We start from the raw sequence: 72,089 nt of genomic DNA, 5'->3' as shown, positions 1-72,089 counted from the left end.
TCTTTTCATTATTTGTGTGCCAGTTTGAGATACTGGTTTTTGTCTCTTGAAATGTTACAGATCCTCAAAATACAAGTCATCTGAGGCCAGAAATGAGGCACCATTAATATGCATGACATTTCATGACTCACAGAGAAATAGATTTAATAGGATCCGGTGCCTTATTTTTACACAATTATCATTTGGGCCATGTAGCTGCAACCGACTTGTTTTTGCTTTAGTTGTTATGCCTTGTGCAATGTTCTCTGTTAATAGTAATAGAAAATTCTGTGTTAATAACGATGTCTGTTATTTACTGAATATTTGCTATTTTTCAGTGAGTGGCCAAGTACTTATATGAATTAGTTTATTTATCCCTCAAAATCACCCAATGAGGGAGTACTATTATTTTTCTAGTTTGCACATTAGCAGACTGAGACTCAGAGTGGTTAAATGAATTGCCTAAAAGCTCACATTTACTGTATGGTCTGGGAGTGGGGTGGTGAGACAAATTCAGCCAGACCCCAGGGTTGGTGTTTTTAATGTCTCTACCTACTGAATTCTTTGACTATGTAGAATGGCCTGATATCCTTTATTTGGGGAGGGAAAAAAATGTTAGTAACAAGTGAGATTTCCGTTGGAAGTGACTGGTCCAAACAGTCCAATAAGAAAGCTTTATATTTAATACTGAGAAATAATCTAGTGAAATTTTTTAGAGAAAGTATAAATACAAAGTTTACTACAGAGAGAAAGAATGTGCAAGTAAGTTACTATTCCAAGTGATTTTCAACCACCTTCCAGTAAGGCCGTGTAGCTAATGGTTAAGGGTATGCATTATTTGGACAAAAGAACGCTGTTTTTGAATATTGGAATGGCAATTCATTAGCTGTAGGATTTGGGGAAAGTTACTCTGGCTACAGTCCAGTGTCCTCATTTATTAAGCAGAGATAATTGAATACCTTACTTAAAAAGATAATGGTAAAGATGAAAGAACAATACAAATAAAATACTTGGCACAGTGCTTGGCACATAGTAATAAGTGTCAATACTTCACAATGTTGATTATTGAGATGACTAGGATCAAGGTGACTGTGCTGCTGATAGGATATTTCCTCTTTTTATTCAGTATTTACATATGCCCTTATCTCCTTCTAATAAATAATCTAAGTACCTCCAGCCCATGTCCCTGACAAACCCAATCAAGAAAACATGGTCCAACAAGCCGTAACTCCATGTGAATCTTACAGACAAAAGCTCTGTGATTCAGAAACCATGAACCCCGTTTTACCCACGACTCTAAGGCTCAGAGAGGTTAAGGGACTTTTCAAAGGTTGCACAGCAGGAAAGAATGAAGAGGAAGATATGATCAGACTGTGCCGACTTTTTACAGTCTTGACATCTTGCTAAGAGAAACCTGGGAGACTGGGATGTCTGGCCATGGAGTGTGTGTCCCAAGGCAGGGGCAGGCGAGGAAATGAGTGTGAGGAGGACAGGGGCATGCTTTACCTCCTGCCCACTGACGTTCAGAGATGCCATCCTCAAGGAGACGGTTATTGGCACTTGGGGCTGTCAGAAAAATCGTGAAAGACTTCGGAATGGGCAAAACAAATTATTGAGGATTCTGTCTAGCCCACCCTTCTGCGGTATGATCTGCCTCTCATTGTCTTTGAACTATTTTCAGTTCGGTTCAGTTCAGTCGCTCAGTCGTGTCCGACTCTTTGCGACCCCATGAATCGCAGCACGCCAGGCCTCCCTGTCCATCATCAACTCCCGGAGTTCACCCAGACTCACGTCCATCAAGTCAGTGATGCTATCCAGCCATCTCATCCTGTCGTCCCCTTCTCCTCCTGCCCCGAATCCCTCCCAGCATCAGAGTCTTTTCCAATGAGTCAACTATTTTACTACTTAGTAAAAAGAAAACTGGTACTGATGCAAATGCTTAGTATCCATAGCAATGCGGATTGTGTTCAGTGGAGAGGAGTTGGCAATTGCCGTGTGGATACTGACCAGCTTTGCCTCTATGTGTCATCTCTGTCAGCATTCCTGGTTCCCTAAGTGTGCTCTTCAGACTCTCCTTTGAATGGGTTGTAGCATCTTACTGGTTCTCTCATTAATTTGTGAGTTAAATAAAATATTTGGCATGTGTCTGTTTCATATTTGTATGAGAATCATGATTTTATCTTTGGCAAAATTGTTCATAAATAGGAGAGAACTGCCTACTGCCTCATACAGTAGACTTCATCAGGCACAAGCAAGTGTTCCAGGGTAAAGTAAAAAAACATCCTTTGTTTATTTAGCGTGTATGGTTGAACCAGAAACACCCCATTCGTTAGATGGAAGGGAATGGCAGAGGAGGGCTGGGAAGGACAGGAGAAGAGGCTTCACTCTCTGCCTCCCGAGGGGATGGACACTGTGCTGCTTTGGTGGCAGGGGAGCAGCCTGAGCAGAAGCAGGGGTGTGGACGGACAGTGGGACCAGGAGTCCGGTACACTGGGCTCTAGCTCCAGCTGTGCTGTCAACCAGCTGTGTGACCTTGGCCAAGGCACTTAACCCTCTGTCTCTCCATCTGCAAACTGAGAGGCCAGAACAAAATTATCACCAAGGTCCCTCCCAGTGCTAACTGGCTATGGTCCTGTGAGTCTGAAGAAGCTAGCTGGCCACGGCTCACTGCCTCCTGAGCGATTCTTAGTTCCCAAACTAGCAGGCTTGTGGCAGAAGCCAAGGGCTTGATGGTCTGTGGGATCTGGAATGAACTTCTCCCTTTAAGCTTTCCTTCCAGACGCCAAGAATAGTGGCCTTTGACTAGGGAAAGCGCATTAGTTGGGAGATACTGAACCATCTATGTATAAGCACATGAACTTTAAAACTAGGCTTCTTACCAGAAACTAAAGCTTTTTACACCTCAGACTAATGTTGTAAGGTGTGTATTTTAATTGATTCTAAAAGTGGAATAGAAAGCCATAGTTAAAAGAAAAAAATAATGCTTTTCTGAGGTATTGCTACTCACCGTTTACCTTCACCTGAAATTACCTGGAATCCCCCATTCATAGTGTTTGCTTGAGTTTGGGTAGCTTTAGCTGAAATTATGACAAAGGATTAAGTACCCATTGGAGAGCTGGATTAGGTGACCTCTTATTCTCCCTATACCACACCCAGAGCCAAGGATTGTGATTGGAAATAATTACTGTTTCCTCTTTTATTTCATCTTCAGTTCAATTGGTTGTATATTATATGCAGTGTGAACAGGGCTTAGAATTAGGAGAATTTTATTTGGAAAGTCAGGTCATCTTTCTAAGCCTCATTTTTATATCTATAGATTGAGGGTATTGGCTTAGATATTATTACAGTCCTTTGATTTCTGAATTAAATCAAATTAATTCTAGTAAGCCCCTACAGTGTGCCTGTAGTCTGATAGGAGGGCAGAAAACAGACATTAAAAATAAGACTCTTGACCTCAAAGAGTTGACACTTTAATTTTCCAGGAACACTTCTGCCTATTGATTTCTGCCTGTGGATTGAAAAGGCATTCAGGGTTTTATTTCATTTAAGAATCTACTTCCAGATTTCTGGATTGCCTGAAATTCTCCTGCCCTATCTCAGGCAGTTATTTTTGAGGTATGCAATTGATACATCTCTCCAAATGTTTCCTCCACATGACATTTCCTTCTTCAAGGTTTTGAACTGCATTCTCTTCCTTTCTGGGAAGTTCACTGGGGTGAAACCTCAGACTTCCTAGGGTACCAGCAGTGATGGAAGAATTTATAAAGTAACAAATCTCTGTTTCCTCTCAATCAGAAGCAATAGCATGATTTCAGTGACAGCCATGACCTTGTCATCCAGAGTCCATGGTGGTTAAACCCAGGAGGCTTGGAGTCAGCCAGAACCAGATCACAATCACCACTCCTCCCTTTTCTAGCTCTGGGACCTTGGCACATTTCTTAATCCCTCTGAGCTTCAGTTTTCTCGTCCTAGAATTTTCTGTGAATTAAATGAGGGGAGAAGGCGGGAGGGGGAGAAGAGGAAGAAGAGGAGGAGGAGGAGGTGGAGGGAGAGGAATCAGCTTCAAGGTCTTTCGAGGTCTCTGCTTGGAACTGGCAATGCAACTCCCTCAACATTCTATTGGCGAGTCCAGTCACAAGGAGAGCCGAGATTCAGGGAGTGGGTGAACAGACTCTTTCTATTGATGGGTTAGGCTACAGAGTCACATGGCAGAGGGCTTGGATATGGGGAGAAGCAAAATATTGCAGCCTTTTTTGTTTTCTTGAATCTATCAACTATAAGGCCCTATAAAGAAAATAAGAGTTCACCCCAAACTAAGAGTCACGTCAAAGCCTGTGCTTTTAACCATTCTGCTGTGTAGATTTAACCCATTTGCAGTTAGTACTTGAATTCCTGGCAAGTGTCTTTCCTTCTGGAAAGGCTTGATCTCAGTCTTTTGCTTAAATCATAGCACAGAGAGGGTTAACTGTCAGCTCCAGCTATTCCAGTATAAGCCACCTGCTTGCACTGAGAGATTATCTTCTATGTCTTTATTTCTCCAGAGTAAGAAAAAAACAGAAACAAAACAATAGACCAGAATCCCTGTTTTCCGGTGGAGCTCTGTGTGGGAGGATGTCTGATACATTAAACCAGGGTGCAGGCGTCCGTGTGGGAAGAGGAGGCGCGCATGTCCTTTCGTTCGTCTCTGGATTGAGAAACCAATCATCAGTCTTAAACGTCACCCGCTGAACTGGCCTGCCTTGAACTAGAGTGTTTATGGGAAACACAAGAAACTGTTGCTGGAAAACGACCTCATTTTTACCCTTCTGTGGAACCAGGCCATTAGGAAGTGCCAGATGCCTATGCCATAGGAAGCTAGGTTTCAGCACCTCCGTCTGCAAGCGTTCTTCTCAAGGCAATTTCACTTTCATTATGTCATTTAAACCTCACAAACACTCTGAGATACACAGAGTTAGAGATGAAGATTCTCGCATGACAGCTGAGGAAACTGAGGCACGGGCAACTGAAAGGGTACAGTTCACCTGGGACCCTTAAAGATGATCTGAACCAAGGAAGCTTGTGATCTTACACCATAATTGGTGGTTTTCCTTTCTGCCCCACATCCCCTAATAGATGAGTGACCCATTCTCACTTGTTCTTGTATGGAGGCAGCCTGGTAAATAACAGGCTGAAGTGCCAGCATAAAAAAAGGTTTTGAACAGTGGTTGCAAAATAGCAATCTATGAGTTACATCTTCCCTGAAGATATTGTATTTGTGCCATATAATGTTTTAAAATATTTTAAAATTAGGAGGCTCCCTACAGAAACCTGTGTTTTCTTATAAGATCTATAAACCCTGGGCTCACAGTCCCGTGCGCATGGTAACTGTGTCAGATGCCAAAGAGGCAGCCCCTGGGATGGCCACCCGTTACCAGTGCTCTGCAGCCTCCCCCTGGCCAGGTGTACCCGCAAGGTGCCCGTCTGCCTCCCACAGACTTTTACCTTTACAGCCTCTTGTACAAGTGACTGGAAAAGCACAGTCACATCCTGAGTTTTCACTGTGTCTTCATGAGAATATACTACCTCATTCTGTAGTTGTGAATCTTTCATTGTAATATGAAGCTGTCAGGGAAATACACTCATCTGTGAATAATAGGTTATGTGTTGTTGTTTTTTTTTTCATTTTGATCCTAACTGAGGTATCAAGGAGGGCTACCTCTAGAAGTTAACCCTTGAATTGGGTCTTGAGAAGTAGGTAAGAGTTAGGTGGGTCGAGGAAAAAAGGTAAAGAAATTCCAGGTAGACAGTCTGTACTAAACAGTGCTTACAAGGCTGTCATATAAGAGGAAATTCAAACCAGCTACTTTTGCAGGGGGAAAAGAGGAGCAAGAATTAAGGCCTCTGACGTAAGTGGTGTCTGCGTCCTAGAGGCTCTGTATGCCATGCGAGAGAGAGTGTCAAGTATTTTATGGACAGTGAGGAAATGGCTAAGTGTATTAAGCAGCAAACAATTTCACCACAGGCTGATTGGTAATATGTACATTTTAACTAGATTATCTGGCAGCCATATAAAGGATGGATTTAATGGCAGGCAAACTTTGAAGCAGGGAAACCATATTAGAAGCTACTTCGAGATTCCAAGTAAGAAGTCATGGGGGATTCATTTGAGAAATCCTGTAGGATGTAAGACCAGGAAATCGAGAGATATGTTATTTTGACATTTATTGAGCACTAATAGTGTGCAGAATGCGATGGGAGAAATTAGCTATCTAGTCCAACTTTCTTTGTAATGTTTCCATCTGCTTTACTGCCTCACCAGTAAACGATCCTCCAGTCTCTGATTGGTCACTACCAAATGATTCAATTCCCACTTTAATTATTAGAAACCACTTCCTTCTATTGTTTCCTTAGATTGAGTCCAAATTGTCCCCCTCCTACAGCTTCTGGTTCTGTCCTCTGGAGCTGCAGCGACAAAGCGTAATCCCTATTCTGCATGACAGCATTTCAGGTATGTGATGACAGGAATCGTGTTTCTCAAAAATCTACTTTTCAGCTAAAAAAAAATATCCCTCAGTTCTCTGCAAGAGTCGGCATTCTCCACCTGGCTCCAGCGCGTAGCATGTTCAAATCCTACCCACGGTTAAAGGTCCAGCTTCAGTGCCACAACCACGCCTCAGGCTGTGTATCTGTGGACAGACTCCAATTCCAGTGGATTTCTTAAAACGTAACACTCAGAATTTCAGTCTTCAGAGCAAGCTAACCGACACGGATTTGAGCAAGTTTCCTTCTCTTCGTCTTTCGCATTTAGGGATGCAGTGACATTCCGGATGCACTTCCCTATGGGAAAAGGTCAGAAGGACAGGATTGGAAAGCAGGAACACTCCAAGTCTTGTCCTGAGACCAGGACCAACCTAATCTGAGAACTTATAAAATGCAGGCTCTCAGGCCCTGGTGGCTCAGATGGTAAAGAATCGCCCGCAGTGCAGGAGACCTGGCTTTGGTCCCTGGGTCGGAAAGATCCCCTGGAGGAGGGCGTGCCAACCCACTCCAGTATTCTTGCCAGAGAATCCCCATGGACAGAGGCGCCCTGCGAGCTACAGTCCGTGAGGTCGCAAAGAGTCAGACATGACCAAGCGACTAAGCTCCCCTAGCACACCTTGATCTGACTGAGAATCTTCAGAGCGTGGGCCCGGAATCAGTATTCGCAAGTTTTCAAAGTGACACATGCTAAATTTTGAGATGCACTTTTGTAGAGGGTCTTTGACTATGCATCTAAGGAGCTTTAAAAGAAAACCCAGGCACTTACCTTGAAACCAGATTCTTCTCCCGCTCTCACACGGGGGCTTACGCAGCCTTTCTGAAGACCATGAACTGTGTCAGCATAACTGCTTGTCTTTAAATGCTTGGGAGGGAACCTCAACTAGGCTAATTAAATTTTACAATCCAGTGGTTGTAGGTGAAGATTTAGGGGGAATAAGAGAGACAGAGAGAGAGAGAGGAAGGGAGGAAAAGAAGAAAGGAGGGAGGTAGAGAAATAGAGAGAGGAAAGGAAAACAAAACAGTGTGCCTTTGGTCAATCTGTTAGAAAGAGGACCGAGCCGCTGACCTTTTCATTCTGCCTGTGCTGTGTGCGCAGCAGCTCCGTAACCTTTTCCAGCTGGAATAGAAAGTTCAATTAAGTTTGTTGGCTCAGAAATCTGCCCGTGTCCCGGAGAGCAGATTAGGCACTTAGGGGCTGCAATTACCCATCTGCTGCTTCTGCAGAACTGAAAAGAATGCACACGTGCCGTACCTATCTCTGGGCATATGCAGAGGCGGGTACGTGTGTGTCTGTGCATGTGCGCTGGCAGGGGCGGTAGGCAGGCAACGGCTGCAGCTGAGAAATTCAGTTGTTTCCAAATGCAGGCTCTTTATGCATTGCTGGTGATGATTTTAAGCTAAACGAGAGCCTGCATGTTGGAGCCTGCTCAGTTCCTGGCCACCGCATTCATCTTTTTTTCATACCTGGGTCTTCAGACCAGCGAGCATCTTGGTCCCCTCCCAGGTTTTAGGGCAGAGCGTGGATTTGTTCATGGGTGGGGTGTTTAAGAAAGCTGCTTTCACTATTCAGGTGACTAAACCTTAAGTCTGTCTTGCTTGGGGAAGCAGAATATGTAGTGTTTAGGCTGTAAAGCACCATAGTATTAAAAAATAGCAATAAAGTGCACAATTCTTAAAAAAAAAAGTACCAACTGTGGAGATCATGTCTGAATCTCAACACAGGGATTACAGACTGAATGAACTTGAACCTGCCTCTGATCCTCAGTTTTCTCATCTGTAAAATGGGGATTCCAGTATTAAGCTTATAAAGTGATTATAGAAATTCAGCAAGGCAGCACATTTAATTATCGGGGACACAGTTAATATTTAATAAAAAGTAGCAATGGCAACCCACTCCAGCACTCTTGCCTGGAAAATCCCATGGATGGAGGAGCCTGGTAGGCTGCAGTCCATGGAGTCATGAAGAGTCCGACACGACTGAGAGACTTCACTTTCACTTTTCACTTTCATGCATTGGAGAAGGAAATGGCAACCCACTCCAGTGTTCTTGCCTGGAGAATCCCAGGGACGGGGGAGCCTGGTGGGCTGCCGTCTATGGGGTCGCACAGAGTTGGACACGACTGACGTGACTTAGCAAATGTTATAAATACATGAGTTTCCTGGAGGCCCAGGTTTGATCCCTGGGTTGAGAAGATCCCCTGGAGAAGGAAATGGCAACCCACTCCAGTGTTCTTGCCTGGAGAATCCCAGGGACGGGGGAGCCTGGTGGGCTGCCGTCTATGGGGTCGCACAGAGTTGGACACGACTGAAGCAACTTAGCAGCAGCAGCAGCAGCTGAGTTTTGATAATGTTGAGAATCAGTCTGATGTTTGACTGTGGTTTTAGTGCCTGGGTCTTTAAATTTCCCGTCTGACATCTATGTCCCACATCTGGAAACTCCATCTCCCTGTGTCTTGATAACATCCCTAGAGTCTCATTCATTCTAGAACTGCATCTTGTATGGTTCTTTTGTCAGAATCTAGAATCTTCTCTGAATCTCACATCTACTCTAGCATATTCTAAAGGTTAGTCTTTGAGGAACAGGGACGTGAACTTCTACAAAAGGAAATTTGATCAAATTCGTACCTCCTACTCCCATCTCCGCTCCCCCTTCTCTCACCAGCATATGGTTTTACATAATATTGAAGTAAAATCCAGACCCCTCCCAGAGGCCTGTAACACTCGGTGGGACCTGGCTCTGGCTCATAATCCTCAGATGTAACGGCCTCTGTTTTAGGCCCTTGAACATACCCAGACCCTCCTTCGTCAGGACCTTTGCAAGGCCATTTTATCTGCCTGATGCACTCTTTCCCTGGGTTTTTCCATCATTGGCTCTTCTTCACTGTTCAGTGCCTCCTCCCTGAAAGACCTTCCTGGACTGCCCTTTCTGAGTTCATCCACACAGTCGCCCCCACCATCCAGTCACTCCCTTTCCAGCCCCAAGCTTTATTTTCTTGCAGTTTACTTGTTATTTATTGTTCTTCAGTCCCTAAGATGTGTCTGACTGTGACCCCATAGACTGCAGCACATCAGTCTCCTCTGCCCTCCACTATCTCCCAGAGTTTGCTCAAACTTATGTCCTTTGAGCTGATGATGCATTCCAAACATCTCATCCTCTGTTGCCTTCTTATGCTCCCGCCTTCAATCTTTCCCACCACCAGGGTCTTTTCTAATGAGTTGGCTATTCCCATCAGGTGGCCAAAGTATTGGAGCTTCAGCTTCATCATCAGTCCTTCCAATGAATATTCAGGGTTGATTTCCTTTAGGATTGGCTGGTTTGATTTCCTTGCTGTCCAAGGGACTTTCAAGAGTCTTCTCCAGCACCACAATTCAAAAGCATCAATTCTTCAGCACTCAGCCTTCGTTATGATCCAACTCTCACATCCATACATGACTGCTGGAAAGCCATAGCTTTGACTATATGGACCATTGTCAGCAAAGTCATGTCTCTGTTTTTGAATACACTATGTAGATTTGTCATTTACTTGTTATATATTTACTATTTATCTTCTTGCTGCTAGACTGTAGAGTTTCGGGATTTGACTGTTGTGTTCAATACTCTGTCTCCAATACTAGAATAGTTGCTGATGTCTAAAAGGTGATCAATTAAAATTTGTTGAATTAAGTTGATGGGTCCAAGTCTGGGGCCTAAAGCCCTTTTTTGATGACATTTGCTTGGGTCTTAGACTGTTCTTTGCTTCTGAATCCCCTGTTGCTTGACTCTAAAACTCACTGATCAAGGCCTATCAATACTTCTTACTCAACCTCCCCAATCCCAACACCCTCACTAGTTTATTTCCAGTTATTTGTCATCGGTGTTTCTAGATGCCATGTTTTCTGTTTTAGCTTTAATTTTCCTTCTCTTCCATATAGGTATCTGGAGGTCAAGCAGAAGACCAAGTACAATTGGCATGTCTGGAACAACATTCTTCGTGATGTCTAAACTTCTTAAGGAGCTGGGGTTTCCTTCTTGTCTACTCCTGCAACCTCGCCTGGTACATTGCTGCCTGAGATACTGGATATATAAATGGCCAATGACCAGACCATACAGGACAATAGAACTCTGTGAGGCCAAACCACCTCTGCAACAGTTGGCCCCAAATAGTCAGAACTTGGTCGATTTTCTTAATTTTTGCCCCTGCTTCCAAGTTGAGACCAACTAGAGAAAACCACGTAGGACCCCTAAATCAGTCACACAGGATGCCCGTCTCTGGCTTCCAAGCGAAGTCTCTATTAAGAACACATCTCGAGGCTTCTCTTTTATCTGCTATAAGCTTCCCCCCTCCTCTTGTCCTCCTTTGAGTCTCATCAAACAAAAGTGATGTTGACTGATTCCCATATGGTATCAAGTTCTGAGTAAACAGTCTCTGTTTCTTCTTATTGGGTTGTCTCCATTTGTTCCCACATGCAGATTCTGATTATCTGTTGCTTCAGAGACAATCATTCCAAAACTTAATGCCTTAAAATGTGCTCTTTATTTTGCTTCATAATTTTTGAGTTAATAATTTAGGCAGGCTTCAGCTGGATAGTTTGTCTCTGGTTCACATGGCCTCAGCTGGGGCAGCTGGGTCTGAAGGATTCACTTCCAAGGATGGTTTTTTTCCTTAGTCATGGGTGGGGGCACATCTCACTCTTCACTGTGCTTTGGTTTGGCTTCTGCTCCACTTCATGATGTCTTACCCTGCAGGGCCCCAACATGTGTTGTTCTCAGGACAAGCACACCTCTTACATTGAAACGGGCTTACAAGAGGCAAGAACCCTAAGTTACACCCTAAAAGACCCACTGTCAAAGCAACCACGTTTATTTGGTCAAATCAGATTGGAGGGGATAAGGGTCATCATATCATAGAATGCTGCATGGCAACATCATATTCTCTAAAAGCATATAGGTGGGAGGTAATGTCTTGGTCAGCTTCGAAAATAAAGTTCATGCCTCACGTTCATTTCTGTGCTCCAGTCATGCTGACCTTATTTTGCAGTCATAGAAACATTATGTTTCTTCTGTGCCCAAGTTTCAGGATTTTTACAAACACTGTTACCTCTGCCTGGAATGCCTTCCATCTGGACCCTTGTCCAGTTAAATTTGACTTCCACTGCAAATTTTAGTTTCAGTATTATTTCTACACGTGTGCTCTGGAAAACATTTATTTATACCGTCTTAAAATCCACACATAGACACTAAGTCAGAGCTCCTTCATGACATTTGTCAAAATTTGCAATTATTAACATATGATTGTACTATTCTTGAATTCATCTCCATTCTGTCCCCGTTCCTCCTGCCATGGGTGTGAGCTGGGGACACAGGGTCAGGGTTGTTGGCCACTATTTACCTCCTGTGCCAAATACGGTTCCTGAGACGTGGCAGGTACTTGAGATATTTTTGTTAAATAAGTCAATACATTTATTTAAACTTTCCCACCCTAGCATATACCTGTAACAAGAGCCTAACATTTGAACTTGCTCTTCCCTGGTGGCTCAGATGGTAAAGCATCTGTCTACAATGTGAGAGACCTGGGTTCGATCCCTGGGTTGGGAAGATTCCCTGGAGAAGGAAATGTCAACCCACTCCAGTACTCTTGCCTTGAGAATCCCATGGACGGAGGAGCTTGGTGCAGGCTACTATCCATGGGGTCGCAAACAGTTGGGCACGACTGAGCGACTTCACTTTCTTTCTTTCTTTCTTTCTTAGGCTCCTGAACCCACTGAAGAAATCAATTCATGTGGAACGTATACTTGCTAAGTGATGTTAAGATGCAAAGGTTTCTCTTATCAGTTGTGGTTACTTCCATTTACCCCCTAGCGGCTATGGCAGCGCCCGCTGCAGGCCTCGGTTGAGCGTGATTCGGTGAAATCGCCTTGACTTTGGCTTCGGGAAAACTTGAGTTTGATCTTTTACCCTTGCTAGACTCATAGTGTGAATTTAGGTTGATTTATTTAGCATTTCTGACTGTCCTAACTTCGCCATCTGTTAAGTAGGGATAATAATATATGCTTTTCAGGGGGTCCTGGTTCCATCTCTGGTCAAAGAACTCTAAGAGTTCGCATACTGCAACTGAAGATTCCACAAACAGCAGCCGAAAGATCCTGTGTGCTGCAAGTAAGACACGGCACAGCCAAATCAATAAACATTAAAAAAAAAAAATATATATATATGCCTATGGAATATTTTTAAAGTGTATATTACTAAAGTTTATATTAGTAATCACACACACACACACACAAAATGGTCTTAACCCAATAATCACCCCAACAGTTCAAATAATTGGAAATAGAAACCAGCATAACACCTGATTCTTCCTCCTTGATAAGGTTTATTGCCTCTGGATGATGTAATTTTTGCTTAATTCTCATATCCTAGCTTAATTCTGATTTAAATATGTTTTTTTAGGGTAACTAGAAAATAATTCAGTTAGACTTTTTTGAAAATTCAAACTGACATCTGTTAAAATCAGCATAATCAATTTATTAATTCTTTAAGAACAAAAGTAGGAAATGTGTCCTCTATGGCTATTTGAGTTAACATGTTTATTAACTTGGTTTTTGATCATTGACTGAAAACAACAAAATGTTTTTAAAGATTGAAGGGCATTCCTTTATTTGAGATGAATTTGTTTCAGAAACCAAGCTATTTATGCCAGGGTAATTCTTATAAAAAAATCTAAATTCGATTTAAGGTTATGGGATTTACATACATGCCGGGAAATATACTCATATGTTCTCTGAGCATGTCCCTATTTTAAAGATGAAGAAGCTGAGGGTTAGAGAGAAAAACGCTGCTCAGCCAGTCAGGAGTGCAGCAGGAATTTGGATCCAGTTTTGTGTTAGCATTATTAGCAGGTGCTGTTTCTACTCTGAATCCTTTCACAGCCGTTCCAGCCATGGAGAGCTGGACAAAGCAGCAGAGAGCTATCACAGCAGGGAAATTAATTTCCAGTTGCCTTAGTCATTGCTGTCAGACTCCAGAGCCCCGACAGGGGTTAGCGGCCTGTTCGCTTCCTCCTCTGAGAGGAACCACGAGTCACGCTTGTGCGTGACCAGGGTGGCACCCCTTGAGCCTCTGCCAGTCCCCCCACCAGACAGGACGTGTCTGGGAAGAAGAATCTGCAGCCTGCTGCTCCACCATTCAGGTCCCCATCTGTGTCAACTGAGTAATTTATGGATGCACTTTCTCCTGCTCTGCAGAGGAGATGCACAGGACCTTTGGTAGTAATTCAATCTCTTTCAAGGGAACACATTTGGGGAAATTATTGTTAATGCATCTGAGTAGGAGGTGCTCAACCCCAACAAATATTTCATGCAATTATAGCAAAGATGAGACCGTGACAACCAGTGACCATCAATCACTCCCGAGATCAATAATAACCATGGAGCATGCAATCAGACCTAATCAACACCCAGTGATTAAGGAACAGGGCCTCTCTTCTTTGCTCTCGGGGTCATAGTCCCTTGAGAGAATTGGCACAGAGTCCTCCGACAACACACGTTACAGAAGCAAACATCCAAACAGTTGCTTTAAAATCTAGCAGATCTGGGGCAGCGTCCACCAACACTTGCTTCTCAGTCTTGGACCAGACTGTGTGATGATAATAACATTCACTGAGTATTTGGGGGGGGGACGTCAAAGAGCAGGCTCAGCAGTTCATCCGTATTGTCTTATTTATTCTTATAACGTATCTGTGAATTGTGCACCACCGTACCCACTCTAAGGTGAGGAGATGGAGACCCAGAGGGATGGGAAGCTCAGAGCCACATGGACAGCAAGTGACGGAGCTGTGACGCAGATCCAGTCCTGTAGACTTCGGTAATTTTCAAATTGGCCTCACATTAAAATCACTTGGGGAGCTTTTTAAACTAACCAATGCCTGGACCCCACCCACCCCATAACACCTGAATCATAATCTTTGAACCTGAGGACTAGGCATGTAATATTTTAAGCAAACATTTCCATAAGTTATAGCAGACATAGAGAAAAGGGAGCAAATGGAGTGTAGCAAAGTGTATTTTCACTAAGTAAACATACCGTGTGTGCAGAGCAGACCCAGTCTCCTCCACACCCACCCGCCTCCCACCAGGAGCCCCCTTGCATCCTTTCCCAGTTGCTACTGGCTCTGCCCAAGGACAGCCATCCTGACTTAACGCAGCAGACACCCCTTTCCCTATTTCTGAACTTTATATAAATGGAGACACTGTGGACACACTTCTGTGTCTGCCTTCCCATCGCGTTTGTGAGATTCACAGGTGTTGAGGGTGGGAGGGTTTGTCCATTCTTGTCCTTTTCTGTTGTGTGAACACAGTGCATTTAGTCAGTCTGCTGTGGATGGGTATGTTTCCCATTCTTGGCTACTTCAAATTCTGTTGCTACAAGAATGTTAATTCTTATGCACATCTTTAGGTTAGCAAAAGTGCATGCCTTTCTGTTGAGTATCTCCCTAGAAGTGGAACCTCTGGGTCGTGGGGTGTGCATATATTTACTCGAGGAGATCCAGGCATTTTTTGCAAGTTCCCGGTTGATTCTGATGCAGTGAGGGCTGAGAAGCCACACACAACCCTATACCATTTCCCTTATTTAGAATTTAATTGGTGTTGCTTTTTGAAACAACATAGTAAGGTGGTAATAAAGTTCTCGATAGACTACTTTACCATCTTTCTAAATACAAGCCCTCTTCCTCCCTCCAGCCCTCCATGCCATTCCCCCGACCCAAGGCCTTCTAAGCCTCAAAGGCTGACTATTCCTGGAAGAAGAAAGAGCTTGAATGCTTGTGCCTCTCCTTCTGGAAAACAGGAAGATTTTTGTTAGGATGGAGAAGAGAGTAACAGGATAGTTTTTGGCACTAAATCTCTTAGTTACTGAAGACCCATGAAGGAAACTAATGATGTTAAGAGAAATAATAAACACACAGAAAGCACAGTACAGACACCGGCACTCCAGAACCGGTCCTGTTGTTATGATTATGATCATTGCCATTAGCAGCAGCAGCAACGGCAAAGAAGTAGAAAATATGCCAGGGCTGTGGGGTCTTCATGAAACATATCTGCTCAGTCATTTAAGATCTGTTAATACTCACAATGTGTACTGTGGGCCAGACTCTGAATATGGCACAGTGAACCCAGGGAGGAACAAGCCATGCTATCTTGAAGACACTCAATGGCGTCTCTGATCTTGTCCTATCTACGTGTGTTCATCGCGGCTAATGGGGCGCTCTTAAAGAGGAAGATGTCTCTGAAGAAGCCCGTTCCCACTGCTCCAGGAACAGAGGAAAGCAGATAGATACCTGCTGAGGATGGGCCAAGAGCTTAGTTTCATACCTGGAGGAATCTGTACACAGAGACTTCCTTCTCAGAAACAGTGTGCTTTAGTCAGAGGTTTTAGTCTCAAATAGGAGAGAATAACTCAGTTTGGCTCAAGAGGAACAGGGTAGGAGATGTTTGGTTGAAAGGTTTCACATGCTCAGGAGCTTAGGAAAAACTGAACCTCTGGACTTCAGGCAGGGGGATGTGGGTGGCTCCAAGATGGATGGGATTATTTGTTTTGGTCTCTTTGATCTATTTGCTTTTAGCTCTGTCTGTCTGCTTGGGCCTTTTTCTGTCTTTCTTGCTGAGTCTTTTCTTTCTCTTCATTTCACAAGTCTTCTTCACTCCTCTGCTTACTCCTTCCAAACTCCGCTGCTTACTTGCTTTCTGTCCCCTAGAACTTCAGCTTGCACAGGTCTCTGGCTTGCCATGAACCTTAAATCCGTCTCAATCCAGCCTCAGGGTCTGTGCTTCTGTGACCCCTGTTCTGTTTGGAGTTTTATTTTGCATCTCTTCATTCAAGTTCCTAAGATGGTCTTACTGGCTCACTTCATCTTTCCGTGCTAGCCACTTGCTCGCAGGGTGATTATCAGTGTATGGAAAAATATCCTCTTAGTTAGGGCCTGACTCTGACACAGCTCCCAGCTGTGACTGGGAGAAGACAGCTACCCGATCTGATGTTCCATCCATTCAGCTACAGGATGGGCAATTCCCTTAAGAGAATGCATTGAGTGCAACAGACAGTGAAAGACGGTAAGAAACCTCTTCAAAACTAGAGTTCTAACGTCTGAAATTTGCTTGGTGGGTGACCAGAGGCTCCTGGGGTCCAGAAATATTGTCTTAGTCTTCTTTGAAGACTGGTTCATAAGGCTCAATCATATGTTTGGAATGAGTTAATTCACTTCTCTGTACCCTAACTCTATAATAAATGTTTTTCTTTATGCCCAAGACTTGGGGTTTTGTTCCTTCATTTACTTATCCATTCGACAGATATTTACAGAGCATCTGCTTTGTGCCGGACACTGCTTCCTACCCTTGAGACTTAACGATGAATAAAATAGGCAGGACCCCTCTTTTCGTGAGATGAACTCTGAGAACCGCTGGCTGAATTTGGCGTGATGGAGACTGTTGCTGAGCTTGGGATGAAGACACCGCCTTGCAGAAGCGCTCATGAGCTCCTCAGCCCCGGGTCTGTGTGGCTGGTTGTCGTCTTGCCTGCGCTGGGATGAGGCAGTGCATCGGCACTTTCTGCCTCTCATCTGTCAGACTGACACAGCGGTCTGCATTTGGGGATTCTCTGCACACTGACCCACCCACCATGCCTGAATTTTCACCCTTGGATACTTAGCTGGAACCAGTTCTGCATTTGAAAGTTGAGAGTCCTAAGTATGTATTGGAAGGAAGACGAGCTGGGGGTGAGGGGGCCAGGTGAGCCGGGGTGAGGTAGTGAGCCCCTGATTCAGTGACGTGAGCCACCGGGAGCCCTGAAAGCTGTCCTGCAGGTGTTTGCTTCGGCTACTTTGTCCTTCGCCAGTCTCTCAGTCAACAGAGCAGAGAGTCGTGGAGGTAAAAATAAAGGGGACGGACTGTATTCAGGAGGCTAAGTGGGATTTGAGTTATTACTAGAGATTACGAAAAATTTTTGCTGAATTTTAAGGATCTACAAAACCTCCAGGAAAGGAAATAGGGATGGTGTCATCAGAGGATTTATTCACTGAAGTGAAGGAGCAGCAATTCAAGAAAGCCCGTCTTTCTTGACTGGAAAATTAGAAAGACCTGTCATAATTCTGTGTCTCAATTTCCCCACCTGGATACAAGGACTGCCCCAACACGTGATGTTTGGTCATAGGCTTCTCTCAAAGAGGCGCAGGGAGCTCCTGCCTCAGCAAATACCCTTTCGCTCCCAGAGAGAGCAGCTGTGCAGGTGAATGGAACAGGCCTGGGAAGGAGGTGAAGGCGGTCTCTTTCCCCTCTGCAACACTGAAGCCTTTGCATCTCTCCTTCGGCACTTTGAAATAAGATCATCCATGTAACGGGCTGGCACTGAAAGTGCCAACCAGAGGTGCTTACCACTCTTGGCACCGTCTGTCTTACACTCTGGGTCTCAGTGTACACAGTTCACAGGCTGGCAGTGCCCCGAAGGGAGGTGCTTCTCATTCACCTTTTACTCTGGTGTCTGGTGCAGCATCTGTCACGTGCTCGCTACACAGATTAATGCTGAATTTAAGTTTAGACTCAGTGAATCTCTCTGTGCCTTTACAGTTTTTTGAACCACTCCAAAAAGCCCACTACCCTTAATTCATTTCTGACTTCCCAAGGAATGCCAAAGCATTATGGACATTCACTCATCCACCCATTCTATACATTCATCTGATGGATATGTATGAGTTGGTCACACCAGACATCGTACCAGGTGAAATAAGACAGAAGTCCTGTCCTCTCACAGTTTATGGTTTAATGTCATAGTTCCCCCCGCCCCCCTGCACCACACACACACATTTACTGGTGGAACTTTGAAAAAATATAACTCCCAGGACCACACTTCTGTCCTGTTGATGAACACGTATTTGGAGCAAGGTCTGAGGATTGCCATTTTAATAACTCCTGTGGTCAAGGGACTCCTGATTCTGTGGATAGAATACAGAGAGTTTTATCAGAAGGCCTGGCATGTATATTAATCCTGATTCTACAACTTCGTTTGGAACTTTGGAAACATGTCTTAGGCTATCTAACATTCACCTTTTCCACCTGCAAAGGGGAAACAAGTGTTTCTCCTTTTCACCTCTAAGGGCTGATGGGAAGAAAACACGAGACGATCAGTAGCAATGTTGTCTGGGTTGTTTTGCATTTCTGTACACAAACCACAAATTATTGTTAATAGTCGTTAGTCTGTGTGGAGACTTGTATGTAGCTGGTTCTTACTAATTTATAAATGCATTATTGGGGCACTGACCATGTACTAGGAAAGAGCTTTTATCTTCCTTGGACTCTTAATAGGGGTTCACTAAATTGGCTGTAAAATTAGTGACTTATGACATTTTAATATACTGCCTTTCTAAGTATGTTGCATTTAGCATCTTGAAGAAAATCATAAAACAATATAATTGATAATAATAATTGTGGTCGTTTTATTGAAATCTTATAATGTAGCAAGTGCTATGCTCACCACTTCACTAGAGCTCAGAGGACTTTTGGAAGTATCTCTTAGAGACCATAAATCAACGTATACTTCATCATCTTTTTAACCTTAATAGTGTTTTAAAAAGGCAGCGTAACTGGGCACAGGACACATTTAATAGAAATATAAAAATCATAATTCTTACTCTTTTACAGAAGATTCGTAGCACACAATGCTGCTTGAAGCCCAGACTTAAGCTCAAGCCTCCCACTTCACAGATTACGAGTCTGATGCTCAGAGAGGTTATATGGCTTACATCGGATCATTTGGGTCTGTCTGAGTACTCTGGCTCTTTCACAGAATTGCTTCTTCAATTTAGCAGTCATCAGATCCTCCGGTTCAGTCAATTAACCAGCTGCCTTGGCCTTCAACTCCGCTACCTCCACAGGCTGAGCAAAACCTCTTCCTTCATAGCCATGATCTGCCGTGGTCTCTGGCCCTTGCTGTCTCTGAAGACTCCGTCAAGCCTTGTATCTTTTACATGTTCCCTCCCCTGCTCCCGCGAACATCACAGACAGAAATGTTCCATCAGGCATCCACTCCTGGCGTTTCCTCTCATGATCTCCTCTCCATCTCATTAGCCACTTGGTACCCATTGTCTGGAAGACAGGCTTCTGGCACAGCGATCTGAGCAGTCAGTTTAATCGGAAGGTTAGAAAAGTTCTGGTGTCTGGGCCATCATTTGAGAACAAGCTGAGCAAGGGTCCATTTTAAAGCATATTCCTTGCTCCAAAGTCTTGCATATTTTCCACAAATATTTTTTCCATATTCCCAGACTCTAGAAATTCCAAATTGTTTTCACACCACTGGTTTTTTTATTCGTTCAAATCTCTGCCCAGATACCACCTCCACAGAGAGGTCTTCATGTCTGTCCTGTCTAACATGGCCCTCCACTGCTTTCTGCCTCTTTGTAATCTGACGGTAGATTGATTCTTGGCCTCAAATCACACAGTACAGACATTGCAACAGACACCCTGGGAAGTGGCCCCAAGATCCCACTTCACACCCTTCGTGTAATTTCCTCCTGTTAAGTGTGGACAGGACCTGTGACATGTTTCTAACCAGTAGAATATGGGGGCCAGGTGACGGGATGTGAGTGTAGTGTGAAGGTGACGATGTGGTCATATGGACTCCAGCTAGTCAGCGGACTTGTCCTCTCTCCATTGCTGGCAGGAAGAAGCAAGCCGCTGTGAAGAAGGAGCCGCTGTGACTCACGTTGGAGGAGTCCGTTTGGCAGTAGACTGTGGACAGCAAGTAGGAGCTGGAGTTCTTGGACCTGGAGCCATAAGAAAGGGATCTGGCCAACGGCCTAAGGGCGCTTGGAAGTCAATCTGTTTGCCAGTTAAGCCTCCAGATGAGAACTGAGCCTTGGCCGGCACCTTAATTACACCCTTGCAGAGAACACAGATAAGCCTTGCCCAGGCGCTTGAACCATAGAAACTATGAGATAATAAGCATGTTTTTGTCTAACCTGTGGTTTGTGGCAATTTGTCACAAAGCATAGCAAACCAATCTGGCATATTTTCCCACTCCTTTTGCCGCGGGTTTAAACAGCTGTGGTATGTGCCTTGGCCCATGGACTACGGCAGATGTATCAGTGCACTGGTTCTGTGGGTGCACATCAGGACATCTCCCGCGTTTCTACTTTTCTGTTGAATTTTTGTCTTAATCAGCAGAAGCATATTCCTAGGTGAGCCCATGGGTTCCAGAAAGAGATTGAGGGCCCTGGGGAGTAGATGGCCTGGATTGGCGCCTCCCCAGTTGGTCTGCTGATGTGTAAGGAACACACTTATTACCGTCGTCAGCCACTGAGCCTGGGTCAGAATGATTCAGTGGGTAACTGGGTCTTACGTTCTGATTCTTAGTTTGGTGAATTTTCAGTAAAAATCAACCCAAACTTAATACTAATGTTTATATCAGCATAATACTTCAGTTCTGGGGTTTTAATCTGAGTTTATAGATAGACATCATCTATAAAAGGAGTTCTTTAAAACACTTGAAATTATACACTAAAGTTTATGTTTTGGGCATTTTGTGGGAGAGACAGTCTGTAATGGCCTCTCATGGTTTCAACGAGATCTGTAACACCTCATCTGTTTAAGAATCACTGATACCAGTATAAATCACTTTGTGTGTGTGTGTGTGTGTGTGTGTGTGTGTGTGTGTAAAGTTGCTTGGTTGTGTCTGACTCTTTGTGACCCCATGGACTATAGCCTTCCAGGCTCCTCTGTCCATGGGATTCTCCAGGCAAGAAAACTGGAGTGGGTTGTCATTTCCTTCTCCAGGGGATCTTCCCTACCTAGGGATTGAACCTGAGTCTCTTATGTCTCCTGTATTGGCAGGAGGGTTTTTTACCACTGTGCCACCTGGGAAGCCCCCTAAGTCACTTTCTTCCTTGTTAAATCCAGGGTATAGTATTGTTCACTTAAGAAATAAAATTCCCAGCATGAATTAGTTTCTCTTAATTATTTGTCTTAAAATTTTAGTGGATTGGTTTATGGTGGCATTCAGATAAGTCACCATTTCTTTATACCTGCGCATTTTTTTTATCAGTTAAAAAATGTCAGTATTTCCCAAAAGAGAGTGATTCTAATAAAGATGTTTTTTTAAATCCTGACATCAAGTCATATTAAGAATGCTAATTCCCTAATGTTATTTCAGTTTTATGTCTCTAAAAGTTATTACTTTCATCTATGCTAGTGTGACATATTGATGGGAAGCCTGGTGTTTTCATTTGCCGGGAAGAAAATACCAGGGGACCCAAGAGAGCATAGGGCTCAAATCCCTGCTTGCATTTCCTGACTGCATGCTGGTTGCTCAGTTGTGTCTGACTCTTCGCGGGTCCCATGGACTGTAGCCTGCCAGGTTCCTCTGTTGTTGCAATTCTCCAGGCAAGAATACTGGAGTGGGTAGCCATTTCCTCCTCCAGGGAGTCTTCCTGACCCAGGGATCGAACCCAGGTCTCCTGCATTGCAGGCAGATTCCTTTCCCATCTGAGTCCCAGGGAAACCTTGCAAAAGTCACTCCATCTCTGCACCACGGTTTCTTAGTTTCTAGGTTGGGACAAGCATATCTAAATTCACAGGGTTGCCATGAGAATTAAATGAAATAATATGTGAAGACATGCTTGGCACATTGCAAATTCTCAATAAATTCTGAAAATTCAAATATATTACACTTCCTGTAGTTTCTGCTCAACTTGGAACTCTTCAAAGTGGGAAAAGCTACTTGTTTGTCTCAAAGTGATCATCAGGGAAATAGAAATGGGTTGTTTGTTGTTGTTCAGTTGTGCTCCTCCCTTTGGGAGATGGGGGCTATGTGAATATCAGTCTTATTATATTACCCATCCGGCACTGTGACTTTGGAGTGTAATCAGCTACTGTGGTAAAGGCATTGAAGAAAGAAGGATCCAAGATGGTTTAGCAATGTTAATCGCAGTTAGCATTTTTCTTGTTTTGTTAAGGACATAGAGTTATGAGGCATTTTGAGAATTTCCAAAGATTAAAGGGACTTAAAGATAATAAGTATACTTTCTCCATTCTCATGGCCACCACCCTAGTCTCAGCTATCAACCCATCTCTTCAACTACTCTACATAAAATAAATATACAACACAGATCTATTGTACAGCACAGGGAAATATAGCCATTATTCTGTAATAACTTTGAATGAAGTATACTCTATAAAACTATCGAATCATTATGCTGCACACCTGTAACTAATATAATATTGTAAATCAAATATACATTAATAAAAAGCAAAAAGATTATTCCAGCAGCTCCTAACTGGTCTGCCTGCCTCTAGTCCTGTTCCCTTTAGTTAATTCTGTACACTGAAATCAGAATGATCGTTCTAAATTACACATCAGATTATGTTCTCATTACAGTCCTTTGGTGGCCCTTCAGTGATTTTAGGATAAGGCCAGACTTTGTAATGTGTCCAGATGTTTCTGGGCTGGCCCTTGCCTCCTCAGTCACCATCCTGCACCCCATTCTCTCTGCCTGCCAGAGTAAGTTTTATTTCATTGTTTCAGCTAGTCACAGTCCTACCCAGTGTTCTTGGTCAAGGGAGTTTATTTCATTGCATGCCTCTATCCCACACCTGGCTCGGAAAACAGCTGAAATTGGCACAGACTATCGGCATATCACCACTTTAATTGAGGTGAACATGCGAACATGGCTTTGGTCCACGAGCCAGAGGAGCTTCTGCTCCTTCATCCTGTGAGATTATAGACTCACGTGCTCTCCTCCCCGGTAAAGCAAACAACTGCATGCCTTCAGCAACAGAGTTGTCCCACTGAAAATTAGGGCATGAAGGAGGAGCAAGGCAGAAAACCTTTGGTATACTAAAAGTTTTCTTGGATTGGACACAAGATGCACAAGTCATAAAAGAAAATTAATCATAAGATGGATTTTATGGAACTGTTGCTCTTCAAAAAAAGCCTTAAAAAAGAAAGGGTGAACCACAGGCAAAGACAATATTTACAAAGATATAACTGATAAAAGACTTGCATCTAGAGGTTATAAAGAACTCTCAAAATGGACTAATAAGAATATAAACAAATTAAAATGGGGAAAAATTGAATAGACTCTTCACCAAAGAAATATAGTAACAAAAAAAAAAAAAACAAATGGAAATTAAACTCAACATTGTGAGTTACTAAAGAAATCCAAACTAGTGAGTTACTAAAGAAGTCCAAACTAGCCCTTTCATGGTGGTTCAGTGGCAAAGAATCTGCCTGCTAGTGAAGGAGACACGAGTTCTGTCCCTGGTCCAGGAGGATCCCACGTTCCATGGAGAAAAGAAGCCCGTGCGCTGCAACCATTGAGCCTATGCTCCAGAGCCTGGGAACCGCAACTGCTGTGCCCTCGGGCCGCGGCTACTGAAGCCTGGCGTCCTGGGACCCCTGCTACAAGAGAAGCCACCACCACGGAAAGCCCGTGCACCTCAGCTGCAGAGCAGCCCCCACTTGCTGCGTCTAGAGAGAAGCTCGAATAGCAGCAAAGACCCAGCACAGCCAATAAATAAATAAATTAAAAAAAAAGCAGGCACTTGTTTATATATACATCCGCATATACTTATATATATGAAATCTAAACTAAAATCACAATGAGGTATCACTGTTGAGCTATTAAAATGGGGAGAAGATGGGGAAACGGATACGCTTACATTGTTTATGGGGATGTATAATGGCACTGACATTCTGGAAACCATTTTGGCAGTTTCTTAAAGTTAAAAGATGCAATTATTCGTTTGCTCGGGCTGCCATAGCAGAAGAGCACAGACTGAGTGAGTCACACTGCAGAGATGTATTCCCTCACGGTTCCGGAGGTGGCAAGTCCAGGATAAGGTGTCAGTGGGTTTGGGTTCTCTTGAGCCCGCTCTCCTGGGCTTGCAGATGGCTGCGCTCTTGCTGTGTCCTCACATGAACTTTCCTCCATGTACACACATTCCTGACAGCTCTGTGTATCCACATTTCCCTTTCTTATAAGGACATAGAGATTATATTAGCACGCACCCTAACTGTCTTTTTACCTTTAAAGGACATATTCCAAATACAGTTGCATTGTGAAGCACTGGGGGTTAGGACTTCACCATATGAATTTTGGGGAGACACAGTAAAGCCCATGACACCATACAACTCTCACCATCCATCCCACCATAGAACTGATTCCCACTTCTATGTATTTATCCAAGAGAAATGAAAACATATGTCTACACAAAGACACGTATGGGAATGATTACAGCAAGTTTATTCATAGTCACCCCAAACTGGAAAGAACCCAGTGTCCATCAACTGCTGAATGATAAACAAAGTGTGATACATCCACACGATAGACTGTTCCTCTGTGATAAAAGAGCAAACTGCTATTATAAGCAACAATGAATGACTCTCAAATGCTTTATGCTACGGGGAGGAAGTCAGACACAGTGAGCCACATGCCCCATGTCTCCGTTTATGTGACATTTTGGAAAAGGCAGCACTGTGGCAACGGGAGTCACATCAGCGCTTTCCTGGCACTGGGGCTTGGGGGAGGGAATGGGGTACAGAGGGTCATGAGGGGACGTCGGAGGGTAAAGGAAACGTCTGCCTTGATGGCAGAGGTGTTTACAGGGTTGATTCAGTGTTTGTCAAAACTCATCAAACCATGCACCTAAATAAGGTGACTTTTATTGAATGTAAATTTAATTTAAGTAATATTTAGAAAGAAAAAGAGAGAAACTGATAAGACCCAAAAGGCTTTGTTGTTGTTCAGTCGCTAAGTCTTGTCTAACTCTTTCCAACTCCCATGGACTGCAGTATGCCAGGCTTCCCTGTCCTTCACTTTCTCCCAGAGTTTGCTCAGACTCATATCCATTGAGTCCTCCATGATGCCATCTAAAGAGGCTTATGAGTCCAAAATTTCCCAAGAAATTATCGATACAGATTCAACGTGGACCCAACATTTTGTCTGAGACATAATGTTTATTGAGATGTTAAGGAGAAAAATAATTACTCCTCCCCCAGTATAAACAAAATAAACTCATAGCCACTCTCTGAGAAGGGATGACGATATGAGAGTCCACCTATGAAACCACTGTCCACCTGTATCTCCATCTGGCACAGCTGTGTGGTCACTTTGCAGGGAGGAGGGCATGTTGACCTGAGAACTTCTGTGACCCTGAATTTCACTCTTGGGAGAGTCACACACACTCCACTGCTAAGATGTCTCATTTCTCCAAAGGAGTCATTGGATATCTTGGGGTTCACTTTCCCCACTCTTAGGATGTATATATGTCTTGGGTTTTTCAGAAACAGATCCAGTGTTTGTTGAAAAAGAAATAATGACAGTCAGCATTGTTTGGATACTTACCATGTGCTGCCCGCTCTGCTGACAACTTGCATGTGTGATGAGCGCTCATTTCATTTTCTCAACCCGTTTCATAGGTCAAATATCTGACCCTTACAGATAGGCTGGCGAAGCAGACACGCTGTAGATACCACTCATGCCCTGCCCATTTTCCCATCGCCCTGACTTCTTCAGTGCTCCTGGCCTGACTCCAACTGCCTGCAATCTTTCTCTGTTGAAACCTTCTTTTCCCACATATGCAGGAGAATGTAAATGACCCTACTGTATGATACTAAGCAGGAGTCAATATATAAATATCATAGCTCTTTTGCCTCTTGGGTGGGATAACTCGAGTCTGCTCGAAACCAGCTTCCTGCATTTCCACGGGGAGTTTACTCCTCTGGTACTCACACCGTATTTGGTGGCCTTCCTTCCCCATCTCACTGCCCACTCTGCCCGTGTTTACTTCCCCACAGAAAGTAAACCACCTGCACTCCAGTCCTCACCTCTTGTGCTGCATCTGGAGTAGCTCGAACTAAGAGCTGTAATGGTACCTTGGAGAGTTACTGCTGCCGCAAGCACGAGAACTGGTTCTCAAAGGAGGCTCAGGGATCACCTGTAGAGTTAAAATATTTTTTTTTTAAAGCAGAAAGAATGTCCTAGAAGGTCGGAAGGAGGAGACTCCATGGAGAATTGTCATGCTGAGGAACGGCCTTCTGGAAATGCTAAGGACTGAGTTCAGCATTTAATTGTGAGTGAGCATTCAGGTGTCTCCTTAGTTTGCATGGTACAAACGTGTGAACAGTTGTTGTAGTTGAGGGGAGAACACAGCAGTGATGCTGGCCAGAGAGAACTTGCATAAGATACAAGCTCGAGCCCAAGGTGGGTGATACTGAATCCACCTGGATGCTTTGTTTCCTTCCATAATGATGTTACTGTTTGGTCACTTAAGTCATGTCCGAGTCTTTGAGACCCCATGGACTATAGCCTGCACCAGGCTCCTCTCTCCACGGGATTCTCCAGGCAAGAATACTGGAGTGGGTTGCCATTTCCTTCTCCAGGGGATCTTCCCAACCCAGGGATTGAAACCATGTCTCCTGAAATGGCAAGCACAGTCTTTACCGCTGAACTACCAGGGTAGCCCTCCTTCCATAATTGTTGTTATTCAATCTCCAAGTCATGTCCAGCTCTTCTCAATCCCATGGACTACCTCACACCAGACTTCTCTGTCCCTCACCATCTAGCAGAGTTTGCTCAAGTTCATGTGCATTGAATCAGTGATGCCATTATCCTCTTCTTCTTCTGCCTTCAATCTTTACCATCATCAGGATCTTTTCCAATGAGTCAGCTGTTCACATTAGGTGGCCCAAGTATTGGAGCGTCAGCTTCAGCATCAGTCCTGGATACAAAGAGTATCCAGGGTTGATTTCCTTTAAGATTGACTGGCTTGCTCTCCTTGCTTTCCAAGGGACTCTCAAGAGTCTTCTCCAACACCATAATTTGAAAGCATCAATTCTTCAGCATTCTGCCTTCTTTATGGTCCAGCTCTCATGTCTATACATGACCACTGGAAAAACCATAGCCTTGACTATACGAAACTTTGTCATCAAAGTGATGTCTTTGCTTTTTTACACACTGTCTAGGTTTTTCATAACTTTCCTGCCAAGAAGCAATCATCTAATTTCATGGCTTCAGTCACCATCCGTAGTGATTTTAGAGCCCAAGAAAAGGAAATCTGTCACTGCCTCCACTTTTTCCTCTTCTATTTGTCATGAAGTGAAGGTACCAGATGCCATGATCTTAGGGTTTTTTTTTGTTTTTTTTTGGTATTGAGTTTTAAGCCGGCTTTTTCACTCTCCTCCTTCACCACCATCAAGAGGCTCTTTAGTTCCTCTTCGCTTTTCTGCCATTAGAGTGGCATCATTCACGTATCTGAGGTTGTTTATGTTTCTCCCAACAGTCTTGATTCCAGCTTGTAACTCATCCAGCCCAGCATTTCACATGATGTGCTCTGTTTACAAGTTAAATAAATATGGTGACAATAAACAGCCTTGTACTCCTTTCTCAGTTTTGAACCAGTCATTTGTTCCATATGAGGTTCTTACTGTTGCTTCTTGACCCGCATACAAGTTTCTCAGGAGACAGGTAAGATGGTCTGGTATTTCCATTTTTTAAAGGGTTTTCCACAGTTTGTTATGATCCACACAGTCAAAGGCTTTAGTGTAGTCAATTAAATAGAGGTAGATGTTTTTCTGGAATCCCCTTACTTTCTCTATGATCCAGCGAATGATGACAATTTGATCTCTGGTTCCCCTGCCTTTTCTAAACCCAGCTTGAACACCTGGAAGTTCTCGGTTCATGTAATGCTAAAACCTAGCTTGGAGGATTTTGAGCATAACCTTACTAGCATGGGAGATGAGTACAGTTGTTCTGTGGTTTGAACATTCTTTAGTACTGCCCCTCTTGGGAATTGGAATGAGAATTGACCTTTTCCAGTCCTGTGGCCACTGCTGACTTTTCCAGATTTGTTGGCATATTGAGTGCAGCACTTTCACAGCATCATCTTTTAGGATTTTAAACAGCTCTGCTGGAATCCCATCACCTCCACTAGCTTTACTGGCAGCAGGGCTTCCAAAAGCCCACTTGACTTCACGCTCCAGAACGTCTGGTTCTGAGTGAGAGACCACATCGTCATGGTTATCTGGGTCATTACAATCTTTTCTGTGTAGTTCTCTGTATTCTTTCCATCTCTTCTCAATCTCTTCTGCTTCTATTAGGTTTTTGTCATTTCTCTCCTTTATTGTGCCCATCTTTGGATGAGATGTTCTTTTGATATTTCCAGTTTTCTTGAAGACATCTTTAGTCTTACCCTTTCTGTTGTTTTCCTCTGTATCTTTGCACTGTTCGTTGAAGAAGGCCTTCTTATCTCTCCTTGCTATTCTCTGGAACTCTGCATTTAGTTGGGTATACCTTTCCCTTTTTCCCTTGCTTTTGGCTTCTCTTTTTCCTCAGCTATTTGTAAAGCCATCTCAGACAACTACTTTGCCTTCTTGCATTTCTATTTTTGGGGGGGATGCTTTTTTCTTTGCCTCCTATGCAGTATTACAGACTTCTGTCCATAGTTCTTCAGGCACTGTGTTTACTAGATCTAATCTCTTGAATTTATTCATCATCTCCACCGTATATTCACAGGAGATTTAAGTTGTATCTGACTGGCCTAGTGGTTTTCCTGCTTTCTTTAATTTTACTAAGAGGAGCTGATGATCTGAGTCACAGTCAGCTCCAGGCCTTGCTTTTGCTTCCATAATACCACCTCTCTAAAAGCCAGTGCTCCTCCTGAAGTGGAAAGAAAGCAAATGAATCGTGTGGCCAGCTCATGTGATGACATCTGAGAGATGGTTCCAGATTCCTGAATGTCTGTGGGCTCCAGGCCCCCAAGCCAGGGCTGGATAAGCATTGGTTCTGGGAAAGGTAGTTGCCCAGACTCTAGGAACAACTTCATCCTGACTCCAAGGAGACAAGCTGGCTTGCTGACACCTCAAATACACCTTTGTGACATCCTTCATGTGTGGGCAGTCATATCTACATCATGGTTCTGTCATGAGTAGTAAATGACACAGTGTCTGTAGAGCAAAATCTCGTCACAGTGCCTGGCACACAATGACGAATGGGGCCCCAATGAGCAAAAGTACTTAGTGCAGGAAAGTGACAGAAGAGTGCAGAAAAGAGACCATCTTGCTCTCAGTAGTGGTGTATGTAGAGTATCAAGCCCGATGCTCTCGTCAGTTTAATCAACTGACTAAATCTCAGTCTGAAATCATAGGAAGAGATGTCAGTCTTGAAGAGAAATGGAGCACAGCTTTCTCTGAGTGGTCTCCCCCTACCCAAGGCATAACTCTGGAATTGAGTGGGATTTCACCCTGAATCTAAGGAGCTTATATTTCAGGGTAAGGCCTAGAATTCCATACTCACACCTTGGCTTAGTTTTGTTAAGTAGGGCTCCCTCTCCAACTGAACATGCTTCAGTCCCCACCACTGGCTAGGGGCAAGGGTCCTTGATGGGAACATTGACTCACAGCTGGAGTCCAGGTGAAGCTCAAGAGTTAATCCAAGCACAAATTTCTTCCTAGGCTCACTGTGCATTCTTTCAGATCTTCTCTTCTTCCATCTCTCTTTTCTCTCCTCCCTGCCTCCCTCCCATAACAGAGATGCAGATTGTTCAAACGTAGAAGCATCAAGTTTTACCACCTGCTTTCTGGAAGAAAGGAAGGAATTTGCTCAGTGGCTGAGTTGAGCTAGAAATTAGGTTTCCCATCTTCCAGTTTAAAGCTTTTTCTCATACTGTACCCTTGCTTTCTTCCTTCATCCTTCCTTCCCTCTCTTCCTCCCTTCATCCCTCCTTCCCTCTCTTCCTCTTCCTAGAAATAAAGGAGCTCATCTTTTCTCTAAAAGGAAGTCACTTGATGAAAGTGGCCAACAAGGGGTAAAGAATGTCTGACTTTTTTTTTCTTGTTCTGCGTCCAGTTCTGGAATTCAATTGTTTTCACTGGCCTTTTGTATGTTAGTTTATTAAAAAATCAATAGTTTAATATAGAAAAGAAGTCCACTGGCTATCTGTTTAGAGCTGTATTATCTTCATTGCAGGGCTCTGGTGCTGCCTGCCTGCCAGGAATCACTAACTCAAATTGTTTTGTACAATACCAGCCCAGCTCTCTGGAGCTGGCCCACTGGATGCAGAATGATACTTGTAGTAACATCATTAACAGAACTCAGACCTGTCTAGGGCGGCACACGTCTCAGAGATATTTATGTATGATGACAATGGTATACATTGCTGATGTTGTCCAGTCGCTAAGTCATGTCCAAGTCTTTGTGGCCCCCACTCTGAGTCCACAGGGTTGCAAAGAGTCGGACATGACTTAGTGACCGAACAACAATGGACTGTATCATGCCAGACTTCTCTGTCCTCTATTGTCTCCTGGTATTCACTCAGATTCATGTCAACTGAGTTGGTGATGCTATCTAATCACCTCATCCTCTGCTGCCCGCTTCTGCTTTTGCCTTCCATCTTTCCTAGCATCAGGATCTTTTCCAGTGAGTTGGCTCATCACATCAGGTGGCCAAAGTATTGGAGTTTCAGCAACAGTTCTTCCAAAGAATGTTCAGGGTTTATTTCTTGTAGGATTGACTGGTTGGATCTCCTTGTAGTCCAAGGAACACTCAAGAGTCTTCTCCAACACCACAGTTCAAAAGCATTAGTTCTTCGGTGCTCAGCTTTCTTTATAGTCCAACTCTCACAGCCATACATGACTACTGGAAAAACCATAGATTTGACTATATGAACCTTTGTTGGCAAAGGGATGTCTTTGCTTTTTAATATGCTGTCTGGGTTTGTCATAGCTTTCTTTCCAAGGAGCAAGCGTCTTTTAATTTCAAGGCTGCAGTCACCATTCACACTGATTTTGGATTGACAACATAAATATTTAACTAAACTGATTCAAATTGATAGTTGCAATATTCAAATAGGTAGGTTAGCCAGCATTATTTTTACAATGGTAAGGGAAGCAGCTGTGCATTAACTCATATCTCCTCTTTAGCATATTCACATGAGGAAACAATTATCCCCATTGTATAGATGAAGAATCTAAAGGCTAGGAGCTTACATGACTTGCCAAGGGTGCTGAGGCAAAGCACAACTGGTTAATAGCATCTTCTTCATCTTGATAAGGGCTTCCTTAGTGGCTCAGATGGTAAAAAATCTGCCTGCAATATGGGAGACCTGGGTTCAATCCCTGGGTCAGGAAGATCCCCTGGAGAAGGAAATGGCAACCCACTCCAGTATTCTTGCCTGGAGAATCCCATGGATAGAGGAGCCTGGTGGGCTACAGTTCATGGGGTCACAAAGAGTCAGACACAACTGAGCAACTAACGCTTTCATCTTGACAGAGCCCATATTTTCTGTACTTGACCTCAGGGCCTCTTGGAATGTGGGAAAATACAATCCAGACAGACTATGTGCTGATCTCCTAAACATCCCCATCTTGGCCTTAACCTTCTTCCTTGTTTTTTCACCAACGCTAGACAACAGAAGATCGGGTTAAGCCCGGTGGATCCCTGAATGAAAAGCAACACATTCTTAGCTCCATAGTGACCCATGAGTCATGCTCTGGCCCAAGACGAGGTGGGCCAACTGTACCCTTTCCTCAGGACTTAAAACTTGAGAAACTCAGAGGGAAAACCAGTTGGTAGTGACTTCTGGTGTTGGAGCGTCTTGCAGATACTGTGGTGGGTGGAGCGCATATGGGTTATGCTCAAGATGAAACAGCAGATAGTTCACAGGAAATTCTCACATAGTGCAGGCTGTGGAAAATACTCAAGAAAGGACAAATATAGTCATTGTGTTGATTTCCTAGGGGTGCCGTAACAAATTATCCCAAACCGGCTGGCTTAAAACAACGGAAGTGGATTATGTAGCAGTTCTGGAGGCCAGAAGTCTAACATCAAGGCATCGGTGTGGCCATGTCCCCATCCAGGCTCTGGGGGAGAATCCCTCCTTGTTTTCTTCCTCGCTCCCAGCGGTCACCAGCAGTCTTTGGTGCTCTTTGGCTTGTCGATCCATCGCTTCAGTGTCTGACTATCTTCACAGGGTGTTCTCCTTTTGTGTTTCTAACTTCATGCAGTATTCTTTTCTCTGTGTAGGTGTCCAGATTTCTGTCTTCTTATAAGGGCACCAGGAATGTTTTGTCTCACCGTAGTTATGTATGGCCTCCTCTTCACCTCATTACTTCTGGAAGATCCATTTTTAAATGAGATCTGAGATAAGACTCTGAGATTCTAGGGGAGCATGAACCATGGGGAGGAGCAGCGTTCAACCTTATGCACTTATTGTCACCATCTCCGTCGTCACTGTGTAAGAAGTGCCAAGTACCCAGTACAAGATTCTGCTACAGAGAAAGTGCTCAGTGAATGGCAGCCTTAAATGATAATGCCAGCTGCACCAGCAATAACAATGATACTAATAAATAAGATGTGCTGTTCTGTGCTTAGCTGCTCAGTAGTGTCTGACTCTTTGCAACCCCATCAACTGTAGCCTGCCAGGCTTCTCTGTCCATGGGGATTCTCCAGGCAAGAATACTGGAGTGGCTTGCCATGCCCTCCTCCAGGGGATCTTCCCAACCCAGGGATCGAACCGGGGTCTTCTGCATTGCAGGCAGATTCGTTACCAGCTGAGCCACAAGAGAAGCCCAAGAATACTGGAGTGGGTAGCCTGTCCCTTCACCAGGGGATCATCCTGATCCAGGAATTGAACCGGGGTCTTCTGCATTGCAGGCAGATTCTTTACCAGCTGAGCTACCAGGGAAGGCCTGTAAATAAATAAGATGATATGTCTAAAATATCTAGTATCATACTTAGCATATAATAGGACTGTTTATTCTCTCCCCACAGCAGCAGCACACAGAGGTGCACACAGCAGGGTGCTCAATAAATATTGGTTGAAAAAACAGCACATTTCAGTTTCTTAGAAAAAACCCCACCATTCATCTCCAAGAAATTGACATCAGATGCAGGACGGAGCAGCCAGCGGGGCTGTCACCTGAGAGCGGGAGGTGTGAGTGGATGATGGGCCAGCGCTCGGCTGCAGGCGCCGATGGCCGCTCCTAACGAGACAGAGTGAGAAATGAGCTCAGTCTGTGGAGCTGTAGTTTAATCTTTCCCGAGCCCGTGGGGCCCAGCACAGAGACACCTGCTGACTTCAGATTCGTTTCTGGAAAAGGCACAAGCTGGTTTTGGTTTAATGGTGCAAGGGTGATCTTCAGGACCCCTCCAACTCTCAGCACAGTTTCCAGCTCCACCTGGCAGAGAGAGCGATTGAAGGACTCGGAGTCCAAGCCTGACTCTGCCCTGGGGATCCAAGTGGTTATGGGCTGGTTGTTTTCTTTCCACAATTCCCAGTCTCCTCACCTGAAAAGTGGACATGATATTCTTACCACTGGGCTCTCTTGAGGATTAATGAGATGGTGGGTCTAAAAAGAACTTAATAACCTGAAAAGAAATGCAAGCATGTTACCTGTCTAGCAGTCCCACTCTACCAGATCGAAACTTCTCCTCCCACCAAGCACCTTTGATATGGATTGCTTGTTTTCTATTCATCAAGCCACATGCTTAGGAAAACATTTGAGACTGACTTTAATTCTGATACTCATGAGTAATGACAGCTTCAAGTGTTACTTCCCTAGGAATTTCTTCCCAATAGGGAGCAATACTTTAAGCTAGATGAATTTATTTATTAATTCATTCATCCATTTATTCATTCCCCTATGCATTTATTCATTTGTTCTTAGATCCATCATCCATTTGACTGTGATTTATCGAGCATTTGCTCCATGCCCGTTTTTTCTGAGGTATGAGGATGAATCCAGCAAGAACTCTAGTTTCATGGCACTTGTAGACTCAGGAGGGAAGTATTAATATATGAACGCAAATAACCGAGGCAAGGTCATGATTTATGGTTAGGGCTTTCCTTCTCTTGGGACCTCAGTTTCCTAGCTATAAAATTGGACAACTGGACCAATTGTTCTTAATTCACCCCCCCTAACAATCCAAGAAACGACTGTATTATTGGAAAGAACACTGAACTGGGGCTCAGGACATTCCAGGACTTGGGTCCTAACTCAAATCAGAAGGATATGAAACTCTTTTCACTCTGTGCAGCTCAGCCTCGAAGTGTATGTATGTGTGTGTGTGTACATGATGGGCAAGGGTGAAGTAATCCCTAAGAGCCTTTCAGTGTAGAGCCTTTTACTTTATAAAATCAGTCCACTCCTTGTCCAGGGTGGTTTGGGCAGGATCGGGGATGGGGTGGACAGTGAGTGACACATCAGTAGCAGCTGAGCAAAGATTCAGAGGAAGACAGCAGAAAGAAGGCTAAGAATGGTGTTCCTAGCAGCTTCTGTTGACCGTCAGCAGATGTTTTCCTGGGATGCCTGGCATCCTGCCATGACTGGTAATCTCTGTCTTCTACTTTATTGGCTGAGCATGGAAATGTCAGGTGCAGAAAACAGACACCCCCTTTTCCTCACTGAGGCCATCCTGCCATAACATGTCTATATCCTAGCCAAGGTAGGATGATCACATGGGGACAATGCTGGGACCTCAGCATGGACAGGGCAAGGGCTGGCTGAAGCAGCTTTTCAGAAGAGCGTTTGTGGTCATCAGCCTGCCATTGATTTGTTTTGTTCTGGCAACTCTTGGTAGCCCTGGGAGCCCAGTCTCAGAGGTGGGGCAGGAAGCTCTGCCGTGGTGGGGGATGCGAGAGCATCAGCAGACACACAGCTGCCAGAAAGTCGGGCTAGAACGGAAGCTCTTCAGCCAGTGGCTGAGAATTTCTGGAATACAGTTTTAAAGAACTTAAGAGATTCTGTGTGTTCTCCCTGGAGTACTAATCCTCTGAGATATTCAGCACATTTGAATCAGCCTTTCCCACTTCCCCACTGTGTGCGTCGGGCAGATTTCTTTACCTCTCCATGCCTAAGTATCCTCATCTGCAAAATTACAGGAAGTGATTGAAGTTGTGAAGGTCATTCAGTGAGTTGATACTTAGAAAGCACTTAGAATGGTGAATGGTGTCTGGTGCACAGTGAACAATAAGAAAGTGTCAATTCTGTATAAAGTGGAGAGAGAAAATACTAATACTAACAACATCACCAACAACAATAACACTAACTTGCTCTTGGAGCGCCTCAGAGCATAGCAGCATGGCCAGGGTTTTGGGAAGTGGTCTCACAACACATAAACTTGATTCACTTTCTTTAAATGAGAGATGCTAATAGCCCCTACCTCAGAGGGATTTGTGGGAGTTGAACGGGATTACAGATGGGTGCACCCTGCATAGATTCCGACACACAGTGAGTGATCAGCGAAACAGCACACGTTGTTGTTGAATTCCTGTCCAAGTGAGGGTTAAACGGCAGTTGCCTGTGACTTTGGAAGGTGATTTGTGGAAGCCAGTGGTTCTTTTCAGCAGGCAAGGGAAGGATATCAATCGGTGAAAGTAAGCCGTAAGTGAAAATTGAAACTGTCAGATGGCATGGACTTCCTGCTTAGTCTTTGGCAGTTTTTTCTTTCTTCTTTTAATTAGAAGTTTTTGTCTTCTGATGTGGAGGTGAAATAACTCACTCCTGACCTCAGCATGCTCAGGGCCCACCCGGAACGGAAGCCTGCCCCATAGGCACGGCTGTCTTCCTTCTGGGAGATCCAGTGCTGGGGCCAGCTCCTGAAACTCACTTAGTTAGCAGCTCATCCAGCCCGATGCTCATACTGGCTTTGGATCCTGACCCGCGTTTAAAATCCAACCCTGTGACTTCCTGGATGTCGGATTTTGGTGAGTTAGTCTAAAACACATTTCTATCTTTCATTTAGTGAAATGGTGTTAATAATAATACCTGCTTTAAAAGATGTTTTTTTCAAGAATTAAATCAAAAAAAGTATTTCTAGCACAGTGACTATACACAGAATCTCCTTGATAAATATGAGTCTTTTTCCCCTTTTCCTTTGTCTTTCAGGGCTTTGATGCTTTGTTCTCCAGAAACATGTGACTTTCCCAACTCAGTTAACCAACATTCTCCATTTAAGGGAACAGTATGGACTCCATACATTGATGCTTTTGAACTGTGGTGTTGGAGAAGACTCTTGAGAGTCCCTTGGACTGCAAGGAGATCCAACCAGTCCATTCTGAAGGAGATCAGCCCTGGGATTTCTTTGGAAGGACTGATGCTAAAGCTGAAACTCCAGTACTTTGGCCACCTCATGCGAAGAGTTGACTCATTGGAAAAGACTCTGATGCTGGGAGGGATTGGGGGCAGGAGGAGAAGGGGATGACAGAGGATGAGATGGCTGGATGGCATGACTGACTTGATGGACGTGAGTCTGAGTGAACTCTGGGAGTTGGTGATGGACAGGGAGGCCTGGTGTGCTGCGATTCATGGGGTTGCGAAGAGTCGGACACGACTGAGTGACTGAACTGAACTGAATGGACTCCATGGTTAAGAGAGCAGACTCTGGGATCATACGACCTGGAATTGAGACTTGGTTCTAGTGTCTACTGTGTGACCTTGGTCAAAAGTTAACCTTTCCATTCAGGTTATCTGTTACGTTTTTCTAAAAAAAAAAAAAAAAAAAAAAAAATCTCTAAACTTAGTGGTTTGTGATAACCATTATATTTTGATAACAATTTAGTGGATTAAGACTTTGGGGCTCAGCTGGGCAGTTCATCTTGGGTCCACGTGGCATTATCTGCAGGATACACTCTGAAGGGTTTGCTTCATTCCCGTGCTCCATGACGTCTGCCCATGGCCTGTGCTTCTCGTAAGTTAGTTCTCATAGAACATTCTCATGGGTCTCAGGGTTGTTGGACTTCGTACAGTTTCTCAAGGCTCTGAGAGATAGAGAGTATTACAAGAAAAGCTTCTTATGACCAAGCTTCAGAAGGTTCAGAACATCATTTCTGCTGCATTTACCTGGTTGAGTAAGTTGTTAAGACAGTTTGGATTCAAAGAAAGGGAATTTGACTCTGTTTCTCAATGGGAAGAACAATAAAGTATTACAGCCATTTTTTAACATACTACACCCTTGGAGCCTCCCCTTTCCACCTCTAGGGGCTTGTGGAGAATTAATTGAGATAGTGAATAGATCATTCAGCACAGTGCCTGACATATAATAGTCATTCAATATAGTTAGCTCTTATGATTAGTTGTCTCTTTTCCATCCAAGCCTTCTTCCTCACCATTTTCCTCTTGCATGAGTGAGTACACACACACACACACACACACACACACACACACACACACACATATCAGTTTTTCCCACTTTGAAAATAAATATGAAGGGTGGATTTTTAGGGAGAAATGGGAGAGCCCTGGGGAACCAAATTATGCCCAGGCTTATAATTCAAGCCTGGACTGTGGTCGCAGTGGAGGGAATAGAAAACACGGGCAAGTTCAACAGCTATTCAGGAGGTGCGCTGATAAAAGATCTCAGTGACTGATTAATTCATTACCTGATGGAATGGGTACGTAAGGAGAAAGGAGATGACTTGAGGATGATGCGCAGGTTGCAGACCGGAGGGACTGGGTGGATGATGTTTCCATGGATGGCAAACACGACGCTGAGGGTCCGTGGCTGTCTCCTCTTCTACTTTCACACTTGTCTTTCTCATGTCTGGGCCTCGTGCAGACATCCTGGGAATTTAGACATTGCTCTTTCAGTGACAGGGAACTCTGGAAGCTTGTCGATCAGAAGAGTGGCATGAAACAAGTTGTTCCTTATGCAGATTACATGATTCATAGCAAGGCAAGACAGATGACTCCCTCACATCCATTCTGGTCTGGTCATATTTAAGACTTTTCACTGAACTAACATGGCCTCATCTTTTGCAGAGAGAATGGCAATCCTCGGGTGTAAAGTCGTAACTATAGAGAAAGTGCAGAAACAAACAAAGCTTCTTTGTTGGCTTTCCAACTTAATGAGAACAGAGGCTACTCAGATTCCCCAGGGGAGGGTACTCGTCAACTTGATTATGATTCAGAGCTCCGATTCCTTTGTCTCTCTGTCAGCCTGAGGTGGCATCCCACATGAAGTCTGTCCACTGCTGAGCCTCCACACTTCCTCCAGCTAGATTCTTCTTTATGGTCTTTGGCTTAAGTCATAGCTCACAACTCTGTGCACAGCTTTAGGCTTCTCCAAATACCCTCTGGCCAGGGAGGGCTCTTCTGTGATATCTCATCTACCTTGTGACTCCAACTGGTGTCAAACAGGTTAGGTTTTCCCCCCAGAGAAAATGTACTGCAGAGAAGCCCTATTAAAAGCAAAACTAAACATACGTCATGATGACGTACCAGGTATCAGGTTATATCAAATAAAGCGTTGTGTCAGATGTAATGTGTGCGTGTGCGGTTGCTAGGGTCATGTCCCCGCTTTTGCAGCCCCATGGCCTGTGGCTCACCAGGCTCCAGGTAAGAATACTGGAGTGGGTTGCCATTTCCTCCTCCAGGGGATCTTTCCTGACCCTGAACCCATATCTCTTGCACTCCTGCGTGGACAGGCAAGATTTTTTACTACCCTTCTGCATAGTAGCCTTACATTAGTTTTCTCTTAAATTTTGCAATACTCTGATTCTACACTCTACACAGCTGAATTTTTTGGACCCTATTTGGAGCACTGTAATGGAGGATTACTGCTATAACAGTAACAGCAAGAATAAAAACAGCAATGAAACTGATAACAATAACAATTAGAGCAACAACAATAGCCAATTTTAAAGTGTGCTTATTCTATCAAGGCGTTGCTCTAAGCACACTGTGTATGCTTATCTCATTTAATCACCATGAAGATCTTATGTCTTGGATGATGTTTTATGTTCACACTACAGAGAAAATTGTGAGAGGTCAAGTAGTTTGCCCAAACAGGTAATAAGTAGTGAAGCAGAAACTCAGACCTGCTTTCCCTGGTAAGTGGGGATAGTCACATTATACAGCCCTGGCAGGTTTCTCGGATGTTTGGGGTTTGACCTGAGCTTTGTCTTAATGAAGGGGTTGCAGTCTAGACTGGTTTCCTTTCCTGAGTGCTGTGCAGAGGGCCCTGACATCCTGCTGGATGGAAGAGGGTAGAAACGTATTAGGCAATTAAAATGTAAACATTTCCACTTAAAGAACAAATTGTGGAGCATGTAGGGGACTTGAGATCCATCACATTGGAATTCAGCAGCAAGGGTGAAAGATCCAGGGTATGGTAATAAGTTGCAGAGCAAGAGGAAGTCTGAGGAGTGGTGATTTAATTAAAGATACTGCGATAGGGTTCATCCCCCGACTGCTGCTGACACAGGCAAGTGGCCAGGGCTCTGGAGGACAGGTGACAACCAGCGCCATGCATGGGGGCTCCCGGGGAGAGCTGCAGAGACTTCTCCTCTGAACTCTCTTCTGGCTGAAAAAATCTTAGAGCCAGTTCATGCATTTACGATGGCACAGACGCCAGGCTGGACATGTAAAGAGTGGAGAGGGCCAGGTGTGAGTGCGGGGAAATGGGGCAGCCTGGGAACACATGCTCCTTCCTGGGGCCTTCATGGAGTACAGTTCCAGCTCTTGGTGGCCCGTGGCTCTTTTCATCTTTTGAAAGAGGCTGGACATCAGAATGTCTGTGTGAAAGAGGTTTACTTATAAATACTAGGAAAAGTAAAGAAAGAAAGAAAGAAATTCTCCGGTCCACATCTGTTGGGCAAATAAATCCTGTATTCCCATTTGGAAATTCAGAATTTATTCAAATGTCACATACTCTGGGAAGCCTCTGTATTAGTTAGCTAGGGCTCCCAAAACAAGGGACCACCCACTGGGTGGCTGGAAGCAACAGAAAATTTTTGTTCTCATAGTTTTGGAGGCTAGAAGTCTGGAATCAGGGTATTCGAAGAGCCATGCTTACTCTGAAACCTGCAGAGAAATCCTTCCTTACCTCTTTCTAGATTCTGGTAGTTCTCTGGCAATCCGGTCTTAAGACTGAGTTCAAACCCTCTAATGGGCTTTCCTGGGAGCTTAGACTGTAAAGAATCAGCCTGTAGTGTGGGAGAGCTGGGTTGGATCCCTGGGTTGGGAAGATCCCCTGGAGGAGGACATGGCAACCCACTCTAGTGTTCTGGCCTGGAGAATCCCCATGGACAGAGGAGCCAGTGGGCTGCAGTTCATGGGGTCACAAAGAGTTGGGCACGACTGAGCGACTAAGCACACACACATACAATCACTTGATGTGCTGCCCTGGCATCCAGCCCCCACGTGTAGGTGCTTTCCAGAATTCGTATCATTAACATAACAAAAGTCCCTTTTACCATTTGGAATGTTCCTTAGGAAGCTCCAAAGGCTTAGGAGCTCTGTGCCTTCAAACTATGGATGAAGATTCAATTTCTTGTTACAAGTTACAGTATCACAAATACCTGGGGCTTCCTTGGTGGTTCAGCGGTTAAAATAATACAGTTGCAGTACAGGAGACACAGGGGATCCTGGTTTGATCCCCGGGTCAGGAAGATCCCCTGGAGGAGGGCACGGCTACCCACTCCAGTATTCTTGCCTGGAGGATCCCACGGATGGAGGAGCCTGGTCGTCTACAGTCCACGGGGTCGCCAAGAGTCTGACACGAGTGAAGTGGCTGAGCACACACACACACAGGCATCACAAACACCTTAGGAGAAGGTGCTCTGGAAGGCTTACATAGGATTCAGGAGGTTGGGAGGGAATGTGGGGAATAGAGACACCAAACCAAAGGCTCAGGAAAGAGTTTTAAGGATGGGTAAGAATTGATGCTTTTGAACTGTGGTGTTGGAGAAGACTCTTGAGAGTCCCTTGGACTGCAAGGAGATCCAACCAGTCCATTCTGAAGGAGATCAGCCCTGGGATTTCTTTGGAAGGACTGATGCTAAAGCTGAAACTCCAGTACTTTGGCCACCTCATGCAAAGAGTTGACTCATTGGAAAAGACTCTGATGCTGGGAGGGATTGGGGGCAGGAGGAGAAGGGGATGACAGAGGATGAGCTGGCTGGATGGCATCACTGATTCGATGGACGTGAGTCTCAGTGAACTCCGGGAGTTGGTGATGGACAGGGAGGCCTGGCGTGCTATGATTCATTGGATCGCACAGAGTCGGACACAACTGAGCGACTGAACTGAACTGAAGAAGTTGATGGGACTTGAAGCCATGTTTTCTTGATTACAAAGAACCTAAGGGGGCTTCCCTGGTGGCTCAGTGGTAAAGAATCTGCCTGCCAATGCAGGAGACGTGGTTTCAGTACCTGGGTCGGGAAGATCCCCTGTGGAAGGAAATGGCAAACCACTCCAGTATTCTTGCCTGGAAAATCCCATGGACAGAGGAGCCCGCTGCATCCCCCCAACTCCTCCACCACAGCCCTCTCTGCATGGACCGTCTCTTCACACATCTGTGCTACCACCCGGGAAACATTGTCTTGACATTTCGGTAAACTCTAGGAGACTGTCTCGGTCCTGACTGCCCCAATGCTGGGGTCTTGTAAAATTCTAGCCTTTTGCCCAAGAAATGTGAGCATATTTACTCTATATTCTCAGATCCCCTAAACCAGTGTTGGGTCTCTCTAATTCCTTGGTTACCCTGGAGGAGACAGATCCAAGGACACCTTTCTCAGACACATCGATAATGTGTAACTCACTTAATTTGTTTCACTTCACATCTTTCCTCTTCTTCCAATTTGGATCATCATTTTTTTTCTTTCAACATTAAGAGTGAAGGGAAACTTTTAAAATCAAATTCAGAGATTCTTTACAAGGGGCCTAGTAGGATTCTGACATGTATCATTTCCTTCCCTTACCAAGGTAAGAAACAAATCACATTGGTTTTAACAGTACCTGTGGCTTTGTAAAATACAGAAATAATAGATACTTTCATAGCACATTATAGTCTTTGTCAACACCCTGAAATAGCGCTGATGCACATGAGTCCAACATTACAGTGGTCCTTACAAAATTATGTTGACTCATATGACAATGAAGAAGGACGTGCATTACTATATGGCAGAATCTTAGACTATTTTAGTGAATGTATTTCTATATGATTGCTTTCTTTTGTGTTTATATCTATTTCATTTTCCAGAAAAAAATTATACGACAACCTTTGAAATGGCACAAAATGAGTATTAGTTTCCTGTAGAATGTCAGACAGCCTCTTGTGCACCTTCTGATGGCCTGATTCTATAGTTTTTGTCTTTCCTTGCCTTTGAGCTGTTTTACAGCTCTGAAAGTTGAGAAAAATGAGAGTAAGAGAAATGATTCTTGTCCGCAGAGGTAAAATTTGTCCTATAGAAGATACAGTTGATCCCCAGTCTCTCCCTGGCCGCTCTACTTCCTGACCACCCCAGTTATGAGCGGGTTTTGCATGTAATAGCACATTTATTGTAGCAAATGTGCTAGTTGCCCATATATGTTTCTGCTCTTTGAATTCTCTCTTTGAACTGGTTTGTGACACTTTCCTGGCTTCATTCATCAATCAGTTAAATAAAAACTTTAAAGCACATTCACTTTATATTTGCCATGATATTATACTGTAATATTATTTTGCAATCTGGTTTAAGCATGTAAAAACATTATTCTGAGGAGGTGCGTCTATAGGCATCACGTGGCACAGCACAGCAAAGGGTGAAAAGTCCAGCATGTAATCCCTCATCCTGGGTACCCTCTGGTCCTAGACCTTCAGTTCTCAAAAGCCTTTTCTTCTGAGGTACTATGCCATTGTTGAAGCAACACAAGGGAATGGTCATAGCAGCAAGAAACAGCAGGGTGGAAAAGAGCAGGGTGGATAAATTGTACTAGCGTTTTCTTACGTCAGTCTCCCATGGAAATAGAAAGAAAAGCAGAAAATAAATAAATGGGACTTAATCACACTTAAAAGCTTTTGTACAGCACCACGGCATGCATGCTCAGTCGTGTCCAACTCTTTGCGACCCCATGGACTATAGCCCAGCAGGCTCCCCCGTCCATGGGATTCTCCAGGCAAGAGTACTGAAAGGGTGAGTCCCTCAGTTGTGTCCAATTCTTTGTGACCCCATGGACTGTGCCTGCTAGACTGCTCTGTCCATGGAATTCTCCAGGCAAGAATACTGGAGTGGGTAGCCGTTCCTCTCTCCAGGGGATCTCCCTGACCCAGGAAGATCGGGAAAAGCAGTTACAGACAGAACGTCTGAGCGCGTGTTTGTTAGGCTGAGTGGGCATTTGGCTTTCTACTGTAGCTCTCGTTTTACTCGGTGGGGCCGTGGCAGGGAATTGTCAAGCTGGTTCCCTATTGTACATATCGCTGTAGCTGTGTTGTTGCTTGTGTGTATTTTTTTTTTTTTTATCACAGTCTGGGCCTCCTGGTAATAGACTAAACATGAGCTGCTGCTTGCCTTCTTCCCTCTGTGGATGTCATCAATGTAATCAGGGAACAGGTGGGTGCAGGCGATTAATGGGGTGGCAGGGGACGAGGAGAGGGGGGATCCACTCAAGGGGGTGGGGAGTTCATTTGACCCTACAGCTCAGAGGCAGTGTCTCCTCCTGCAAGACTGCCGCAGCAGTTATCGGTGGGAACAGCCTTGCTCAAGCCTCTCAGTCTCATTTCCAGTCCGGGCATGCTTGAGAAGCCATTACCATATTTATAGAGCTACCTGGCCCCACGGCACACGCATGAGAGGGTTAGAAAGACCTATCTATTTTTCCAGCTGTGCTGCTATCCTCGGTGGTGAGGCTGGCAGGGGAGGAGGGAGGGCTGGATCCCAGCATTAGAAGGAGGCAGAGGATTAGGCCGGAGAGAAGGCACAAACTGGGCCTCTTGCTTGCCTCTTCCAACCGGTTGGATGAGCCAGTGTGGCTAGCCTTGCATCTGTCAACCCTAAGAAAAGAAGCATGATGGACCGCTGGTTAGGGAGAGCACTGTAGGGAGCTCGTCTCCATGCCTGCTCCGTCTTCACCCTCAGCCTGCTTTCTTTACTGAAGTTCAAAGCTTCCAGCAGATGGGGGGTGGTGTGGAAGCAGTGAGGGAAAAATGGACAGAGTATGAACTGAGAGTCAAAGAGATCTTATTTGCTGTATAACCTTGGGCAGATTATCTAATTTCTCTGAGCCTCATTTCAGTCATCTGCACAGAAGGGATAATAATGGATTTTTGGAAGGATTTAATTACAGACATGGTTGAATGTGTCTTAATAAATGCTCCCTTTCCTTCGTCAGACCATCACGTCTCACTGAAGTTTTGACTCACATCGCGGCACTCTGCGATGCTTTGTTGTGGCAGTCAGAAACGCCTGTGTGAGTCTACCCAGCCCTCACTGCCCATCCCCACTAACACGTGTGCAGGCTTGTTTCTATCTCTTTCTCTCTCACATACACACAGAGACATATATACATACATACTAGTATTTTTGTTCTGATCAACTGTGGCACGTCTGCCCCATTCTTTATACAACTTAGTGGGTTTTGCAAGCAGAAAAGTCTTTCTGAATCTCAGGATAGCGGTCCCAAATAAGGGGACTGTGACATTTGTGACTGTGTCTCCTGGCACCTTGTGTTCCCATGACCATCTGGTTATAATATCAAGGTTGCAATGAAACCATTTGACAGCGTGCTTTACCCCCTGCCCTTAGTCCAGCTGAAGGCCAAGTGTACTGGACTGCAATTGGGAAAACAAAAGAATTACCAGATGTTCTGATGGACTAATGAGGAAGGGATAGCGAGCAACTTGAAGCAAACTCTTAGTTCTACAAAAACTTGAAAACCAAGCCACAAAAGAAAGTGTGGGCTCACCAGGTTGGGACAATTTTCGAGCACTATTTATAGGCTCCCTTGCTTCTTTTTCTCATAAGGGGAATGGAGTCCAGAAGGGAGACTTTAATTTGCTGATTTAAAAACGTTGAGTGAGGAGGCAAAAAGGAGAAGCCAGGCTGAGGGAGGGCTAAATATATTTTCAGAAGGAAAGAAGTGGTGACACCTGGAGAGGAGCACACACAGGAGGGGAAGGCATCCGGAAAGGGTGTGGGGGAGGCTGAGCAGAGAGGTGGTGGTGCTGACGGCCGTGGAGTGATGCGATAGCCATGGCTGGGAAGACGGCAGGAAAGGGGGAGAATCACAGGAGCTGCTCAGGAAGTTTTGCTGTGCAGTATGCAGTGTTACCGTCTCATCTCTGTCTCCTCTTATCACTACAGCCTATATTTCTCATCAGTCCTTTGGGAACTGGAAGTGTGTGTGTGTGTGTGTGTGTGAGAGAGAGAGAGAGAGAGAGAGTGTGTATGTATGTGTGAACTGCCAAGATTGGACCTGAGGAGGCTGGATTGTAGGTGTGTTACAGGTACCTATTACCAGATCAGCAGAGCCCTAGCCTTTACTGGCTTATCTGGCTGGACTCTAGAAGTGAGATGTCACACCTTACATTTGTAAGAAAAGGAGAGAAATGCCCATTTTAAGGGCAGCAGAGAGTCCTCTGCCTGCAGCTCACAAAACTGTGCGCTATGTTATAATACTTTTGTTTAACAGAATACATTTAGGTTGGCAAGCAGAGGAGACAGAAGAAGCACTGCTTTGGCTTCTGGAGCTCTAAATCAGACCTGACCCCATCCCGTCTCTTTGCGGCCAGGCAGGAGGTGGAACAGAAGACCCGTGCTTGAGAGTCTAATTACCATGAACCCACCTCTGTCCACTCCCATGATCTACATAGGCAGCTGTAACGCCCTGTCTGTCCAAATATTTTGTTTTCTCAGACTGTTCAAATCCTCCCTCCCTGGTGAAGGATGTCTGGGAAACCCTTCCCGAGCTTTCGCTTCTCTGAACAGCTAAAGAGCGCACGCTGCTTGGCCTTCGTGCTCCTGTGATCTGACGCTCTCCTGGGCCCCTCGGTGTCCTGGATTCAGTCTAACTTCTCAGCCTCATGTCCAGTGAGTGCACTGCTCACGGGCGATCATTTTCCCTCAAAGGGCTGCTTTCCCAAAAGAGGAATTCTGCTTATCTCTTTGTCTTTACATAGATTCTCTTGCTAGTTCATTTTGAATAATGAATAATGAATTAGTGTACGAATAAGACACATTTGTCTAAAATAACCTCAAATAACATTAATTGTGCATGTTTATAGCAGTTTATAGAGGTCATGTGACAGAATTAGTAACAAATGAGGCAAAGACCTTTAGTAGAGATTCGGTGATTGTTCATGGGGATGTGGTAATTGCACATTGGATGTCGCTGTAGATGAGTCTTTTAAAGATCCCTCCAAAGGGCAGTACAGCAAATTCTGGGAAGATGACATTGATGATACAGTTTTTGCATCTCCCTAAACCCCCCATAAAAACAGAGCTAGGATACGAAAACCAAACACACTGACAACATCTACGTCTCAAAAGCCTAAGGTATCCTTCAAACCTCAAATTATAAGCAGACATGGACAATCCACTGGCACTCAGAGGTCTGCAGAGTATCAGAAACTGTGGGGCAGGATACAGAGGGCTGCAACAGACTCTCTGATAGCTCTAAAAGCAGGGCAAGAGCCAGATCTCCACCAGACATTTAATCAAAAGCAGTCAGAAAGATTTGGGACAGCAGCTTTAACCGCTGGGCTTTTGTACACTCCTGTACACAGTGGGGGCTTCCCTGGTGGCTCAGAAGGTAAAGAATCTGCCTGCAACGCGGAAGACCTGGGTTTGATCCTGGGGTTGGGAAGATCCCTTGGAGAAGGGAATGGCAATCTACTGTAGTATTCTTTCCTGGAGAATTCTATGGACAGAGGAGCCTGGTGGGCTACAGTCCAGGGGGTTTCAAAGAGTCAGACATGACTGAGCGACTAACACACAGGCATACGCAGTGAAGTGCAGTTATCCCTGGTGTAGCTTGTCAGGGCTCATGTAGTCTGAGTTCAGTGGTCTCTTACTGGTGTCTCAGATGGTAAAGAATCCGCCTGCAATGTGGGAGACCTGGGTTCAATCCTTGGGTGGGGAAGATCCCCTAGAGGAGGGCATGGCAACCCACTCTAATATTCTTGCCTAGAGAATCTCCATGTACAGAGTAGACTAGCAGGTTGCAATTTATGGAGTTGCAGAGTCAGACATAACTGAGTGACTAAGCATAGCACAAGCACAGCAGCTTGGCTCTGTTCAAGGGCAGAATCTCACATGGATGGGAAACTGCTGGAAACAGAATCCAGGGTAAGCTGGACAGAGATGATGCAGCAAAAGAAAGAGTGTTAGACAAAAGTAGGAGCGAGCAAGGGGTCTCAGAAAACAGGTCATATCACGAAGCAGCAAAAGAGTGCTCTACATCCATGAGGCTAGAACATCTGTCACGGTCCACTTACGTCTCCCCAAAGCTCAGGAAAACTAATTTCACATAACAATTAGCAACAGAAAGGGATCAAGTCTGAGTTTATCACACATTTACTGATAAAGAATAAGGAGATAAAGGAGGAAAATAGTATCTCCAATGACAATGAAAATACACTGTAAAATATGGCTGCAAAACCGATCAAAACTGTAGCCTAAAATTTCAATGAAATTAAATGACACTTGCCCCTTGGAACGAAAGCTATGTCAAACCTCAACAGCGTATTAAAAAGCAGAGACATCACTTTGCCAACCAAGGTCTATCTAGCCAGAGCTATGGTTTTTCTAGTAGTCATGTATGGATGTGAGAGTTGGACCGTAAAGAAGATTGAGTGCTGAAAATTTGATGCTTTTGAATTGTGATGCTGGATAAGACTCTTGAGAATCTCTTGGTTTGCAAGGAGATCAAACCAGTCAATCCTAAAGGAAATCAACCCTGAAAATTCACTGGAAGGACTGTTGGAGAAGCTCCAGTACTTTGGCCACTTGATGAGAAGAGCTGACTCACTGGAAAAGACCTTGGTGCTGAGAAAGATTGAAAGTAAAAGGAGAGGGGTGACAGATGATGCAATAGTTAGAGAGCATCACTGACTATATGAACATGAATTTGAACAAACTCCAGAAGATAGTGGAGGACAGAGGAGCTTGGCCTGCTACAATCAGCCCATGGGTCAGACAGGACTTAGCAACTGAACAGTAATGAAAAAAATTTTTTTCAAAATATACTAAAATAAATGAAAATAATGATGGGGAAATGAAAAAAAATCAATCTATAAAACAAAAACTAAGTAATGAATTTAATAGAACTCAAAAAAGAATTAGAAGAAAAAAATTCTCAAAAATAAAGATTAAACTGAAAAGAACTCAAGACTGAATAAAAACATCATATCTTCTTTCCTTGAGTGTCTTAAATATGTCACTCTATTGTCTCTGGATATAAAGTGTTGCAGTCAGGAAGTCAGATGACCATTAAGTTTTCTTGCCTTCTTTAGGGGCCTAGTCCTTTGGCCTGGGTGCACATTATTTAGAATGTTTCAGTGCTGGTAATTCTAGGTCATTTTGCTTGGGTACATGGTGTTCTGAATAAAGACCGAATAAAGACATCATGAAATACAAATGAAAAGATGTAAAATTTAAACATCAAACCGAATGAGAAAAAAGATCAAAATGATTTTTGAGAGTAATTGACAGACATAAAAGATAGGTAAAGAACAACATATATAATACAAATTCAGAAAGAACACCAAAGTAATGGGATTAAAAAAAAACAAAAAGAACAGTTTAAAACAACTTTGCTAGATTAAAAAAGTAAGATTTGACAGCACATGCTGGAAAGGAACACCATGTACCCAAGCAAAATGCCCTAGAATGACCAGCACCGAAACAGTCTAAAAAGTACTTTGTGCACCCAGGCCAAAGGACTAAGCCACTTAAGAAGGCAAGAACATTTGATGGTCATCTGACTCCTTGACAGCAACACTTTATATCCGGAGACAATAGAGTGACATATTTAAGATACTCAAGGAAAGAAAATATGAGTCATATATTATAAATCCAGCCAAACTTACATTCAAGTATAAAGACTGCAGACAAACTGCTATCAACAAGCGAGAACTCAGAAAATACTGTTCCCAGGAGCCTTTACTGAATAAACTGCCAGTGAATGAAAATGACCAGAGAGACATTGACATAAGGCCTGGTGGGGAGCATTAAATATATATCTACCTGTAGAACTACATATAAGTGATGTTATAAGGGAGAAAGCAGAGGCTACAACATCTATAGCATTGAAATTTTAGGAATAGTACTACTACGTTTTAAAAGGGGGAAAGCATGACAAGGTGGATTCAGCTTATGATTACTTTAGAGTTATTAACTGGAAATAAAAGGATATTGCTCCAAATCAATTCCTGGGATAGAAGGTGGTAAAGAAAGGGTTACTAGCAAATTTCAGCATTATTTACAGAAGCAAGCCAATAGCTGGATACTGGGGCTTCCCATGTGGCTCAGTGGTAAAGAATTGGCCTGCCAATGCAGGAGACACAAGAGATTTGATCTCTTGGGTTCCATCCCTGGGTCAGGAAGATGCCCTGGAGTAGGAAACAGCAACCCACTCCAGTACTCTTGCCTGGAGAATCCCATGGACAGAGGGGCCCGGTGGGCTACAGTCCATGGGGTCACAAAGAGTTGGACACGACTGAGCACACACACACACCCAAAGGTGGATGAGAGTGAAAGTGAAAGTCGTTCAGTCATCCAATCTTGGCGACCCCATGGACTATACCGTCCATGGAATCTTCCAGGCCTGAATAGTGGAGTGGGTAGCCTTTCCCTTCTCCAGGGGATCTTCCCAACCCAGGAATCGAACCAGGGTCTCCTGCATTTCAGGTGGATTCTTTCCCAAATGAGGTATCAGGTGGATACTGGAAGTCTTATATAAAAGTGCTGATGTGAAGATAGAAATAAAGAAAAGAGACCACATTATGAAGGACCATTTGTATAAAAAGTAGTTGAATATTTATAAATATAACATAAAACAATATGTCAGAGGGCAAATATAAAAAAGCATATTAATAAGTGCAATGAGCTTAATTCACCTGTTTAAAACAAATCAGATTCTCTAGCAAAAGATGTTCTACATACTGCTATAAAAATAATATATATATATATAAACCCTTAAACTATAAGACATAGACAGGTTAAAAATAAAATAAAAGGGTCAAAAAATATATACTAGCAAAATGAGAATAAATCAGAGAACATTTTCCTTATCCCCAAAAGAAACCTGTACCCGTTAGCAGCCAACTCCCATTTCTTTCAATACTCCTTGTTCAGGCAACCACTAATCTACTTTCCATTTACAGATTTTCCTAACCTGTTTCATATCAGTGGAATCATACCATGTGTCCTCTTCTGGGACTGCCTGTATTCACTTAACATAATGTTTTCAAGACTCACCCATGTTATAGCGTCTACCATCTTCGGTCCTTTTGATTGATAATTCTTTGCCTTGATGGTTGCACAACTCTGTGAAACAAACTAGAAACCACTGAATTCTAGAAGTTTAAAAGGGTAACTTATTTGGTATGTGAACTGTATCTCAATAAATAAATAACTCAATAAAACAAATTAAGGTTCACAATATTTATATCAGAAAAGGCAGGATCAAGGTAGTGTGGCCAGGTGTGTTCAGTTTGTTTGGACTTTCTTTTTTTTTTAGCATTGAAACTTTCACATCCTGGGAAATCCCTGGGCAAACTGGGATGTTGGTCACTGTTAATTTACACCAATGATATTTAAAAGAAATAGAAAATATTTATAATGTTAAATTGTATAAAGTCCAGTGAAGAGAGAGTCATTTATATTCATGCATACAAAGTCACAGCCAAGATAGTAGATATAATAAAGAATAGAATCTCAGGGCAATAGCTCACATTCTTGGCTCCCAAGACAATCAAGTGGACAAAATTTGATAGAATTCAGAAGGCCTAAATAGCACAATGAATAAAATAGATTTTTGAATCTCAGTAATTGAGAATACTGTGGCGAGCCTTGGAAGCACAGAGGGCAACATAACAGGGAGGAGAATACAGATTATTTTCAAATGTATATACTGAATGGACAACTCATTCAGTTGTCCATATTTTGGGATGCACAAACAAACACACACACACATACACACACGCCCCTCAATAAAGTCCAAAGAATAGGAATAACAAACATTTATGAGGATATTTAATGAAAGAAGAAACTATAAAAAAATTGTAAAAAGTTTTCTCTGGTAGAGGAATATTTTTAACTGTTACTAAAAATATCTTGGATTCTGATTACTAGAATTTTGTTAAGGATTTTTGCATCTATGTTTATCAGTGATACTGGCCTATAGTTTTATTTTTTTGTGGATTCTTTGTCAGGTTTTGGTATTAGGGTGATGGTGGCCTCATAGAATGAGTTTGGAAGTTTACCTTCCTCTGCAATTTTCAGGAAGAGTTTGAGTAGGATAGGTGTTAGCTCTTCTCTAAATTTTTGGTAGAATTCAGCTGTGAAGCCGTCTGGGCCTGGGCTTTTGTTTGCTGGAAGATTTCTAATTACAGTTTCAATTTCTGTGCTTGTGATGGGTCTGTTAAGATTTTCTATTTCTTCCTGGTTCAGTTTTGGAAAGTTGTACTTTTCTAAGCATTTGTCCATTTCTTCCATATTGTCCATTTTATTGGTATATAATTGCTGATAGTAGTCTCTTATGATCCTTTGTATTTCTGTGTTGTCTGTTGTGATCTCTCCATTTTCATTTCTAATTTTATTGATTTGATTTTTCTCCCTTTGTTTCTTGATGAGTCTGGCTAATGGTTTGTCAATTTTATTTATCCTTTCAAAGAACCAGCTTTTGGCTTTGTTGATTTTTGCTATGGTCTATTTTGTTTCTTTTGCATTTATTTCTGCCCTCATTTTTAAGATTTCTTTCCTTCTACTAATCCTGGGGTTCTTCATTTCTTTGTTTTCTAGTTGCTTTAGGTGTTCAGTTCAGTTTAGTTCAGTTGCTCAGTCCTGTCCGACTCTTTGTGACCCCATGAATTGCAGCACGCCAGGCCTCCCTGTCCATCACCAACTCCTGGAGTTCACTCAGACTCACGTCCATCGAGTCAGTGATGCCATCCAGCCATCTCATCCTCTGTCGTCCCCTTCTCCTCCTGCCCCCAATCCCTCCCAGCATCAGAGTCTTTTCCAATGAGTCCACTCTTCGCATGAGGTGGCCAAAGTACTGGAGTTTCAGCTTCAGCATCATTCCTTCCAAAGAAATCCCAGGGCTGATCTCCTTCAGAATGGACTGGTTGGATCTCCTTGCAGTCCAAGGGACTCTCAAGAGTCTTCTCCAACACCACAATTCGAAAGCATCAATTCTTCGGCACTCAGCCTTCTTCACAGTCCAACTCTCACAGCCATACATGACCACAGGAAAAACCATAGCCTTGACTAGATGGACCTTTGTTGGCAAAGTAATGTCTCTGCTTTTCAATATGCTATCTAGGTTGGTCATAACTTTCCTTCCAAGGAGGAAGCATCTTTTAATTTCATGGCTGCAGTCACCATCTGCAGTGATTTTGGAGCCCCCCAAAAATAAAGTCTGACACTGTCTCCACTGTTTCCCCCTCTATTTCCCATGAAGTGATGGGACCAGATGCCATGATCTTCGTTTTATAAATGTTGAGCTTTAAGCCAACTTAGGTTATTTATTTGACTTTTTTCTTGTTTCTTGAGGTATGTCTGCTTTGCTATGAACTTTCCCCCTTAGCACTGCTGGATGGGGAACACGCGTACACCCGTGGCAGATTCATGTTGATGTATGGCAAAACCAATACAATATTGTAAAGTAATTAGCCTCCAATTAAAATAAATAAATTTAAATTAAAAAAATATCTTGGGGAAAGTAAAACACAATTATAAAATCATTTTAAAATAATAATAATGAAAATATAGCACGTAAAATCTGTGGAATAAAAAGAAATATCCACCAGAGAAAAAAAGTCATAGCATGAAATACCAATATAAATAAAATGTAAAAGATGAAAACAAATGAATAAAATACCCAAATCAATAAAGCTAGGAAAAACTTGAACAAAGTAAACTGAAAGAAATTAGGAGGAAGGTAGGAGTTAGTGGAATGCTGCTGCTGCTGCTGCTAAGTTGCTTCAGTTGTGTCCAACTCTGTGTGACCCCATAGACGGCAGCCCACCAGGCTCCCCTGTCCCTGGGATTCTCCAGGCAAGAACACTGGATTGGGTTGCCATTTCCTTCTCCAATGCATGAAAGTGGAAATTGAAAGTGAAGTCACTCAGTCGTGCCCGACTCTTCGCGACCCCATGGACTGCAGCCCACCAGGCTCCTCCGTCCATGGGATTTTCCAGGCAAGAGTACTGGAGTGGGGTACCATTGCCTTCTCCAAGTTAATGGAATAGAAAACTTTAATAAGTAAATCCAAAAGTTGGTGCTTTGAAAAAATATCAATAAAATAAGCCACTGGCAAATCTGATCAAGAAACTGATGGCAGAAAACATAGATGCATAGATAGCAACCCCAGAACCCCCCCTTGAAGACTCCCTGCCTTGTGAGGAACTCCATGGTTTGAAGAACTCTGAAGCCCTCCCTCAGATATCTGCTAACTCAAGACATGAGTGAGATGTGCCATAGAGAATGGTGCTCACCTTTGTCGAATCTCTCTGCCTCTTAGAGTCTGCATGGATTTTGCTTCTGTCTCATACTACTTCACACTTAATGTACAATTTAACCCCTTCTGCATAATCAGCAACCACCAGTACCATCATGATGGAAACGATCTATTCCTAGTGTATGAATGTATACTCTATTTTACAGAAAAATTCAGAAAATCACATCAGCCAGTATCTGGTAGTCTGCTCACTTCCGTTTTCTAGGACTCCCTTTTCGAACGCTCTTCTTTCTACCTTTCCTCTTACTTTCCTTTTATCACGAGAGTTCCAGATTTGTCTCCCTGTGCGATAAAGGTAGCATCAACCTTGCTATTGCGTCTTCATGCCCACTTGATAATGCTGACTTGTCAAAATGTACACTTATTTTCTCCAAAAAGATATTATTTCTCTTTAGTAGCTTCTATTACATTTATAAACATTTTTATGCTTTTAAGATGCAAATCACGGAGTGAGTGACAGATATAAACAGGACAAGGTCTAGGCAAGGTGCAGTAGGATAAAAACTGCTGATAAGCATATGCTGTGGAAAGTAGAAGTTAAATGCAGAATTACCACATAACCTAGCAATTACTTTTCTCAGTAAATATCCAAGAGAAATGGAAACATATATCCACATAGAAACTTACTTGTGGGTCAATATTTATAGCAACGTTATCATAATAGTTAAAAGGCAGAAACAAACTCCCATCAACAGGGAATAGATTAATAAAACGTGGTATATCCATATAATGAACTATTATTCAGCCCCAATGTGAACAAAATATTGCTACATACATAGATGAACCTCTAAAACAGAAGCTAGTCACAAAAAGCTCACCTGTAATACGATTCATTTTGCAGGATAATGTGTGTGCATTCTCAGCTGCTCAGTCATGTCCAGCTCTTTGCAACCGCATGGACTGTAGCCCACCAGGCTCCTTTGTCCGTGGGATTTTACAGGCAAGAATATGGGAGTGGGTAGCCATTCCCTTCTCCAGGGGATCTTCTCGACCCAAGGATCAAACCCAGGTCTCCTGCATTGCAGGCAGATTCTTTACCATCTTAGCCACTAGGGAAGCTCTTCCATGCCCTTAAAAGCTGAGATGACAGCTTGCTTGCAGGTAATGACCCCAGCGATCAGGAATAAGGCACTGGGAAGTCATTAGGAATGTAGAGAAAAACCACGCCAGTTGTGGAATTAAGTCTACTGCTTCCATAGCTTGAGCTCCAATTCACCAGGAATTCTTGAAAAATCTTGAAATGAACCTCAGAACCGTCAGACCAAGGACAACAAAGGAGGTGTTTATCCTTCCAGTGGCTAAGGGGCCCTTCAGTCACTAACTCACCTGCACTTCTAGGTTGCACGTATTTGAGCACCCATCAGGTTTCCAAGGTTGTCCATTGCCTGGTGACAAGGAAGCCCAGGAGATGAGAGATATTAATACATGGCACAGGCTAGCAGGTCTCATTGTACCTGCATTCAGCTGTAATGAGATGAGACCAGGATGAGACTCGTCTCTGTGACTGACACTGAGGAAGAAGAGGTGTGGTGGAAAGGATTTGTTGCCCAAGTGATGCTCAGTTCAGTTCAGTTTAGTCGCTCAGTCATGTCCGACTCTTTGTGACTCCATGGACTGCAGCAGGCCTCCCTGTCCATCACCAACTCCTGGAGTCTACCCAAACTCATGTCCATTGAATCGGTTAGTATTCAACAGATTATGCTGCCACCCATTACCATTCCACCTTTCAGAGTACTTTAATGTACGTCATCTGTGTATGAATATCCCAAGTTTAGTCTCCTTTGAGACTCTTTACCCTTACAATTAAAGTGACTCCTTAAATGCTCGCATTGAGACCACTGGCTGTCAGAGCCTGGATGGACTTCACAGTTAGAAGACCAGAGGATGTCATTTCTTCTGTAAGTGAAAGTGAAAGTTGCTTCAGTTCAGTGCAGTCGCTCAGTCGTGTCCGACTCTTTGCGACCCCATGAATTGCAGCACACCAGACCTCCCTGTCCATCACCAACTCCCGGAGTTCACTTAAACTCACGTCCATTGAGTCAGTGATGCCATCCAGCCAGCTCATCCTCTGTCGTCCCCTTCTCCTCCTGCCCCCAATCCCCCCCAGCATCAGAGTCTTTTCCAATGAGTCCACTCTTCGCATGAGGTGGCCAAAGTACTGGAGTTTCTGCTTTAGCATCATTCCCTCCAAAGAAATCCCAGGGCTGATCTCCTTCAGAATGGACTGGTTGGATCTCCTTGCAGTCCAAGGCACTATCAAGAGTCTTCTCCAACACCACAGTTCAAAAGCATCAATTCTTTAGCGCTCAGCCTTCTTCACAGTCCAACTCTCACATCCATACAAGGCCACAGGAAAAACCATAGCCTTGACTAGATGGACCTTTGTTGGCAAAGTACTCTCTCTGCTTTTCAATATGCTATCTAGGTTGGTCATAACTTTCCTTCCAAGGAGTAAGCATCTTTTAATTTCATGGCTGCAGTCTCCATCTGCAGTGATTTTGGAGCCCCAAAAAATAAAGTCTGACACTGTTTCCACTGTTTCCCCCTCTATTTCCCATGAAGTGATGGGACCAGATGCCATGATCTTCGTTTTATAAATGTTGAGCTTTAAGCCAACTTTTTCACTCTCCTCTTTCACTTTCATCAAGAGGATTTTGAGTTCCTCTTCACTTTCTGCCATAAGGGTGGTGTCATCTGCATATCTGAGGTGATTGATATTTCTCCCAGCAATCTTGATTCCAGCTTGTTTGTTCCAGTCCAGCGTTTCTCATGATGTATTCTACATATAAGTTAAATAAGCAGGGTGACAATATACAGCCTTGATGTACTCCTTTTCCTATCCTTTTGGATACTCCTTTTGGAACCAGTCTGTTGTTCCATGTCCAGTTCTAACTGTTGCTTCCTAACCTGCATGCAGATTTCTCAAGTTGCTTAGTCATGTCCAACTCTTTGTGACCCCATGGACTATACAGTCAGAATTCTCCAGGTAAAGATCTAGTGATAATCTTTCTTATTTTGAAAACTTTCACTAAAAGCATCCATTACACATATGCATTTACAGATAAGAATTGATGCTTTTGAACTGTGGTGTTGGAGAAGACTCTTGAGAGTCCCTTGGACTGCAAGGAGATCCAACCAGTCCATTCTGAAGGAGATCAGCCCTGGGATTTCTTTGGAAGAAATGATACTAAAGCTGAAACTCCAGTACTTTGGCCACCTCATGTGAAGAGTTGACTCATTGGAAAAGACTCTGATGCTGGGAGGGATTGGGGGCAGGAGGAGAAGGGGATGACAGAGGATGAGATGGCTGGATGGCATCACTGACTAGAAGGACATGAATCTGGGTGAACTCCGGGAGTTGTTGATGGACAGGGAGGCCTGGTGTGCTGCGATTCATGGGGTCGCAAAGAGTTGGACACTACTGAGCGACTGATCTGATCTGATCGGATCATGCTCATTCCTCTACATTTGTATTTTTGTGCTTTTATCAGTTTTAAAGGATATTCACTCTTTCAGTAAATATGTGAGTATAATTCACTGGGCATCAGACACAGAGAAAAGCAGTGGCCAGCACAGGAGACAGGAGGGATTTACTTACAGTCCTGGAGGGAACTCAGACTTAAGCACACAGTTCCAAGTACCAGGAAGCCATGGGGGCACCTCAGTGAGACCGTACTCAAGTTTGGGAATTAAGGAAATCTGGGGAGACCCTTTTAAGAAAATGATGTATTAGACACACTTTGAAGGTCAAAGCGACGGTTCACCAGAAAGCCTTAAAGGGTATGTGGGCAGCAGGGACTCTCTCTAGCAGGTAAGCAGAACGGATGTTATCATTGCCATTTGCAGATGAGGAAACTGAGGCTCAGAGAGGTGAGGTGACTTCTGCAAGATTGCGTTGGTTAAAGTGACCCAGTTTAACAGAAACCTCAGAGAATTTTTGCTTTATGAGAGCCTTTCGAGCAAACAGTACTCCTCAAGATGAAATAGGATTTAATTACAGTTGCATTAGATTCAAAAACCACCTCCTGGCTAACTCAGCCGCAGGCCTGATTATGATATCAACGGCAAGGCACCTGGGTGTAACACACCATCTGGGACTGAAGCTGGCGGGTGAGTCTATCAAATTGTTGATTGAAATCCTCTTTCCTTGCATTAGTTTCCACTATCTCTGTCCATCGGAAATTCAAGCCATTAGGAAAAGCCAATTAAGTCTTCAGAAGCTAAAATATCCCTGCTCTGACCTCCAGGAGGCCACAGCTGCACAAAACATTGCCTGCCGGGGACCTTGCGGGCTAGCACGTTTACTCCACTGCAGTGGCCATCAGTCCGAGAAAGGCCTCCGTGTCGGAGTGCTAGGTCCTGGGTGAGAGAAACTCATGCTGAGAGTGCCCACAGAGAATAAGACAGGCTCATGGTTCAAATGTAATTGTGCAGGAGCCGTGTTCAAATGTCTTTAAAAAGAATTACAGCAGTGGGGAAGAAAGGGCTCATTCGGTGGATCTCAGAGGCAGAATGAGACCAACGGTTGGAGCTGCTGGGAAGTCAGTTTTGACTCTGCATCTGCGGACCCACTGGGCCTTGCTACTGCCTTGTGGGACACGGGCACAGAGGGCTGTCTGTTTTGGGAAAGGTGTAGGAGAGAGTGGGTTAACAGCTTGCAGATGCCCGTGAAGGGGAGTTTCATGCTGGATAGAAAGGGAAGCTAGAAATCCTTTAAGAAAACGTCCACCTTGGTAGTCGTCTTGTCTGTGGAGTGATTGGCCGAAAGACAAGGAGCTAATGTGCCTTCATCTGGTTTGTTCTCCCTCCAGATTACTTACTGCGCCCTTCACGCCCTGCGACTATCCCTGAACCCTTTCTAGGGCATGTCATAAATGCCTATACTTCTGGAAATTGCCAGAATATTATACACGTTAAAATGTGTATATCTTATATCACATCATCCTGAAATCTTTAAAAGTGCCAATATATGACACTTATATACATGACAAAGTGTGATCTTGTGGCTTAAACAAATGCTGTCTGTGTCCCAGGGACTGTATGCCAACAGAGACCTTTTCTTTTTCAAGATTTCAAAGCACAAGCTTTTATTTTTGTAATCATATTCTGCTTTTTAAATTTTTGAAATTTATCTTTTAAATTATTTTTTTATTGGAGTGTAGTTGATTTACAATATTCTGTTTCTGCTATATAGCAAAGTGAATCAATTAAAAAATATATATATATGTCTCCACTCTTTTTTAGATTCTGTTCCCATATAGATCATTACACAATATTGAGTAGAGTTCCCTGTGATAAAGAGTAGGTTCTTATTAGTTATTTGTTTCAGGAGTGTGTAAATGTCAATCTCAGTCTCCCAGTTTATCCCTTCTCCTTCTTCCCTGTTGGTAACCATAAGTTTTGTTTTTTACCTCTGTGACTCTATTACTGTTTTCTAAATAAGTTCATTTGTACCATTTTGTTCAGATTCCACACATAAGTGATATCATATGGTATTTGTTTTTCACTGCGTGCCTTACTTCACTCAGTATGACAATCTCTAGCTTCATCCATGTCACTGCCAATGGCATTGTTTCAGTATTTTATTTGGCTGAGTAATATTCCTTTGTATCTATGTACCACCTCTTCTTTATCCATTCCTTTGTCAGTCAACGTTTCGGTTGCTTCCATGTCCCGGCTATTGTACATAGTGCTGCAGTGAACACTGGGGTATATGTTTCTTTTCAAGTTACGATTTTCTTCTGATATATGTCTGGGAGTGGGATTGCTGGATCATGTAGTAGCTCTGTGTTTACTTTTTAAAGGAACTACCATACTGTTCTCCATAGTGGCTCCACCAATTTACATTCCCACCAACAGTGCAAGAGGGTTCCCTTTTCTCCACACCCTCTCCAGCATTTATTGTTTCCAGATTTTTGTTGACAGGTGTGAGGTGATACTTCATTGTAGTTTTAGTTTGCATTTCTCTAATAATTAGTGATGTTGAGCATCTTTTCGTGTACATCTAACAGAGCTCTTTAATGCTTTCATCCCCAAAGGGAGAAGCACAGACTTAATGAATCAAAACAGCTCAATGCTCTTAGAGAATATATGTGGGAAAAATATTAAATGAACACCCATGGGGAGTAGATGTTAGGTGTCGGGATACCTGGATTTTAGCTCTAGAACTCCACCTTAGAAAATGTGTGATCATGTGAAAAGATCAGCTCTGCTGGAGAAAGAGAAGAGGACAGGCCAAGTGGCAAGAACAGTACATGTTAGGAATGAGAACTTCTTCCAGTTTGGATGGAGAAAAAGGAATGTCATGGGGACTTGGTGGAAATTAGTCTTGAGAGGTGGGTTAGAGTCAAAATATGAAATGTGAACATCTACTACTGTGGGCAAGAATCCCTTAGAAGAAATGGAATAGCCATCATAGTCAACAAGAGTCCAAAATGCAGTACTTGGATGCAATCTCAAAAACGACAGAATGATCTCTGTTTGTTTCGAAAAGCAAACCATTCGATATCATAGTAATCCAAGTCTATGCCCGGACCAGTAATGCTGAAGAAGCTGAAGTTCAACAGTTCTATGAAGACCTACAAGACCTTCTAGAATTAACACACAAAAAAAGATGTCCTTTTCATTATAGGGGACTGGAATGCAAAAGTAGTAAGTCAAGAAACACCTGGAGTAACAGGCAAATTTGGCCTTGGAGTACAGAATGAAGCAGGGCAAAGGCTAATGGAGTTTTCCCAACAGAACGCACTACTCATAGCAAACACCTTCTTCCAACAACACAAAAGAAGACTCTACACATGGACATCACCAGATGGTCAATACTGAAATCAGATTGATTATATTCTTTGCAGCCAAAGATGGAGAAGCTCTATGCAGTCAGCAAAATCAAGACCGGAAGCTGACTGTGGCTCAGATCATGAACTCCTTATTGCCAAATTCAGACTTAACTTGAAGAAAGTAGGGAAAACAACTAGACCATTCAAATATGACCAAATTAAATCCCTTATGATTATACAGTGGAAGTGAGAAATAGATTCAAGGGATTAGATCTGGTAGGCAGAGTGCCTGAAGAACTAAGGACAGAGGTTCGTGACATTGTACAGGAGACAGGGATCAAGACCATCCTCAAGAAAAAGAAATGCAAAAAGGCAAAATAGTTGTCTTAGGAGGCCTTAAAAATAGCTGTGAAAAGCAAAAAGAAAGGGAGAAAGGAAAAGATATACCCATTTGAACACAGAGTTCCAAAGAATAGCAAGGGGAGATAAGAAAGCCTTCCTCAGTGATCAATGCAAAGAAATAGAGGAAAACAATAGAATAGGAAAGACTTGAGATCTCTTCAAGAAAATCAGAGATACCAAGGGAACATTTCATGCAAAGATGGGCTTGATAAAGGACAGAAATGGTATGGACCTAACAGAAGCAGAAGATATTAAGAAGAGGTGGCAAGAATACACAGAAGAACTGTACAAAAAAGATCTTCATGATCCAGATAATTACAATGGTGTGATCACTTGCCTAGAGCCAGACATCCTGGAATGTGAAGTCAAGTGGGCCTTAGGAAGCATCACTACAAACAAAGCTAGTGGAGGTGATGGAATTCCAGTTGAACTATTTCAAATCCTAAAACATAATGCCATGAAAGTGCTGCACTCAATATGTCAGCAAATATGGAAGACTCAGCAGTGGCTTCAGGACTGGAAAAGGTCAGTTTTCATTCCAGTCCCAGAGAAGGGCAATGCCAATGAATGCTAAAACTACTGCACAATTGCACTCATCTCACATGCTAAACAAAGTAATGCTCAAAATTCTTCAAGCCAGGCTTCAACAGTTTGTGAACCATGAACTTCCAGATGTTCAAGCTGGATTTAGAAAAGGCAGAGGAGCCAGAGATCAAATTGCCAATATCCGTTTGAACATCAAAAAAGCAATAGAGTTCCAGAAAAACATCTACTTCTGTTTTATTGACTATAACAAAGCCTTTGATTGTGTGGATCACAGCAAACTGTGGAAAATTCTGAAAGAGACGGGAATACCAGACCATGTGATCTGCCTCCTGAGAAACCTGTATGCAGGTCAGGAAGCAACAGTTAGAACTGGATATGGAACAACAGATTGGTTCCAAATTGGGAAAGGAGTACATCAAGGCTGTATATTGTTGCCCTGCTTATTTAACTTCTATGCAGAGTACATCATGAGAAACGCTGGGCTGGAAGAAGCACAAGGTGGAATCAAGATTGCTGGGAGAAATATCAATAACCTCAGATAAGCAGATGACACCACCCTTATGGCAGAAAGTGAAGAAGAACTAAAGAGTCTCTTGATGAAAGTGAAAGAGGAGAGTGAAAAAGTTGGCTTAAAACTCAACATTCAGAAAACGAAGATCATGGCATCTGGTCCCATCACTTCAAGGCAAATAGAAGGGGAAATGCAAGGAGATCCAACTAGTCCATCCTAAAGGAAATCAGTCCTGAATATTCATTGAAAGGACTGATGCTGAAGCTAAAACTCCAATACTTTGGCTACCTGATGCGAAGAACTGGCTCATTTGGAAAGACCCTGATGTTGGGAAAGACTGAAGGCAGGAGAAGGGGACGACAGAGGATGAGAAGGTTGGATGCCATCACTGACTCAATGGAGATGAGTTTGAGTAAACTCCAGGAGCTGGTAATAGACAGGGAAGCCTGGCATGCTCCAGTCCATGGGTTGGAAAGAGTCGGATGTGACTGAGTGAATGAACTGAACTGAACTGAGGAAAAATACTGATTGTCTTATGAAGTAATTTGACTTTGGCCTGTTATAAAATGTGTTTTCACTGAGGATTTTCTACAAGGGAATAGCACAATTAGAGCAGCACTTAACAAAATGAAAAGTTACAAAGTGGGGGACAGGTTTTCTTTGACAAAGACTGAGATCTAAGAGAGAGTTAGGTGGCCCCACCCCAGCTGAGGTGTGGTAAGGACCCAGCCTAGGACAGGGAAAGCATCGGAGATGGTGACAATGTATTTGGGAGTGAGGGTTCACAGAACTTGGAGTACCTAACTGCTCAAGGGAGGCAAGACCCAGACGAAAGGTAAAGGCCACTCTGGGATGGTCAATCTAGATTTTCAGAAGCATTTTTGGGAGGAAATAGAGTAGACCGGCTAAGAACGTAGCATTGGCATCAAACTTATCCTTAGTTGGCTCCTGACCCTGCCACTTAATAAACACAAGGAATCAGCTGTGTCCCCTTTCAGAGTCTCCATTGCTTCATCTGTAAAACAGAAATGGCAATATTGGCAACTTCATAAGATTGCTCTGAGGAGTCAATGAAAAAAATCCTTAAGGAATTTAGCAAAGTATCCAGTTCATGGGAAAATGATCAATAAACATTACATATAATTATTGATTGTTCCGTGATTGATGAAAGGTAAAATGGGTTGGAAGGTGATATTTTCTGGAAGTCAGATTTGCTTAGGTAAAATTTGGGAGGTTTCTCTTTTTTTTTTTCCTGTTTTTTTTGCAACTAAAGTAATGTTTCTGCTGCTCCCATGGGATGATAAAACCAAGGGTTTGAACCTCATAAGGTGTTTTTATCTTTGCTTCAGCTTTTCTCTTTGTGCAGGTTTTGTTCCTTTGGAAGGCTTTATCCTTATCAGCGAAGCAGGATTGGAAGTGGTCTGTGACCAAGCAACTCAGCTTTATCAACAAAGACAGACTGGCTCCCTGGAGCACCATTTAAGCTTTTTCAGGAAAAATTTCGGATTGGCTTTATTTGGCCAGGTCACTCCTAGAACGACAGCTGCAGCCAGGAGCTGGGTAGTGGGTTCAAACCCCCGCTCCTACTACTTGGTTGAAGTCGGGGAAGCAGCGTTACAACAATGACGAGTCTGTTTGCACACCTGTTGATTTTGCTGAGCTGGCTACATAATTTCACCTAAGGGCTTTTCTCATGCCGTAAGGACAGAGTTGTCTATACTTTTTTGCTTGGCAGAGAAATTGGGAAATGTGGAGTGCTACCCCCCACCCCTTCCTTCTGCCCCCCACAGCGCTCCCATTGCAGGCTCAGTTGGCCAGATAACACCCCACATACTTGAGTGTTGAGGAGCTGTGCTACTTGGGGTGTACTGTTTTTGCCTGGGCTAGCCACCCTGCCACCACTTGAGATTCTGGGCAGAGCTATGAATGAACACATTTAAAATGCTATCAATATTTTATGAATTTCCATCCACTTGCTTTAATGGGGAACTGTAAAAGCATTTAGCCATATTACACCCCATCTCTCAGGCACTGCATTATTCCAACAGAGCTGTTTTATTAGCGTCAACCACCAGGGTTATTGGGATGGCTTTATCCCTCCTTCCCCAGGTTTGTTCATCTGCATATATGTAAGTCTGTTTGCCTGTCTACCAAGCTCTCTTACTCTATTAAATAAGGTCAACAGAGAACAGAGCACACAGTTTTGGTAATGAAGCGTGTGCACACACGCCCACACGGGCACGCGGGCATGCGCACACGCTAGTGCGCTAAGAGAGGTTCCATCGCCTGGCCCTGCGTGTCTAGACTTGAGCTTTAAAAGGACTCTTGGTTTCATGGACTCCCCTGGGTTCTTTTCTGGAACATTTACTCCTTTGTCTTCTGAGGAAAAAAATTTTCAGGGAAGCATGTAACCTGAAGTTTAAATATTTGAATTTAATGGTGAAGTGTCCAGGCATCAAAGTCAGAGGGACAATTGGCTTCACAGATCAGCTCCACCACTTACCTTTATGATCTTGGGCAGATCAGTTGACTTGGCAGAGCCCTCTCTGTAAAGGGAGATTTCAGGAGTCATCTTTCAGGAAGGGGTGAAGAGCAAGTGAGGGAGCTGGTGAATGTGCTCCGTGACAAAGCTGCATGGCAAACAGGAAGCGGAGGGGCTTGGGGCTTCCTCTCTTTCCACTTCCAGATATTGAGAGTTTCTGGGCTAGAATATGTGTTTGTTTCTGGAGATGGCATCTGCCTACAGGATATTCCTGAGCTCAGCCTCCCTCCCATCACAGATTATCCCTCCATCAAAAATCCTGCTCCTCTGGACCTCACCCCACCGCCATCCACTCTGAGAACCCTTCCTTGGGCCCCTCAGACGAGGTTAGAGACCTTTCTTTGAGCTTTCCCATCACCACGCACCCTGTCTCCATATTACAGCATTTATCTCACTCTGTTATAAGTTATAATGGTCTTTTCCCTTCCAGACGACCAGCTCTTTGTGGTCAGAGTGCAGGCATTATTTCTTAGCACAACTAACAAAGCCCCTGGGGATCTGAGCTCTACCACCCTCATCTCCCAGAAGGCTTCTCCTATCTTCTTCTCTGTCCATGGAGTCTAGCCACCATTTTGTTCCACACCTTCCCTATGCCAGAGAGAGTTCTAACCAAAGTATGTGCAATAACTCATTCAATCCTTACATCATCCTAATGAGATAGGGACTGCTCTGATCCCCATTGTACAAATGAGGAAGCTGAGGCTCAGAGAAGATAGGGACCTGCAGCACAGCCCCAGGGAGGAAGGAAGAGAGCTGGGCTTTCCCCTCTGGTGGTCTCATTCTGGAGACTGCGCACACCGCTGTGCCCCACTCCGTATCCATCCTCTGTTCCATCCCGTCAGGCCAACAAGACGGACCTCCACGTGGTCCTCCTGTCTGCCCTATTCACTGTCGGCTCTTTGCCTTTGGATACACTACCCGCTTCTCACTGCAGTTCCTGTCTGCCTCCATAACATTTCTTCCACCTGCCCTTGAGGAGTCAAAAATATCTTCCTTAATGCCATGGCTGTGTGTGTACCTGAGTGGCACTTGTAGCAGATCAGATTCTGTTTGCTCACCTATTTTGCACTAGACTGGAGGCTTGTTGGAGCAGGGGCTGTCTATGCCTTGTTCATGCTGAGCCCTGGTACCTAATATCGTTCTTGGTCCCTAATGGAACATTAGTCACTATTTATTGAATAAATTTTTTGACGTTCTTGGAATCTGAAGAGACTTTCCCAGTACTGTCATCTCTTTCGACCCTGATTTCCACATAAATTGTGTATGTAAATCTCTGTCTTTGATAGTGTGGTTATCTGCATGCATAACTAACCAAGATGCCAGATTAAATGAAATAATTGCAAGGTAAAGCTCCATGTACTGTGTGTCTGTCTGAGTTGCTCAAGGACCAGCCAAATGAGGCCTAGGGCTCCAAAGCTAGACTGGTACATCTGCAGAGTATTTAGGGCAAGGACTGGAGGTCTCATGCTAATCTCTCTGGGACTCTTTGAAGAGGGAAATGTGCTCACAAGAGAAATGGAGAAACAAAATACGGACTTTATGCTTAGACATCTGGGCCCGTATGGCTCTCTCCAAATGCCAAGCATCTTCAGTAAGTGGTACTGGTGTGCAAGGTTACTGTCATAAACTCAAGTATTTCCTACACATATGAACATGGTAGAGTCTACAGAACAGACTTTGAGTCTGCTTACCCAAATGGGCTCTTGGGTGAAGAGGGCTGTCCACTAATTCACTCAGAAAGGTGGGGATCCATAGTACAGGATGAGCATAAATTCAGATGTACCTCATCTTTTAAAACCGTGACCTGACCCACCCGAGAAATGAGGCCCAAAGAATGTCAGATTCTACTATCCAGATTAGCATCTTTTCTGCAGGGTGTTTGTGCAGTGTATCCCTTCTAGGCTAAAGTACTAGATGTGGGCAGAAAAGTCGTTCTGCATAAAGCATCCAACATAGAGCATGTAGGAGTAGAGGGCACCAGAGAGTGGGTCTGGGACCACGTTCGTAGACGGGCAGTGTCCAGTGCCACTGAACAGAAGACCAAACTAAGACATCAAGGGACAGAGGCAGAAGACATGCAGACTCAGAATGGAATGGTGGCAGATGATGGAGGAAAGAGGGAGGTTCTAGGTGTTTCCTGCAGTCAGAGAGAGAACTTGCTTTGTCAGCTTTCTGTCCAGCAGGTAGGGGTCATCAGCAAGCATAGGGCTCCCCAGAGTGTACTGGGAAAGTCATTATCTTCTGAGTGAGTGGTCAGGGGGGATCGTGGCTGGAGCTAACCTTCTCATCTATCTCAGCAGGGCTGGTGGTGCCAAAATGGTCAAGCTTCTTTCCCTTCGCCAGCTCCCTCAGTTCTTCCATCTTTAGCATGAGAATGAAGATCATTTCAAACAAAGGCGTGAAATCAACTGTGTTCCTCTCCTCCCTACTTCTACAGAAATCTTTCTCCTGAACAGACAGAAAACATTTCAGCCTCATGACAGCCTCCTGTCATTCTGATGCCCCATGTCTCTCTGCTGACATGATAGCTGAGTGTGTGAGACAGACAGTGTTTGTGTAATGCTGGCAGCTTTGTAGTGGAATCACCAAGACTGGGATAAGGGGGGGCAGGTTGGAGCTGGGAGATCCAGGAAGCTGGGTCTTTTCCTCTTCTGACCATCTCCTGCCCAGCAGGTTGGTGAGATAGCAACAAGCCTTCTTGATCTAGAAGCCCAGTCCACTGTTCATAGAGTCTCAAGCTACGAAACTCCACCTCCAGATCTGATGGTTTTAGTACAAACCAACTCAACTCAACACGCAGTTACTGAGGTCCTGCTTTGTACATGCAAAAGTGTTAGATGCTGAGGGACTACAAAGGTGAAGAAGAAGAAGAAAAATTAGAAGGACAGCTCCGATTGTGAACATGCTAAGTGCCAGGTTTTGTGGTTACTGTTATATATAAATTTACATTTAAACATCTCAGTAACACTATGATTAAGATATTAATAGCCTCATATTCCAGATGAAGAAACTAAGAACTCAGGGTAAATAACTTGGTAAGGTTATATCAGTAATGAGTAATGGATATAGAACTCTGATTTAGGTCTCTGGTTCCTAAGCTTATACTGTTAACTTTTATGTTCTATTTTCTTCAGTGAGTGTTTTTAGCAGGCTCAGAAGTTAAATGTGTGTGTATAATGACTATCAATAAGGCAAAAATTTTATTGTAACTGAAAGAAGAAAGTGTGCCACATAGCATTCACAGGATTTTTATATCAGGCATAACTAGGCTTGAGCTTCTCTATTTCCTAATAGCTGTGTTATACTGCTGACCTCTCTGGACCTCAGCATTATCATCTGTAATAATAATACTTATTAATATTATGTCTGGAATTGTGATGAGGATTAAGTAAGAAAATGTATGTGAAATCTACATAGTTAACAAGTGTCTTACTCTGTACAAAGCCTTCTGATGCAATCCCGTTTGATCCTAATGACCTTGACCAAGATATCATTATATTATTATTATTATTTTCTTTTCGCAATTGAGAAAACCTAGGCTTAAAGAAGTTAAAAAAAACTTGTTCAGTGAAGTTAATAAGTGGCAATGTGGGACTTAAGCTCAATCTATCTGACCTCAAAAACTACTTCTGGGCTGACAAATTGAGCTCCATTGGTAGACAGAATGGTGTGAGATCTGTCTGAAGATCATTCAGAACTACAGAACATGTTCTCTCCCCATATCAGGCTGCCTTTTGTTGACAGGATGGACTATGGGGAACCTGTATCATTCTATTGATTGTAAAAACATGTTATTATATGTAGAATGTTGTTTGGAATTTACCCCAGTATTCTCTTTTGGATGACTGATGTATGTCAATCGCATATATGTCGAAAGAAAATAGAGCTTTCTTTTTGATATTCATGGATGTTTCTGTAACTCATGCCTCAGAGTCGAGCAAGCTCAATGACCAAAGATGTTTTTCCTAAAAGAAGGAGATTAATACCAATTAACAGGCTGAGGTAGGAGTGGAGACCTTAGCTTGTTCAGAATGAGTTGTGACTTCATGTCACCTGACACGTGCATAATTACGCACACCAGGAGGCATCCGCCAGGGCACACGCCACAATAAACGTGTGCTTAATTATCAGTCACCATGCATATGTGCTTAATTACACATCCTGCTACCTGCAGGATTAATAACATGTAGTGTTACATGCACACAATCAGAAGAGGTGACATTTGATGACATTAAAGAGCTGGGAGAACATAAAGGAGCGATTTTTAAACAGTTGCATAATGTGGGTGCTTTTTTCCTCCCCATAGAAGGCATCAGACACTAATTTCTATTCAATCAATCAAGAAGCACTTATTGAACAGGTCCCGTCAATTTTGCTTGTGTAATATCTTTTGCATCTCTCCTTTCCTTTCCATTTTCATGATGGCTAATGTCATCCTCACTCATCTGACAGTCTAAGGTAATTGAAAGGACATGCATTCAGATCTCTCTCTCTGGCCCTTGCTCAGCACTCTGGCCCAGAGCACCATCATTTCTTCCCTGCGTTGCTGTGTGTGCACTCTCAGTCGCTCAGTGGTGTCTGACTCTTTACGACCCCATGGACTATATAGCCCACCAGGCTCCTCTGTCCAGGGAAGTTTCCAGGCAAGAATACTGGAGTGGCTTCCCATTTCCTCCTCCAGGGGATCTTTCTAGGCCAAGGGATCACACCTGCACCTCCTGCATCTCTTGCCTTGGCAGGCAGATTCTTCACCACTGTGCCACCTGGGAAGCCTGCTTTGCTATAGAGGTCCCTAACAGGCCTCTGCCTGCCAGCGCAGGAGACACCGTTTCGATGCCTGATCCATGAAGATCCCACATGCTGCGCAGCACTGAGCCTTTGCACCATAGCTATTGAGTTTGTGCTCTGGAGCCACAGCTACTGAGCCCATGCGTCCTCGAGCCCGTGCTCCATCACGAGAAGCCGCCGCAGTGAGAATCCCTCACATGACAACCAGAGAGTAGCCCCTGCTCACCAGAACTAGAGAAGAGCCTGCGCAGCAAGGGAGACCTAGCACAGTCAAAAATAATAAGTAAAATTACTTAAAAACATGTGTTAGTTTCAAATGTACAGCAGAGTGATTCAGCTTTATTTATATATATATTTTTTTTTTCTTTTTTGGATTATTTTCCATTTTTGATTATTACAAGATACTGAATATAGTTCTCTGTGCTATAGTAGGTCCTTGTTGGTTATCTATTTTATATATAGTATCATGTATATGTTAATCCTAAACTTATTTGTCCCTCACTCCCCTTTTCCTTTGGTAATCATAGATTTATTTTCTATGAGTCTATTTGTGTTTTGTCAATAAGTGCACTTGTATCGTGTTTTTTTCAGGTCTCACATGTAAGTGATGTCATGTGATGGCTGTCTTTCTCTGTCTGACTTATTTAACTTAGTATGATAATCTCTGTGGTTGTTCAGTCGCTAAGTCATGTCTGACTCTTTGCGACCCCGTGGACAGCAGCATGCCAGGCTTCACTGTCCATCACTGTCTTCCTGAGTTTCCTCAAACTCGTGTATTGAATCAATGATGCCATCCAACCATCTCATCCTCTGTCTCCCCCTTCTCCTCTTACCCTAAGTGTTTCCCAGCATCAGGGCCTTTTCCAATGAGTCATCTCTTTGTATCAGGTGGCCAAAGTATTGGACCTTCATTGTCATCATCAGTCCCTCCAATGAATATTCAGGGTTGATTTCCTTTAGGATAGACTGGTTTGATCTTCTTGTTGTCCAAGGGACTCTCAAGAGTCTTCTCCAACACCACAGTTTGAAAGCATCAATTCTGTGGCATTCAGCCTTCTTTATGGTCCAACTCTCACATCCATACATGACTACTGGAAAAACCATAGCTTTGACTGTACAGACCTGTGGAGCAAAAGTGATGTCTTTCTTTTTAAAACACTGTCTAGATTTGACATGGCTATTCTTCCAAGGAGCAGGTGTCTTTTAATTTCACAGCTGCAGTAACCATCTGCAGTGATTTTGGAGCCCAATGAAATCTGACACTGTTTTCCACATTTTCTCCATCTATTTGTCATGAAGTGATAGGACTGGATGCCATGATCTTCGTTTTTTGAATGTTGAGTTTTAAATTAGTTTTCTTAAATTAGTTTTTTCACTCTCCTTTTTCACCTTCATCAAGAGGCTCTTTAGTTCCTCTTCACTTTCTGCCTTAAGGGTGATGTCATCTGCATATCTGAGGTTGTTGATATTTCTCCCGTCAATCTTGATTCCAGCTTGTGATTCATCTAGCCCAGTATTTCACATGATGCACTCTACATGTAAATTAAATAATCAGGATGACAATGTACAGCCTTGACATACTCCTTCCCCAGTTTTGAACCAGTCCACTGTTCCATGTCCAGTTCTAACTGTTGCTTCTTGACCTGCATACAGTTTTCTTAGAAGGCAGGTAAGGTGGTCTGGTGTTCTTGTCTCTTTAAGAATTTTCCATAGTTTGTTGTGACCCACACATTCACTGTCATGCATTGGAGAAGGAAATGTCAACCCACTCCAGTGTTCTTGCCTGGAGAATCCCAGGGACAGAGGAGCCTGGTGGGCTGCCGTCTATGGGGTCGCCAGAGTCGGACACAACTGAAGTGACTTAGCAGCAGCAGCAGCAGCAGCTGCACACATTCAAAGGCTTTAGCATAGTCCATGAAGCAGAAGTAGATTTTTTTTTTTTTTTTTGGTAATTCCCTTGGTTTTTCTAGGATTCAGCGTATGTTGGCACTCTGATCTCTGGTTCCTCTGCCTTTTCTAAATCCAGCTTGTGCATCTGTTCCTATGATAATCTCTAGTCCATCCAAGCCACTGCAAATGGGCATTATTTCATTTTTTTTATGGCTGAGTAGTATTCCACTGTATATATATACCACAACTCCTTTATCCATTCGTCTGTCAATGAACACTCAGGTTGCTTCTGTATCTTGCTAAATAGTACTGCTGTGCACACTGGGGTCCATGTATGTTTTTGAATTATAGTTCTCTCCAGATATATGCTCTGTTCAGTTCATTTCAGTCACTCAGTCATGTCTGACTCTTTGAAACCCCATGGACTGCAACACACCAGGCTTCCCTGTCCATCACCAACTCCTGGAGCTTGCTCAAACTCATGTCCATTGAGTCGGTGGTGCCATCCAACCATCTCATCCTCTGTCGCCCCCCTCTCCTCCTGCCTTCAATCTTTCCCAGCATCAGGGTCTTTTCAGTGAGTCAGTTCTTTGCATCAGGTGGCCACAGTATTGGAGTTTCAGCTTCAAAATCATGATATATACTCAGGAAAACTCAATTCTAATCATCTCAGTCTTTAGCTTA

General features: G+C 43.5%; 1 long non-coding RNA gene across 2 annotated transcripts; it reads right to left on the bottom strand.

Annotated features, from left to right (window-relative positions):
* Positions 1-37,028: 37,028 nt before the first annotated feature.
* LOC129651792 (uncharacterized) lies at positions 37,029-54,156 on the bottom strand. Of its 2 annotated transcripts, XR_008714309.1 has the most exons (5): positions 53,928-54,156; positions 50,686-50,754; positions 40,810-41,021; positions 37,891-38,071; positions 37,029-37,269 (listed from the first exon to the last, which is right to left on the bottom strand). It is a non-coding gene; the product is annotated as an uncharacterized LOC129651792 (long non-coding RNA). The 2 variants fall into 2 exon arrangements; XR_008714308.1 differs by lacking the exon at positions 40,810-41,021.
* Between the last annotated feature and the right edge of the window lie 17,933 nt (positions 54,157-72,089).

The sequence above is a fragment of the Bubalus kerabau genome, chromosome 4 (assembly GCF_029407905.1).
Source record: "Bubalus kerabau isolate K-KA32 ecotype Philippines breed swamp buffalo chromosome 4, PCC_UOA_SB_1v2, whole genome shotgun sequence".
NCBI classification, from domain to species: domain Eukaryota; kingdom Metazoa; phylum Chordata; class Mammalia; order Artiodactyla; family Bovidae; genus Bubalus; species Bubalus kerabau.
Note: the sequence above shows the minus strand (reverse complement) of the source record. Positions and strands in the feature narration are given on the sequence as shown.